Raw genomic sequence first — 72,089 nt, forward strand, 5'->3', positions numbered from 1 at the left:
AATTTCTGGATGTGTTTCCTGAAGATTTACCTGGTCTACCACCTGATAGGGATGTATAGTTTAATATAGAGTTACAACCTGGAACAGCTCTGATTTCTCGGAGAGCTCATAGAATGCCACCTAAGGAATTGGCCAAGTTGAAGACTCAGTTACAAGAATTAATTGAGAAAGGGTTTATCCAACCTAGTTCCTCACCTTGGGGATGTCCGGCAATTTTTGTGAAAAAGAAAGATGAGACCCTAAGGTTATGTGTTGACTATCGTCCATTGAATGAAGTGACCATCAAGAATAAGTATCCATTACCTCGGATAGATTTGCTTTTTGATCAATTGGCCGGAGCCAAAGTTTTCTCCAAAATAGATTTGAGATCAGGATATCACCAAATCAAGATAAAGCATGAAGATATTCCCAAAATGGCATTTACCACAAGATATGGATTATATGAGTACTTGGTAATGTCTTTTGGTTTGACAAATGCTCTAGCTCATTTCATGTATCTAATGAACTCAGTATTCATGCCTGAGCTAGACAAGTTTGTAGTGGTGTTTATTGATGACATTTTAGTATATTCCAAGAATAAGAAAGAACATGCGGAACATCTTAGAATTGTTCTGACTCATTTGAGAGAACATCAACTATATGCCAAGTTTAGCAAGTGTGATTTTTGGCTTAAGGAACTGCAATTTCTTGGACATGTCTTGTCAGCCGAAGGAGTTGCAGTTGATCCTAGCAAAGTGAAGGATGTGCTTGATTGGAAACCGCCAGCCACAGTTCATCAAGTTCGGAGTTTTCTAGGATTGGCGGGGTATTATTGTCGGTTTATTCCAAATTTCTCAAAAATATCAAAGTCCATAACTGAATTGTTGAACAACCAAGTTAAGTTTGTCTAGTCATCAGATTGTGAGGAGGCTTTCCAGACTTTGAAGAGACTGTTAACCACTGCACCAGTATTAGCCCAACCTGATATCGAAAAGCCGTTTGACGTCTATTGTGATGCTTCAGGTATTGGTATTGGATGTGTGTTGATGCAAGAAGCCCGAGTCATTGCCTATGCATCCCGACAACTAAAGCAACATGAAGAACACTATCCGACTCATGATCTGGAGTTAGCAGTTGTGGTTCATGCTCTAAAGATTTGGCGGCATTACCTACTTGGTAATACATGTCATATGTATATAGACCACAAGAGCTTAAAGTATATCTTTACTCAGTCAGAGTTGAACATGCGACAAAGAAGATGGTTAGAACCAATTAAGGATTACGATTTGGAAGTACATTATCACCCTGGTAAAGCAAATGTAGTTGCAGATGCCCTTAGTCACAAAAGTTATTGCAACTATCTGACAGTGAGAACAATGGGTCTGAATTTATGTTAAGAAATGGAGAAGTTGAATGTAGAAGTAATTCAACAAGGAAGTTTGACCAACATAATTGTTGAAGCCACTATTCAAGATCAAGTTATTGCTGCTTAGAAGGAAAACAAGGGTATAGCCCATATCAAGGAAAGAGTCAAGAATGGAAAAGCGGAATGCTTTAGCATTGATGATGAAGATGTGTTGTGGTTCAAGGATCGCCTGGTGGTACCAAAAGTTTCTGAGTTGCGACAGTCAATTCTAGAAGAGGCACATGCTACTAGGTTATCTATCCATCCGGGAAGCAACAAGATGTACCATGATTTGAAGCAAAGATTCTGGTGGACTAAAATGAAAATAGAGATTGCTAGATATATAGCAAAGTGTGATACTTGTCAAAAGGTGAAAGCTATACATTTGAGGTCTGCTGGTGAATTACAACCATTGCCTATTCCCTCTTGAAGTGGGAGGACATAAGTATGGATTTTATTATTGGTCTACCCAAGACATCAAAGGGATTTGACTCAGTATGGGTTATTGTAGATTGACTCACTAAGTCAGCACATTTTCTTCCAGTCAAGACAATATATCCCATGATCCAATATGCCAACATGTACTTAGCAAGAATCATGAGTTTGCATGGGGTACCAAAAACCATAGTGTCAGATAGGGGTACACAGTTTGTCTCCAATTTTTGGAAACAATTGCATTCTTCATTGGGTACCAAACTACTGTATAGTACAGCCTATCATCCGCAGACTGATGGATAAACTGAAAGAGTCAATCAGGTGCTTGAAGATATGTTAAGGTGTTGTGTCCTTAACTATTCCACTAAGTGGGACGAATGCTTACCTTTGGCCGAGTTCTCATACAACAATAGTTATCAGGAAAGCATTAGAATGGCTCCATTTGAAGCACTCTATGGTCATAGATGCAAAACATCATTGAGTTGGTCTGAGCCTGGAGAGAGAAGATTTTTTGGAGTTGACCTTGTGAAAGAAACAGAAGACAAGGTTAGGCAAATACAGAGTAATTTGAAGATAGCTCAATCTCGACAAAAGAGTTATGCGGATAGAAGATGGAGACCATTGGTATTTAACAAAGGAGATTTTGTATATCTGAAAGTATCACCAATGAAGGGAGTTACCCATTTTGGTGTTAAAGGAAAGTTGGCACCCCGATACATTGGACCGTATCAAATTTTGGAGAGGTATGGAAAAGTAGCATATCGCTTGAAATTACCTGAACATCTCGCAGCTGTGCATGATGTGTTCCATGTTTCTCAATTGAAGAAGTGTCTCCGAGTGCCTGAACAGAATGTTGAAGTTGAAGGAGTGGAACTAGAACCGGATTTAACTTATTCCGAATATCCTATCTGAGTGTTAGATCAGAAAGATCGTGTTACTCGAAGATGGACAATCAAGTTCTATAAAATACAATGGAATCAACATTCAAAAGAGGAAGCTACTTGGGAATCAGAAGATTACTTGTTAGAAAAGTTTCCAGAGTTTCTAGCGTCAATATAAAATAGAGTAATGTTAGTTGAGTTCAGTTGTACAAGTTGTGTTTTATAAAGGGACCTCAGCTATTTTATGGACAGATTTGGTATGTGTTCTCACGACACATTTCCTTTTCCATTACTTACCCTATGGCTTTGAATCTCAGGGCAAGATTTCTTTTAGGGGGAAGGATTGTAACACCTCGGGTGTTTAAATATCAAAATCTGACATGTCATCATATGCATTGCAAAGCATTTGGCATTTGGTGAAAACTTTGATATGCATTTACTAAAACAAGTTTATATTTGTGTAATGAGTGTTGAATTGTATTGTTTGACTCAAGTTCAAAGTTTGTTTGGGTTTTGATTTTTTCGAGAAAACCCTGCTTTTCAACATTTAAATCCTACCCTAAAAATCCATTTCAAAATCTAAGCATATTTTGGGGTTGGTCCCAAAAGCAAAAGTGTAGAGCTGGGCAAGTTAAGCAAAGTTTATTTTTGGAGTTTTTCAAGTTGTTTAGAAAAATTTTGAGTAATTCAAAAAGGCGTAATTCGTTAAATTTCCCTATTCAAATTCAAAAGTTCATTTCAAAATCTAGACCGAATTAGGAGATGGTTATAGAAGCAAAGTTGTAGAACTTTTGATTTTGAACAACTTTTGTTTTTGGAGATTTTTGAGTTGTTATGAAAATTTGAGAGTAATTTGTGAATTTTGGCGAATGGCAAACTTGTAATTTCGATGAACAGTGTTCACCGCTTGCGCTACACCGCCGGCGAGCTTCGGCTTGCTTCCAGTCATGCGCGTGGCTGTCTGGGCGTCGCACTGGCGAGGGAAATGGTTTCGCCGTAGCTTCCTTGAGCTTCCTGGCCATCCTTTATAACCAGAGCCGTCGCCGTTTGCCCCCGCTCCTTTCCTCTGTTTTCCAGTCACCACCGCCGCAGCTCCGTCGAGCTTTTGCCATCGAACCAGCACCCACGCCATCACAGCAAAGCATGTCCTAGCTCTGCTAGTTCCTTGCACGTCCAGCAAACCTGTCCTTGTGGCTTGTCTTCACTGGAAACTCACGGTGCGTGCTCTTCTTCCTCGCGGCCGGCAGCGTCCCCGTCGCGAGCGCTTCGCCATGGCCAGAGCTCCACGGTACGCCTTTGCCCCTGCTGAGTCTTGCTTCATCTTCGCCGTGATGTTGTGGTACTCCATGACCCATTGGTTTCTCATTTTGACCACCATAGCTCCCGGAACATCGTCACCGACGATGATCAGCTCCGCCGTGCTTGCTCTGAACGTCGACCCACCTCTCCGTTGCTCCTCCGGCCTTGTGCTCTACTCATCGTGTTTGGGGTGAGCTGCTGATGCTTCCTGAGCCATTTGTTTTAGCTTCACAGGTCTCACACCACCGGCATAGCACTACCGTGCCACCGCGTCCACCATGGTCGGCGTAGTGCTCGGTTCGGTCCGTAATTGGTCGCGTTAGTGCCATAGATCGATGCGCTGTGACGTAGTGATCATGTTAGTACCCTTGCTGTCGCCGGTGATCTCACCGTTAGCGAGGAATCGCTGGTCAGAGCCGTCACTGCCACGGTCAACGTCGGAGGTTAGGGATGACTGGTGGGGTCGGGTTGTTAGTGACTCAGCGTTCAAATGGTTTTTTTTCTATTTTCATATTTGAATGAATAGTGTCTATTTTTGTTATTTTTGTGTAGATTTATTTAGAGCTCCAAAAATTATGAAAATATTTGTGTGACTTCTCTGTGATGTAAAGTATTTAAGAAAAATATGAAATAATGTTTTTCAGTACTTTTTGAATGTGATAAAAATTGTTCAATTTATTAATAAGTGGATTTCCATGATTTTTCTAGGCTTATTTAATTGTCCAAAAATTATGAAATTTGTTTTGTCACTTACTTATCATGTAATGAACATTTACAAAAATTTTGAGCTCAATTAGAATAAGTTGATTTATTTCATAATTTTGAATTAAATAATTAATTCATAAAAGCAAATAGTAACCTTTAATGATTTAGGTTTTGTTTGAAACTTTGGATTGAGTGATGACCTTGGGTCATTAGTTGATAATGATCCTTGGCAATTGATGTATGTGTTACGAAAAAGATTTAGTTGTTTGACTTGCAACTGTACCACGAAGGAAAGTTGTATTCAAATTATTAATTTTGCATCCATCTTCGAGCATCATGTTTCGTATTCCGCATTATGTTGAACATGGCATTATTATTATGTGTAGTGAACGAGGGTGAACATGTGGTAGTTAATCAAGTTGTTGAGGAGGTTATTCCATCTGTTGAGGTCGGATCAAATACTTGTGAAACGTCGCAGGAGCCAGACTTTTCCATCAACGAAGGCAAGCCTCGGATGCATACAACCCTACCTTGTGTTTTACAAATTAATTTCGCTTTTGCTTTCCGTTACTGCATTAAGTGGTTAGGAGTTAAGTAAGAGCCTAATTGGTGCATTACCACCCTTGTTATTCCATATTTACCATATTACAAGTTTTAAACTTGTATATGCCTAGTTTTGCTTAGCTATGCGTAGAACGATGAAAGTCAGGTGACTACCTGCCACCTACATGTTTTAAATGGAACATTGGTTAATTATGTTAGCATGTGATATGGGAATGTGGAGTAATAAATCTAGACCAGGCGGACTCGGTGTGTGTGAGCCACAAGACATGGAGGTCTTGTGAGCGGGTCCTTTCCGCCTATGTCGATTAAGGCACGTCCGTTGTTGAATTGCATGAGGTGAGAATTTGTAGTACTAACCACATACTTCGGTAAGCCTGAACTTGGCAATTCTATTATGAGAATGGCTACTCGCGCACTAGGAGTGGAGAGATGGCGGGAATAGCGTGTACCCACGTGGCCATGGGCTAGAATGGTGGAGTACTGTATTCTCGGGTGGCGCGGACCCGTTCTTGTTTTAGAGGATCTGAGTGTAGGTTGGTATATGTAGGTTGGGGACCTGCATATGTTGTGTGGTCTGGAATTCCCAGCTGGGTTTAATCGGTTCGAATCGTCGTTGCTCCTCGGTTATGGAGACTCAACTCACTGTTCATCATCGTAGTATTAATAACTAGAACTTGAATAAGGCTTGTGAAGGTGTTGGATATGAAGTTTCATGATCTCAGTGCGGATCGTGTCAACTTTGTATATAATTCTTAAGAAGTTTTCTTTATAAAGAATGTTGTTAAAAGAGCTTTTATGCAAAAGAACTTTGATCATTGCTAAAGCTATACCTTGAATCCTTGAGCCTGCATTCCTAAGTTATCAGTTAATATTTCGGTTAAGTCTTGTTGAGTACTTTTGTACTCAGGGTTCATTGACCCTTGTTGCAGGTGAGCCTCATGAGCAGATCTGTTTTGGGTCGTGCTGCATGACTATCGTTCGTTCTGATGATGAGAAGTAAATGTTTGATCCTTAGGCAGGATGTTTATTTTGTGTGTTATGTATATGTTAATTATGCCACTCCACTACTACTATGGTTTGTAATAATTATTGAACTTAGTTTGTAAGGTTTGAAACAACTGGTTTGTAAACTATGTTATCGTAAGACTTCCGCTGTTTTTACTCTAGTACTGATATTTGAATAAATGTTGTAATACTGCATTGACTCTATAACGTGATCCTGCTCGGAAATCATGGATGATTCGGGGTTCCCCGAGGACACCCGACAGTCTTTTTAAGTTAATGGAAACATATGCATAGATGTCAAAGGTCGTCGGACAGTGATAGGTGCATGTGGGCCCTATAACTTAGGAGGTTCTGCCACAACTACTCACGTCCTCTCCCCGATCCCATGCTTCCTGCTTTAGTTGTTTCTTCTTCTTCATCTGCTCCCTTGCATTCTTGCCCCGCTCGGCCATGAGTCGATTTGCTGCTGCCATGGCCTTGTCCTTTGGCAGCGGAACTAGACTATCTTTGAAGACTAGCCCCCCCGGCTAGTCCCAATGTCACAAAAGCAAGTATCAAAAAATGGAGATTCGGGAAAAAGAAAGAGCACAGGAGAAGAAGGCTTACAAATTCGAAGAACCTAGGTTCCAGCCGCATTGGGGGATGTCCGGGCACCGGATACACAATGTCTAGGACGCTGCCTTAGGAATCCTTCATCGGCTCCGTTGCCTCCTTAATGCGTTGCGCCACTTTCAAGAAAGGGAGCGCCTCATCAACAAGCACCGTCCCCTCGAACGACATCCCTGGCATCATCTGATGCAGGGGAAGCATGCGCGCCATCAGCGGTGCCACCCTCCTCGCATGATAGGCGCCGATAATCCCCGCCCCCTTTATGCCCCATTCCTTCAGGGCTTGGAGGGTGGAAAGAAGGTCAGAGAGGTGTTTCTTGTCTTTGAACTGGATGCCCCAAGCCCACGACTCTGGAGCCTTTTCAATAAGGCACCCGGTGTACCTCAGTAGGGTGGCACTCACATCATCCCTGACATAAAACCACTGCGAGTGCCATCCCTTGTTGGAGGTCACCAGACGCATGAACGGGTAACCCCTCGACCGGGTATGGCGTAGATGAACGCTGACACATCCCATCGGCATGCTCACATCCTTCCCCCCAACCTTCCTCTTTGACAAAATAATGGTAAAGAAATACCGCCACATATCGAAATGGGGATCGATCCCCAGGAAACCCTCGCACAGGGCAACAAACACCGCCATATGTTGAACCCCATTGGGAGTTAGATGCTGTAGCTCCACCTCATAATAATCTAGTAGCCCCCGAAGGAATCTATGCGTAGGTACAACAAATCCCCGCTCATGGAAGATGGCGAAAGAAATGACATACCCTTTGGGCGGCGCTGACTCACCCTCGTCACCAGGTAGCAGCCACTCCTAGACGGCGGACAGTGGGCGGAGAAGGCCATGGTGGACGAAGCCCTCCAAACGCCATGAGGTGATGCTAGATCTCGACGGTGGCTACAGGGAAGGCGCAAGCTTGACAACAGCTGCAACATGGATGTAAGCCGGTCAACGGTGGCGGTGCGAGCACAGGAGGCTAGGGCGATTGGCGACAGATGTTTTAGAACGCAAAGGCAAGGGAGCGAAATACGGAACCTTGGGGGCAAACCCTGTGGTTTTATAGGGGCGACGGACGCAAGAAGGGCAATCGTCCGCCTCGATCTTTGGGCCTACCACACGCACCGCCACGTCACAGCGTGGGACACGCGCCCGCAGTCCCTATCCTCTCCCACCAAAAATCACGGTGGACGGTATGCCTTCCCTAGGCCAATCCGGACTCTCTACCCACCTAGGGAACATAGGCCACGAAGACTTTTTTCTCTTCGGCCCACCTAGAGCCCAGAAGCTTGGCGGCTGGCCCAACTGAGGATGGGTCCACGAACGATCCAAAATCAAGGGCGTAAGTATTACTAGGATCCCGGTCCATGGACAAGCCCCAATTAGGTCAGCCCTGAATGAGATCCCCACGAACGGGATACCATGACCCCCTCAAAAAAATATCCAGTTGACGAAAAACTAAGTCCTTTAGCCTTATCCGTGAAGGATCCGATACAACCCCTCGGGCAACCCTACTCAAAACACTTGGGGGGCTCGGGGGCTACACCCATCGGGTGCGCTCACGTGCACCCTCTGGCAAAGTAACTCCGACAAAATCAAAAACACCCTCTAGGCAGTTCTACTCGAATCACCTAGAGGCTCGGGGGCTACTGTCGGGGACCTAATACTGGGGTACCCTAGAAGGTGGAACCAATAACCACCGAACGTTAAAAACTTCTGGACGGATAAGGGCGCTATTACGTCCCTTGTTTGAATGACAGGAGTTTGGTTCCGCCTCGCTCGATGCCTTTGGGATGGCTCTGCCTTGCCCGAGGGCTAAGGGCTAGTCTCCACCTCGCCCGACGCCTTTTGGGCCAATCTTGCCTCGCCCGAGGGCTGAGGGATAGACTCCGCCCCGCTCGACCCCTGAGGGGCGGGCTTGGCCTCGCCCAAGAGATAAGGACTGGTCTCTGCTTCACCCGACGACCGAGAACGAGCCTCATCTTGCTCAATGTCTAAAGACTGGTCTCATCTTAACTGACAACTTCTCCTCGTTCCCTCATGATGATGGGTACAGGGTAAGACAAGACGTTCAGGTCAACCATGGCTTCAAGGACCATACCCTGTGCCCTGGCAGGAAAGGCACTGCCAGGGAACGACGGGATAGGTGCTTTAGACCCTTCCGGGCACCGTAGAGCCTAAAAGGTATTATAGGTGCGTGCTCCTCATCCTGTAGAGTTGTAGGTGCCGCCTTTAGCTCTGGGACATGGAACCCGGCGAAGATATACGACAACCACTACATTCTAGAAAAGGATTTGCGATCTCCACAAATGACGGGCATGCCGTCACCATGTTATGGACCCAAGGGAGCGGCGCCCACTTCCCGACCCCTCAGGTCCATCAAATCAAAGGACCTTGCCCATAGCGCTGCTCTAGACCCTGACCCCGCGTCCCTCCGACAGAGACTCATAGGAACCAGAAGGCATGCGGAGCAAGGTGGACGAGGTTCATAAGTCAAAACCACTATACTGCAGCCCATACCCTGCGTAGGGCAGTATTCTGTAATCATCCTAACATTATACAGGGGCATCAACAGTATTGTAGGCGCTTATCATTCTTCACACCCATCAGAATAAGAAGAGGCTAGGTAGACGTGAACCACAATACTAGGTAGAGTACGCATCCTAAGCCCTCACCCTTGTAAAGCCAGCCCCTTCATCTATAAAAGGGGATGCGCTTACTCCAACAGAGGGACTGATCTTTGACGGCATAGTACACAACACTCACATAGTTAAGCTGCGATCAAGCTCTTGGCCTCCTTTCAACCCTTCCATTAGAGACTTGGGACCAGTCCCTCTCTCGATCGTTTGTACCCCCTACTACGAACCGTTTTTGGTGCTAATAACATGAGCAGCAACAAACTGGACGTAGGGACATTTGGCCCGAACTAGTATAAATCTTGTGTCCTTTAGCGCACCATCCGAGCCTAATGCGCATTACTATAAATTTACTTGTCGGTGCTTGTATGAAACACCGACAATTAGTCTATGCAATCTCTATCCCAACACCATATTACACATCTCGATCTTTATCCATTTCTGTGAGATGTTTCTAGGGGTTCTATCGCACTTCAACCTCTTCAGACACCTATTCTGGTTGAAGAAGAAAGGCAGCGGTGGTTCCAAGGTGGTCGGTAGTGTATATCTACAGCTCCAGGATGGAATGGCCAGCAAGTACATTAATGTACTGCTGAACACTTCTCTGAAAGGGTAGAATTCCAAGTGGTTCTACATGAAACAAAGTCACCCTGCAATCCGCTATGATGTCCACCATATCCCAGAGAACCAGAGGAGCTAGTTAGAGAAACCAAATAGTGCTGACATGGAACAAGTGAGGGAGCTCCTCGACCTAATTAAAGGCGTGGAAATTAGAGGCGAACTGGTGGCAACAAGCTTCATAGTGTGCTGTGTCTAGCCATACAAGGAGAGGGCCCACCCGGGCTTTGACTACAGAGGTGATGACGATGGGACCTGGGAAAGGACAGAGCGGCTGACGAAGAAGAATGTTCTAGAGCGGGCCGCAGAGCTGTTCACTCCCAACATTTCATTCATCTGGCCAAAGCAAATGAGGGCCTTCAATTGCACATATCTGCCTCCTCAGGTAACCATCTCAATTTTTTATTCCCGATACTTTTTAATCCTGAAGCATTACTGAGCAGTGAACTGATTCACTTATGCAAAGATCCATTCGCAGAAAAGAGTGGTGTATTTCTCTAGCATGCCAAGGGGTGATTGGCTGAGGGGGGTAGATGCTCAGCCATTGGCTCAGCCTGAGAAAGATGCTACCAATGCCTCCTCAGTGTTTGGAGGCACCGACATTGGGCAGACAGAGAGTTTGCCCCTAGTGTTAGAGAAAGTCCGGGGGGAAGAGGGCAGTGGCAGACGAGTCAGCCCAGAACAAGAGAAAGATGGCGGCTGTCACTCCCCTCAAACTGGGTGCCATCTTGCTTGAAGGTGACCAGACCACTCAAACGTGAAGGACCGCGGTGATCGAGTGGTCTGATAACAACAAAACTCCAGTTGCTCCTTCTTCGAGTACACAGGCACCTCCATGCAGCACACGCATGGAGGAGCAATCAGGGGGGAAGTGAAGAAATCCTCGAGTAGTGAGCAAGTGGATTCCCCGAGCATTAGGCAAAGGAAATCCCCGCGCAGCAGATGATGGAAGTCCCCGCTGGGCGGGCGATGGGAGTCCCCGAGCAATAGGCAGAGGTAAACCTGGAGCGACGGGCGGGGGAAGTCCTAGAGTAGCAAGTGGAGCAGAGGCTGACTATAGAGGAGGCGAGACCTCTACCCCAGTGCACGGGAGTCAACCCCATAGCCCCATCTAGGGGCTCGGGCGGGCATCGTCGATTCAAAGAATTGTACCGGCACACCAAACGGTAAGTATCCTTGTGTTGGAGTTACTTTGATGTCTTATCTTAGCTTTTTTGGTGCTTTGACAAAATGATCTGATGCAATGCAAGGCATACGGAGGGTCTGGACCTGTTCGCCCAGACTAACGAGTAGCCTCGGGCTGATCCCAGGGTGGAGGCAGCGTCGACGGTCCCCGTATCAGAATCCCCAAGGGCTCAGCAGCCGGCAAAAGAGTCAACCACCGCTGGGGGTGGACTTGGAGATGGCGAGAGGTCAGCACCGAGGGGGCAGGTCATTAACAACACCTGAAGCAATGGCTGGTACTGCCGGACCCACGAGAGCTGAAGCTGGAGTTGTCGGTGATGCACCAGAATTCGGGTCAACGAATCCAATGGCGTCTAAGGAGCTAACGGCACCACCTAAGGTGTCGTAGGGCATGGTCGGTCCCATTGTTCGGCCATAGAGCCCTGCGGCGGTGCCTCTAGCTGCAGCGGAGGAGGACGAAGTGGAAGAGATCGTTCATGCCGATCCTCAAACCCAATCTGTCCAAATCCTCCACAAGCACGGTGACAAAGTGGTAATTGTCGAAGAGGAGGACACCCCCAAGGAGATGAGAAGATTGAAATCCACCCTCGCTAGAGTAATAAAACAAATCGAGCTTAGTACAGAATCCTGAGTACTCGTCTTTGACATTGGAGATCGAATTCCATCATTGTCACCGTGCATTTTCAGGGGATAACTCAAACTGCTGAACACCGGCACCAGTTGATAAAGGGGATGGAGCCCCTCACTGAGGAGAACCAAGCAGTTGGAGTAGCTATAGAAAATCTCTGAACAGAAGAAAGGTACGTGTGATCGGCGAAAGCACTTTGCATAGTTGGATATGCATATTTTTTGGTGACGACTATTGTGCTTGTAGAGCAAGATGTGGAGCTCGGCTAGCTGTGCTAGGCCCTCAAACACTTTGAGAGGAGAAGGCGAAGGAGATAGGGTGAGCGAACAAACTGGCTGAAGACCTGAACGGTGAGTACTCCCTGGTCAGGGTTACTGCTGAAGTAATTTCCTTGCTTGATGGAACTTTGTAATGCTTCTAGACTACCGACGAAGGGTCAAGGCATAGTTCAATGTGCTAGAGTAGGACACCTAGACCCAAAGGGACAAGTTTGACACCATAGTTGCTGGCATAAAACCAGTGCTTGACTGCGTCGACCCAGAGGTGGTTCCTTGGCTTGATGGCAGGCCGCCGCACCCGGACATCATCATCGAAAGGTGCAAGACGATGTGGGAGAGATTCAAGAGCTTCAACCACAACATTGTTGTTTCCGCCGCTACCCATGCCCTTGCTGTGGTTCAGTCCCACTATCCAGCCACTAACCTTTAGGCGATAGGGGCTAGATTCACTGAAGGGCTGGGCAAGGCGGAGACTCAGTAGCTGGAGGATGAGGTGGAGGATGCGGCGAAAGAGCTGGCCAGCGACATCGACCTGTTTGGTGAGCAGATGGCGATGGTGAAGCTCAGTGATCTGCTCAGAGGGTAACATCTGGTTGGGGTAGTTAGAACGCGTGAAAGCACAAAAACACTTATGTATATGATAAATGTTATAAGGTGCATGTGTATGAAGTTAGCTTATATTTTGTCAAAAAAATCTTCGTAGTTTTAACCATAATGCAATTATACGTAGTACAAGTAGCGTCCAAGCAATTGGTTCCCTACTAATCCCCATGGCCTCGGCTAGCCCATAGTCCATAACGTCAAGCATGGAGCCTGTGCATGTGCAGGAGGAACAGGCATGACTAAGGAACCACAGCCGACCACCCATAATGCAGAGCGCGGAGCCCGTGGCATGTGTAGGGATGGATCGAAGACTGGGTCTTCTCCATAGAGAATAGAGCGGAATGTGTGCTTCTCGATGGTTATCGAAATAACTTGGAGATATAGATAGTATAAGGGGCGTCTGAGCAATTAGTTCTGTGCTGAGCTTTCGGCCTTGGCTAGCCCATAGTCCATAACATTGAGCGCAGAGCCCGTGGATGTGTAGGAGGAATAGGCATGACCAAGGAACCACAGCCGACCACCCATAACGCAGAGCGTGGAACCCGTGGCACGTGTAGGGAGGGATCAGAGACTGGGTCTTCTCCAAAGAGAAAAGAAAAGAAAGTATATTGCTCGCTGATCGGCGAAAAAACATGGAGATTTGGAGCAAAGTGTTCGGTGATTTGGAGAAAACGTGTGGCGAAACACGTTGGCGATTTGGAGAAGACGTGTTCGGCGATTTGGAGAAAACTTATTCGGCAATTTTTGGTGAAAATGTGCCGGTGATTTGGAGAAATCGTTCGGCGACTTGGAGAAAACCATTCGGCAATAATGTTGGAGATTTGGAGAAACATGGTCGCCATAGTTATGGTGATTTCGTATTGGAGTTCGCTATGGAATAGCATGGAGCTCGGCGACCATAAGTGGAGATTAAACCATAATGGAGAAAAAGTGAAGACAATTTATGGAGACCAAAACTTTGTTCATCATAAAGTGGAGAGTACATATCTGGGGCGTTTCAAGGATAGAAACATATGAGGTGCTCGATGTGCCACAAATTGGGAACATCGATTCCTTCTAAGTCACATAGGCAATAAGACCCTGGTCAGGTGACCTCTTTGATGACGTAAGGCCCTACCCAAGGGGAGGAGAGCTTGTGCATCCCTTTGGTTTTTTGTTTTCTATGGAGAATGAGGTTGCCGACAGCAAATGAACGACCTTTGATGTTGCGGTTGTAGTACCTCCGCAAGCCTTCCAGATATTTGGCTGTGCGGATGCAGGTGATTAGGTGTTCTTCCTCGACCCTATCGACGTCCTCTGTCCAAACAGCTACGGCCTGCCCTTCATCATAGTTTTCCAACCTAGGTGCTCAGAAGCAATGCCCGCTGGTAGTATGGCTTCTGAGCCATAGACCAAGAAGTATGAAGACACACCGGTGCTGCAACTAGCTTGAGTACGTAGTCCCTAGACTACAGCTGGTAACTCCTTGATCCATCTGCCTAGGTGCTTTTCTTCTTTCTGACATAGTCTCTTTTTGAGGGCATCAAGGATCATGTCGTTCGCCTGTTCGACCTGACCGTTGGATCTAGGATGAGCAACGAAGACGTATTTGATGGATATGCAACGGTCTTCGTAGAAGTCCCAAAAGTGATGGCCAACAAATGTAGTTCCGAGGTCGATGATGATGGTGTTTGGTAGACCGAATCTGTGGATGATATCTTCGAAGAGCTCAACTGCTTTCTTTGCAGTAGTCGATACGAGCGGTTTATAATCAATCCACTTGGAGAACTTATCAATGGTGATGTATACATACCGAAAGCCACCTAGCGCTGGCTTAAAAGGGCCAATCATGTCTAGTCCCTAGCATGCAAAGGGCCAGGAAGCTGGAATGATCAGGAGCTCTTGTGCCAGCATGTGTATTTGCTTGGCGAAAAATTGGCATCCTTCACAACGTCAGACAAGGTTTTCTACATCGGAGATGGGCATGGGCCAGTAAAAACCAGCTTAGAAAGCTTTGCCAATTAGCGTTCTCGAAGCTGCATGGTTGCCATAGGAACCAGAGTGAATTTCAGGAAGTAACTTCACTCCGTCTTCTTGGGTGATGCATTTTTGCAGAATCCCTTCCTTGACACTTTTCCTCATCAAGTTGCCATCCATTGGCATGTAATGTTTGCTTCGATGGATTAGGTGTTCGGTTTTAGTCTTATCGATGAGTATGTCAGCGCTGGTGAGGTACTTGATGAATTGTTCCCTCCAATCGGTGGCCGACGAAGGTACCGCCAGTATTAGCTGCACGGCGGGGGGAACTTCCTGAACTTCCTTATCTTCTTTAATGGATGGTGCCAGGAGATCTTGAACGAAGACCCCTAGCAGGATCATGGCATGAGAAGAGCCCAACTTGGATAAATGGTCGGCGAGCTGATTTTGGTCATGTACCATGTGGTGGTACTCAATGTCGTAGAATTTTCCTTCAAGCTTCCTGATTTTGGTGTAATATGCATCCATCTTCTCACTAGAGCAAGACCAATCTTTGTTAAGCTAGTTGATGACTAGCACGGAGTCCCCATATACCATGAGGCATTTGACGCTGAGCTCAACGGCTATACAGAGTCCATGGAGACATGCTTCATATTCGACAGCGTTGTTGGAGGCCGGAAAGTGTATCCAGAGAACGTATTGGAGCTTATCCTTGGTTGGCGTAATGAACAGAATGCCCGCACCAGCACCGTTGATGTTAAGGGCGCCGTCGAAGTACATCACCCAGTGCTTGGGGTAGGTGGCAGCGATGGGCTATTGGATCTTGGTCCACTCAGCGACAAATTCAGTAAGCGCCTGAGACTTGATCATAGGCCTACTTCTAAATTCAATGGAGTAAGTGCCAAGCTCAATAGCCCACTTGATGATATGGCCATTGGCCTCTTTGTTATGGAGGATTTCCCTTAGAGGGAACTCGGTGACCACGGCGATCCTGCAATACTTGAAGTAGTGGCGGAGCTTACGTGATGTAATCAGGATGGCGTATAGCAGCTTTTGGACCAGAGGATAACGAGTTTTTGGCTCATTAAAGACCTCACTGATGAAGTATACCGGACGTTGCACCTTATAGGCATGCCCGGCCTCCTCGCGTTCTACCACGATGGTTGTGCTGATGATGCGAGAAGTAGTGGTGATATAGATCAGGAGAGTTTCGTCTGGCCGTGGTGCCGTCATGATCGAAGGCTTTGTTAGAAACAACTTGAGCTACTCGAAAGCCATATCTGCCTCCTCTGATAAGGAAAAACGCTCAGAGGCCTTGAGGAATTTGAAGAACGGTAGTCGTTTTTCACCGAGGCACAATATGAAGCGGCTTAAAGCAGCCATGTAGCCTGTAAGCTTCTATATATCCTTGACGCATGTTGGCCGTTTCATGTTGGTGATGGCGGAGACGTTGTTAGGGTTGGGTTCGATGCCACGAGCGCTGATGATGTAGCCCAGCAGTATTCCGGATGGAACTCCAAAGATGCACTTTGAAGGGTTCAACTTCCATCGATACTTTTTTAGGTTGGCGAACGTTTCTTCAAGCTCGGCAATAAGATTGTTGGCGGTCCTAGACTTGACGACCACATCGTCGATGTAAGCTTCGACGTTGTGGCCGATCTATTGATCGAGGCACATCTAGATGGCCCTTTGATAGGTCTCCCCGGCGTTCTTGAGTCCGAAGGACACGGTGGTATAGCAGTATGCACCGAAGGGTGTGATGAACGACATCTTGATCTGGTCTTCTTCCTTGAGGGATATCTAGTGATAGCTAGAGTAATAGTCAAGGAAGGAGAGCAGTTCGTAGTCGACGGTGGAGTCTACAACCTCATCTATCCGAGGCAAACCGAAGGGGTCTTTATGGCAGTGTTTGTTAAGATCAGTGTAATCAACACACATTCTCCATTCTCTATTCATTTTTTGAACGAGAACAGGGTTTGCCAACCACTCAGGATGATACACTTCTTTTATAAATCCAGCAGCTAAGAACCATTTTATTTCTACCCTAATAGCCTCCTTGTCTGGCGCGAATCGTCAAAGTTTCTGCTTGATCGGTTTGGCGGTCAGTGAGACATTCAAGGAGTGCTCGATCTTCTCCCATGGTACCCCCGGCATGTCTGTAGGTTTCCAAGCAAACACGTCGGCATTGGCACATAGGAAGGAGACAAGTGCACTTTCCTATTTTGTGTCAAGGTGAGCCCCAATCTTCACATTCTTGGAGGGTTCGTCGAGGCCGAGGTTGACCTCCTTTATTTCCTTGGACTTGGTAGAGGCATGGGGAGGCTCCAGCTCTAGGATCTCCATGTCATCAGTGGGCAACATCTTGGCTTTGGTGACCACGCTGGCCATCTGGATGGAGAGGTCGGTGGCTTCGGCGAGAGCGAGACTCTCTGTCTCGCAGGCGTAGGCGATGGAGAGGTTGGCTCGTAGGGCCAAAACTCCTGCAAGCGAAGGCATCTTCAGCACCAGATACGCGTAGTGCGGTATAGCCATGAACTTGGCCAAAGCTGGCCGACCAAGTATGGCATGATAGGAGGTGTTGAAGTTGGCGACGTAGAAGTTGATGTGTTCGACGCGGTAGTTGCTTGCCGTGCTGAACTGTACTGGTAGGGTGATCTCTCCAAGCGGTTTGGAGGCCCTGCTAGGTACCACACCCCAAAAGAAGGAGTCAGAGGGTGTGAGATCTGATAACCCGAGGAGGGCTCCGGCAAAGAGGAGATTCAGAGCGCTCCCACCGTCAACGAGCACCTTTCTAAATAGCACCTTCTAGATGGTTGCATCGAGGATGAGGGGGAAATGCCCTATGTAGGGGATGTTTGCCCACTGGTTGGTCCTACTGAAGGTGATGGGTACGTCGGACCATGGGTGATAACTGGGGTTGGCGGTGGCGTCTTCTGTAGCGACAGAGAGCACCTGCTGTGCAGCGAGCTTCCATTCTCTTCTGCTTTCGATGGAGGTGAGGCCCCCAAAGATGGTGGTGACCACCTTGTCGTGGTCCTAGAAGGCATTGTTGTTGCCCCTAGGCAGTCGGCGACCTCCGGCTCCGTCGTTGGTGTCATCTTCTAGCTTTTTATCCAAAAACTCCTTAGCCAAGCCAAGGCAGTTCTTCATCTTATGCTTGGCGTTCATGTGAAGAAGGCATGGGCCATCGAGGATCTTTTGGTACTGCTTGTCATAGTTGCACTTGACACGAGGTTGATTGATGGTGGCGATGATGTGGTCTGGCCAGCGATGGCGAATATGGCTAGACTTGGGTCCTTCTGCTCGATCACAGCCGCTGTCATGATGATAACCGTGGTCGTTGAAGCGGTGGTCGTTGTGGCATTGATCGTCGGGGCGGTCGTCATAGCAGCGAAGTGGGCGATGAGTGCCTGCATCCTCGTTGAAGTGCACCTCGGCTTCCTCAGCATTGACGTATTGGTTGGTAGTAGTGATCATCTCGCCAATGCATGTGGGTGACTTGCGGTTGAACTTGGAGCGAAGCTCACGATGGTGGAGTCCTTGGGTGAAGGCAGTGATGACCTCAGCTTCCGTGATGTTGGGAATAGAATTCCTCATCTCGGAAAAGCGTTGGATGTAGCTACGGAGGAGCTCGGATAGCTTTTGGTTGATGCGGTTGAGATCATGCTTCATGCTCGACCGAGTACACATAGTCATATAATTGTCGGTGAAGACTTTTTTAGCTCTTCCTAGGATCCGGTGGAGTCTGGGGCAAGGCTAGTAAACCAGCTCATGGCGGGTGGCATGAGCATGACGGGGAGATAGTTTGCCACGACACTGGTGTCTCCTCTAGTAGCACGGACAGTGGTGGCATAAGTCTATAGCCACTGTGTTGGATTCATCCTTCCCTCGTAGGTCTCGACCTCAGTGATTTTGAAACCATGGGGCCACTGAAGTGTTTGGAGCGCCCTTGTAAATGCTGGGGGGCCTTTGGAGTTGTGGTCAGCATCAGCCGTAGTGTTGTCAGCGTTGATCGACTCGAGAGTTGAGTCTAGGTTTTCGTACTCTTGCTCGTACTCCTGGCGGCGGCATACTTCGTCTTCATGGCGACTGAAGCGATGTTGCTTGATACGTCGTCGTGCATCCCGGAGGTTGCTGAGGTGCACTTGAGCATCATGTTTGACCTCCTGGTTCTGTTGGTGATGGTGTTCGGTGCGGTGGCCCTCGGCTCCCCCTAGAGAGGCAGTGACTGGTCGGTGAAACGGCTTTGACTAGGGTGGCGATTGGATCTCGACACAGCTGATCGACGAATCATGCTCATAGAGCATGAAGGTCTTTGATCCTCGTAGATTTCATTAACTTGACAGTGTGCCGCTTTAAGCATGGCGGCGACCTTAGCGAGTTTGGGCCTCTGTGGGAGGCAATCGAGCTCGTTGGTGGCCACTGCTAGATTGGCGCTTGGAGTCTAGAAGATGTTGTGGCTGTCAACGCGGAGAAATTCTTCATCGAGGTCACGGTGGAGCGGGAATGGCTGCCTTCCTTGTGAGTCGAGTCGATTATTACGAGCAGCCTCGACCCTTGCAATGGCTGCCTCATTTTCTTAGCGCTACGCGTGGTTCACGTTCTGGTTCTCACGAGCGACATGTTCCTCCTCGGTTTCACTGTTCCGAGGAGGGCTGTCGATGCTGACATTGAAGATCATGCCACCCTAGAAGGGTGGGAGAAGGAGTTGCTCGATGAAGGTTTTGGCAAGGGTCTTCGTAGAGCCCTGAGACTCGGAGCCCGAGTTTTCCTCTAGGATGGTATGGAGGGACACCCTAGGGCACCGGCCTATGTGTAGCTTATTGACAGCTGGCGGAGGCTGGACGGTGAGCTGGTCAGTGAGTGGATGGGCGTCTTCCACCTGGTTGGCAAATTTTTCCCCTCAGGGCATCTTGGTAAGTAGCAGCGATGTTGATGAGCCCAAAGGGCATAGCCGCAACTCCTAGAGTTTTCCGAGTAGCCTTCGATAGATTTGGATCGGAGGGTGGTCGGCACTGAACCAAAGTGTCCAGGGCCGATTTAGCGATGGAGAGGCAATCGGTAGGCTTTAGACCGACCCGATCGATGGACTCAACCAGATCATCATTGTTGATCTACCTCCTCTAGTAGTGAGGAAGCGGGCAGCGAGTTGCTGATGAAGGCGACCTCAGAGGTGGTTCTAAGATCAAATTTGCAGTCGTAGGTGCGGGGATGATTGGTGTAGAAACGATCTGTGCGGCTCAAGGAGCTCTCTGACTCTATCAGCGTTGATGATCAAGGAGATCGATCCGACCGTGAAGATCTAGCCGGGCTATGGGAGGGATGAAGAGTCTATAGAAAAACCCATCTTGTTCGACAAGGAAATAGCACGTAGTCCCCTACCTGGCGTGCCAAATGTCGATAGAATATCGTCGGCAGTCCTCCGAGGGATTTCCCACAAAGGTAGATTGATCGGCAGAGGAGTGTGAGATCAAGAACAAGAAGGCAATAGAGACACATGAGTTAGACAGGTTTAGGCCATCAGTATGATGTAATATCCTACTCCTATGGTCTGTTGGTTTGTATTAGCTATCGTATGATATTGCGTGTCTTTGGAGGGGGTCCCTGCCCGCCTTATATAGTCTGGGGAGCAAGGTTATAAGTTGATTAGATCTGAGAGATAACCAGAAAGTAATAACTGATTACAAGAATCTTAGGATCATACATATCCTAATAGATCTCATAGTATCTTTAGGATATCGTCTAGATGTCTTGTGGAAGGCGCCGACCAAAGTCGTGCCCCACAAGGCTTTGTCTTGTGGGCTAGGCCGCCCCTGAGGGTGTAGCCCATGTGGTCTGCCGTGGGTATCCGATGTCGTACCCCCCACAGAACCCCACTACTCGGTGTGGTCAGGTGGCACGGCTTTGGCTTCTTTGAGGACACCAGCCGGTTCTTCTAAGCCAATGACAGGTGCAATGTTCATTACTAGTTCAAATACATGGGTACAATGTTTGTTATATGGGTACAATACATCAATAGTTCAAATGAAGCACAAGACATCACAATGAAAGTTTTAGTACAATACAACATTGTTTATTACTAAAGCATGAAAATCCTGAGTCAGAAACATACTGAGTAAGCAACTCGTCGTCTGAGTACTAATCCTCTACCATAACCTCGTTGTTGTGGCTAGGCTCACCTACATTGCCTGATCTGCCTATCGCCTGTAGTGAGCGGCCTCCACTTCATCTATTGCCTGAGACAAGAACGCGTTGAAAGGTCCTTGTTTGGTTTTGGTAATTGAGTGACAACTTAGGTGGACTAAATGTGTTTATGTGAGATACACAGGTGATTAGTCCACTGGTACATGTGTGTGAGCAACATATGCCATGGAGGTGAAAATGGCTTGGAGATGTTGCAAAGCTCACACATGTGATGATGAAGGAGCTTAAATACACATGAGACATGACATTGAGTCATGTGATCAAGGTGGAGAAGATCAAGACAAAACTTGGCTTGATGGACCGGTTGCAAGCGTGAAGGGCAAGTCGAAGGCTTTGGAGTGATGGACCGCGTGGCGGTGAAGCTTGAGCAAGACTTGGTGCTGATGGATGATGGCAACGGTGAAGAGCAAGTAGAGTCAAGATCGATGAACCAATATGATCATGTGATGATATGAAGTGGATCATATCATTGTTGGTCGTGTTGGTGCATGTGTTGCATCGACATTGAAGGAGATGGAATGGAATGCGCAAGGCAAAGGTATAACCTAGGGCATTTCATTTCACCAGTCATAGGTGTGTAGAGAAGTTTATGACCGGGTTTAGGATAGATGGCCGTACTATCAAGAGGGGCAAACTTGTTTACATATCGGTCATCTAGTGCCACTCGAGTGATCTAACTTTGCATTGTCGCTAGGATCGAGTGGCGTGGCAAGTTGAGTGGCTAACATCCTTTGGGAAATGATTGTGAAAATGCTAACACACATACACATGATGGTGTACACTTGGTGGTGTTGGCACATTTACATCCGGCGCTTTCGGGAAAATGAAATGCCTATTTTCTATTGCGCCGGATGCAAATTCTTGGTGGTTAGCACATTGGAGCAAGGGTGATGAAGTTAGAAGTGAAAACGAGTTGGTCGCAAAGACGCTGGCATCGGTCAACTGACCGGACGCTGGGTCTAAAAGCACTAGACGCTGGCAGGCTGTGTCCGGTCAGGCTGACGTATAATGATGTAGAAGCTGTAGTGTGACCGGACGCTGGCTGCGTCCGATCAAGCGTGACCGGACATGTCCAATCGAGGTCGGTACTGTACTGGAAATGATCGGACGCTGCGGGTTCAGCGTTCGGTCAGTTGAAAGCTGCTACATCCGGTCAAGTCAAGTGACCGTTGGAACCGAGACACGTGGCCGTCTACGGGCGACCGGATGCTGAGGTCCAGCGTCCGGTCAACACGACCGGAGCGTCCGATCGGCCCGACCATTGCCCAGTGAAGGGGTAACAGCTAGTTTAGCCCTTGGGGCTATAAATAGAAGTGGCCTTTGGCCATGGCTGGTGCTGAGCACCTCAAGGGACTTAGTGTCCATGCTTGTGAGTGCTTGGGAGCCCTCCATCACACATATACTTGATAGTGATCATTCGATTGTGTGAGTGAGCGATTCTAGTGCGATTGCATCATGAGGTTGCATCGAGTGGCACTAGGTGATCGAGTTGCAAGCCGGTGGTGCTTGTTACTCTTGGAGGTTGCCACCTCCTAGATGGCTTGGTGGTGGTCTCCGTCGAAGCGCACAAGAAGCTTGTGCAGCGCTCCGGAGAAGTGCTTGTGAGGGGCATTGTGCTCGCCCCGCAGGAGCCGCGAAGAGCAACTCTAGTAAAGCGTGGCATTGAGCTACCCTCACTCAAGGGGTAGATTCTTGCGGCGCCTGACGTGCGGGCTTAGCGGGTGATGCTAATTAGCCGCTGAACCACCAAGTGAGCGGTCGACACAACGGGGACTAGCGTGCTGGCAAACACGTGAACCTCGGGAGAAAAATCATCGTGTCAACCTTGTTCTTCCCATTGGTTTGCATCCCCATTACACAAGCTTGCAATTACTTTTATACATATTAAGCTTGTGTAGTTGCTCTTGTAATTAGATAGCTTGTGTAGCTTGCTAATTACCTTCTTGCTTGTGTAGCATAGAAGTAGCTCCCTTGCGTGGCTAATTTGGTTTTAGTAAACTTGTTAGTCACATTGCTTAGTTTGTGTAGCTAAGTATTTGCGCTCTCTAATTAGGCATTGGTTGCCTTGTTATTGAGCATAGCTAGTGAGCTTAGTTGGCTTTGTGCTTTTGCTTACTAGCATGTGTAGGAGCTCCCTTGTTGCTTAAAGTACTAGTGGCATAGGTTTGTGTAACCTTGCTCCTAGAATTGTTTAGGAGAGCTCTAACTAGCCCGGCACCTTTGTTGCATAATTGTTATCTTTGCAAGGTGCTAGTGAACATATATAGTGGGGTATAGTCTTGGCTAGACCGATAGTTTTAATTCCGTATTTGTATCGGTTAGCCGACATGATTAAGTTTTAGAAAAGACTATTCACCCCCCCCCCCCTCTAGTCACCATCTCGACCCTTCATGCATTCTCCTCCACCTCGTTCATATGGTTAGGTTCACCTATATTGTCCTGATCTACCTATCACCTGTAGTAAGTGGCCTCTGTTTCATCTACATCCTCTACGGCTTGAGAGAAGAACATGTTCTCATCCTCCTCCGCCTGCAAGCCCGCCTCTGCTAGAGCAATGAGCTCGCTCAGTCTACTAGTGTTGTCCTCAACCTTCTCCGCCTACAAGTCCACCTCTGCTAGAGCGATGAGATCACTCAACCTGGCAGTGTCGTCCTCATCCTCATCCCCCTCATTGTCCAATACAATCGGCGATAGAACGTTGCGACCAGCTCATGTTCTGTGCTCATGTAACTTCTTTTCCACATACCTTGCACGGGCCACCTCTATGGCATGCTCCCCGTTGCATCCAATCCCTTCATGTATAAAATGCAACAAGTTAGCAATGCGATTATATTACATATAAAAGCAGGCAACAAAAATAACAAGGCTTCCGATGACTCACTTGCACATAATGTAGCAACATGGTTGTTCAAGACCTACATCTGTACTCTTTCCTCCTCCATTGCAGCCTTCCTTGCCCTCTCCTCCTCTAACACCCTCTGTCTCTTCAACCCCCATTTGTCAAGCCTGACACCGATCGGGTTATGAATACCGCTCTGTCTAACAAACTCACGCATGTCCTTCTTTTGCTGTTTAACGAATAGGTCGACGTAGTCAGGTCCATATCCCCTCTTCCGTGCAATTACTTTCCTCCCCTTCAACTCATCCAAGAACCTAGCTTGACCATCATAAGATTCCCACTTGCATTTCCTAGTGCTCTGTTGAAACAAAAAATTAGATCATAAGTCTTAGCAAAAGAAAAAAATATGATTTCATGTTTTCCACAACAATAACCAACCTCATCATAATCAACCATATGGCCGCAATAATGGCCTATTCCAAGCTCCGAAGGGACTAGGCTGTAGTTGGATTTAACACTATATTTGCACATGACAGGTGGTGCTTTGAAAATTACCCTTTCTTTCTTCTTTTCCTTTTCCTTTTCCTTTGGCAGCTCCGGCCATTGATTCTTAGGACCATAGAGCCACTCCTTGAAATGACACTTCACAAATGCAAACACCTAAAAGAGGTGAAATTAGTACATGAACACCTATAGCTCAACATTTCAACAGATACATTGTCCACTTACTTCATGCTTGTTTGAACACACAAACTCCAACATATTCTCAGGGTTTATCACAGCTCAATCTCCGCAATAGCATAGAGGAGGTTTCTTGAGTCGTCTAACTACGGCTAAGTGCTTCTCCTTAGCCATCATTGGCAGAGGGTTAGGGGGGTGGAACCCACCGCTCGAAGTGCTCAAGTGGATGTCTCCCTCTCCAACAATCGTCGAAAAGGAGGTACCTTGGGTCAAACTTGTTTGCACCATCGATCCACTGAAAGAAAACACACCTCTCATGGGCCTACACAACAAGATTCCAACAAAATATTAGTAACCTAGTAACACAAATGAAGAAAAAACATACAGAAAGAATTACTTACATTAAAACGACTGCATGTGTAGAAGCAATGAGCCGCTATGTTCGGATGTCTCGATTGAAACATATCGATCGGACGACCACAGTCATAGTTAGGGACAGGGAGGTAAGGAGGGACGGTGGCATCTTTGCTAGACGCATCGGGGTACAATTCTCTAGGACTACCCCATTTTTGCCACAACTGCTTCCAATACATGTCTTGCATCTAATAAAATGGTTGTAATTTAACATCAATCAAAACATCGCAAATTAATGTAAAGGAGAATCATTTGCATTACAACTAAAATAATACCTCACACTAAACATGGTAACATGCTTCTAACTAACTAATTAACCTTAACAATGACAAAATCGAACTAATATTTTCCTCCAAACCCTAGCCCAAATATACTTATCCTCCAAACCCTAGCTACCATTCATAATCTTTGAATCCACCGTTCAAACGACAAATAAGAGCATCATTATCGTGATCGAGGCCAAAGAGAAGCTTGGGGAAGGGAGGGAGGGAGACGAGCAGGGAGGGCCGGGCGACGGCAGGCTTTTGTGAGGCGGGAGAGGTGCGACGCGGGCGCCCTCACCTCTGTTCGTCATAAGGCAGAGAGAGGAAGGGAGGCTCGTGGCGCGATATTAAGTCGGCCCTGCCGCGCCGTGAGCGACGGCGCGACACTGCCGCGCCAAGATGGGCGGCGCGGCAACGCCTGCCACGTCAGCTGGTCAGGGCCTTTGCCCCTGCCATGTCATCGCCTTTGCCGCACCGCCATGAATGACGCGGCAGCGTTGTTTGGCCGCGCCGTGGCAATAGGTGCGGCCAAAAGTGTTGGATTTAAAAATAAAAAATAGTGTTAAATTTAAAAATAGTTTAAAAAAGTGTTAAAAATAAAAAAATCGCAGCTGTTGTGCTAAGCCACACCACGCCACCTCATGCAAAGGGGCTGAGCCATGCTGCGTTGTGCCACCGTGTGCTCGGTCGGCGAGAGGAGAGGAAATGGGGAGAAAAGTGATTTCTTAACCACTGACATGTGGGGTCCCGCCACCTAGGGATGATTTTTTTTCTCAATCTACTAGAACACATATCCTTTATACTCTACAACTTACTTTTTTCCAATCTCCTATACAAGATTTTAAGAGAAAAGGGAAAGGGGATGGGGATGTTGATCCTAACAACTATCAACATGGGTATTTTATTTGATAATCTTTGTTAACGTTAACCTTTGTTGCCAAAAAAAAAAAGGGTAGGCTTACTTACCGCTGAGGTACGTACCTGAACAATTTATTCCTTACAACACAAATTGAGGAATCGGCTCTTTGAAGACCATACGAATGAATTTGGTCCCTTCTTATTTGTAGTATTTTCACTTTGTTTCATCCAATTAATAATCACTTTCACAGTTGAAGTAAATAAAGTTTGTTTGGATTAGCTAGAACTAGTTACTAGTTGGAATAAATAATATTATAAAATAACTAAGGTTGATTGACTAATTGGCTAACAACTATAGTTGAACACTTAAGAAGAAAATTAACTCATTTATTAGCCTCTTGTTTGGATAGGCTAAGGCTAATTTTGGCTAATTTTAGCTAGCTAGTTGAGCACTTAACAAGAAAATTAATTCGTTTATTAGCCTCTTGTTTGGACAGGCTAAGGCTAATTTTGGCTAATTTTATCTAGCTAACAATTAACCTTTGTATACGAAACACACCTATAAACTAGGTAAAAACTAACAAATAAACATTCCTTGAAAGAAAAGTTGATAAACTTATAAAAAAAATACTTTTTCTTGGTTATTTTTATTATTGAAGTTCTAGTACTAGTTTTGATCTCGCTCATTTTCATGGATAAAATGATTTTTAATGAAACATACGAGTAACGAGCTTTATCAACTTGACAAGTTGAAATTACTCGATCGGTAGCAAAAAAAATGCTGAGATGGGTGTCAAGCATATAATCGCAACTATAAAATTTATACAAAGTCCAACTAGTTTAACTTTGATTAATATAATGAACTATTAATAAATATGTCTCTAACTAAATTTATTGTAAAATTATATTTTATAAATATTTTTTTGTATTGTAAATATTAGTCTTTTATATAATTTTAATTAAATTTTAAATTGTTTGACTCCACGAAAAACGATAATTGTATCATGGTGTTTACATTTATTGGTACAACACTTACGTAAAATGGTGATACCGAAACGTCTTAACTTTTCGTTTACGTAGAACCATTTTTCCGCCTTCGTAGTTCACGTCACAGGGCTCTTGAGTGACCATCCCGTCCACCCGCCGCGCCGCAAGCCCGCACGGCCGCACCTCCCCTTCCCGCCGCACCGCCAATGGCTTCGCGCCTCCGCCTCGTCGGCCCGACCCCAAGCACAGACGCGAACTCCGCCCAGAACCAAGGCGTCTCCGGCAAGGCAGCGGGGGAGGGGGAGCGAGTGGGAGAGGCGAAGACGCCGGAGCCGCCGCGGCAGGATGTGACGGACCTTGGCGGCGGCAGCGAGGTGATCTACATCCCCCGGTTCGTGGCCCGGGAGAAGGCGTGGGAGTGGTTCGACTACCTTGACAAGTCCATCCCCTGGACGTCCCCCGAAATCCGCGTCTTCGGCCGCTCTGCCAAACAGGTCCGTACCGCCTCCAATAGCCATTTCTTGCGCCGCTTTCGGAGGTTGTTTAAGCATTGGGCCGACCGGTAGGCCTGCCATTTGGGCGAAATCAAATACTAATCTTGCAAGATATCTGCTCTTGCTCCGTCGTGGTGAACCATTGGAACGGGGATACAATATATTGGGACGGTGAGCTTGGTCCCTGACCAAATTTTTGCCTTAAGGCATTATTGACTTATTATTGGTTCTGCCTCTGGGTAGCCAATGTGGTTTGGTGAAACAATCAAGTTCCAGCAGATTAGCAATTTATTAGCTATAAAAATCTGATCATACAAGGGGCTCGAGGCCGTACCATTTGGTTTTATATGTCAGTACATGCACCTTGCTGGTTTGGGGTTTTGTAACTTTTGCTCCAAATGAAGCTTAAGCTTAAGTTATGTGAAGCATTTGCCATTCATGTAAATTGATTGAAACCAAGCATTGTTCACCAAACTGAAGTTTACATCAGTCGTGAGCAGGGACTCAACTTATAAACTCTAGTGTCGAGCAGTACTAGAATAGTGTGAGCTATGGTTGAGAGGCCAAGGGTGCAACTCATATGTAGGGTCACTGCAACAGAAGTCTCCATCAATACAGCTTACTGGTAGGACCCCTTGCCAACTTATAAGACGTTTTGTTTTTTCTAGATACATTACTTTTGCTATGTATCTAGATATACAACTATGTCTAGATACATAGCAAAAGTAATGTATCTAGAAAAGCTAAAACGTCTTATAATTTGGGATGGAGCTAGTATCTGTTACAGAAAGTAATAGACAAACGGTGGGTCTTCAGCAGAACTTCATTAGCAGAAGAGATGGACATTAGTAGAGTGGCAAAAGAGATGTGTGATTCTTCGGTTGCTGAAGAGAGAATGTATTTCCCATTAGTTGGGGAAGCAAACTTTGGTAGGAAGCCACTAATCCAGGTATCTCTTCCTCTTGCTTTTTCTGCAGCCTAGAGATGTGTGCTATGTTGCAGATGAAGGGTTAACAGTTTTGAAATATAGTGGTCATCAGCCTCGTGCACATTCTTGGGATGAATTCCCCGTGCTCAAGGACATCTTGAAAGTGGTAAGGAGTGTTCCATAGATACTCTTCATATTGTTATTGTAACCGGATCCTCTAGTTTGTGTTTGACAACTACTCTACTACAGTAGGCGCGCCATTGCAACGTATCAGAATTCATTATTTCTTGTGATTTACTGATTCATTAATGTTCATTAGGTTCTTGAAGCCCTTCCAGGGAGCTATTTTAACAGCTTGCTCCTGAACAGATACAAGACAGGTTCAAACTACGTCTCATGGCATGCTGATGATGAGCCCCTCTATGGACCGACTCCAGAGATAGCATCTGTTACCTTTGGGTGTGAGCGTGACTTCTTACTTAGGAAGAAGCCTACTAAATCGCAAGGTACGGTCATATTTTCTTATCGTAGCACATCATTAAGCCGGTATTGATTCGCTATAAACATATACCAGCCACTTCTGGATCTGGTGAAGCTGGTCGAAAGCGGCTCAAGGTCACTGCATCTCAAAAGCAGCATTCTTTTCTTCTGAAGCATGGCTCGCTGCTTGTGATGAGAGGCTACACCCAACGGGACTGGCAGCACTCAGTTCCGAAGAGAGCCAAAGTGAGCTCACCAAGGATCAATCTGACTTTCAGGCATGTACTGCCAAAGTGAGCTCACCAAGGATCAATCTGACTATCAGGCATGCATTGTCCTAAACAGCTTTAGCTGGAAAGTTTTGTGGTTCTTGCTCACTTGAAGGTTTTGCGGCAATGTATGTATGATATGATGAACATCACACATCAACCTAGTTCACATGCGGGCTTGTGTTTAGCACTACTGACTGAACAGTTGTGCCCAACATGTTACGCAAGTTTTCTTGTTGCTGCACAGCTATGACCGCAGACTGGAAACACTGCAAACCTCGGTTTGGGAACAAAAGGAAGTTGCATCTATACGTGCATGTCAGATCTAAAAATGAGATGTTATGCTATCTTCTTGAATTCAGAATAGCACTGCCTCAACGAAAGCTTAAGCATACATTATTATTATCATTACTAAACCGATTTTCGGACCAAACAATGCAAGTCTCCGGAACATTCTTTTTAGCGTGTTGATTTTATGCTCTAAAGCCAAGCGACACATCACTTGCATTGCCGGCAAGCTGCAACTCCTGCAACACACCTTTACCATCATGTTTCGTGGATTGTTCTGCTAAACAATCTCCAGCGTCAGATCTAGATCCAAAGTACTAGGGCAATCAAACGGGGGCCAAAAATTGGATGCCCACAGCTAGTTTTACAAGTGTCACTGGTTTATTGCCTACAACATTTCTACAAGAGTTTAACGACAAAGCACTATGTCCTGCAAAAGAGCTAATAGATATGTTACATAACCACTGACCCTCTCTAAGATATACAAGACAACCCGGGGATGCCATGCCATAGCTTAATGGGCAACAGGTGCCCGCTTCTAATAACATTACAAACAAATCCTATTCCACTGTTCTATACTAACATGTTGCTATCGAAACAAACATTTCCTACATTACAACTGTCAATTGCAAGGGGTCAATCAATGAGATATCCACATTCCCGAACGACTGCCTGCCTGTGAAATCTGCATCCTACTATGAATGGTCAGCTGAGAAAGCAAGACTATGTTGCTTTTGCTGTACGTTTTTTCCACACGATCTGCACATTCAACACGAAACAAATTAGTGAGAATATTAAATCAAAAGACGAGAAGATTGGGTTCAGTATCAAAACATAGGTTAGGTTCGGAACACAGAATGCACTCACAAGAGTTTCATTGTCTGATTCCACCTTGTTGCTCAAAGTATGGTCATCAAGCTTTTCCACATCTTTCATTTCCACATCTTTGGACTCCTTTCCTGCCTTCCCTTTCGTTTCGACATCTTTTGAGTCCTTCCCTGCCTTCTCTTTCACTTCCACGTATTTGGACTCTTTCCCTGCCTTCTCTTTCATTTTTACATCTTTTGAGTCCTTCACTGGCTTCTCTTTCACTTCTGTATCTTTCGATTCTTTCCCTGCCTTCTCTTTCATTTTTCCATCTTTGGACACCTTCCCTACCTTCTCTTTCATTTCCACGTCTTTGGAATCCTTCCCTGCCTTCTCTTTCGTTTCCACGTCTTTGGAGTCCTTCCCTGCCTTCTCTTTCGTTTCCATGTCTTTGGAGCCCTTCTCTGATTTCTCTTTTGTTTCCACGCCTTTGGAGTCCTTCCTTGCCTTCTCTTTCATTTCCATGCCTTTGGTGTCCTTCCCTGACTTCTCTTTTATTTTCACATCTTTAGAATCTTTCCTGGCCTTCTCTTTCTCAGCTGAGCTAACTACTACTTCCTCCATGTGGCTATCTGTGGTATAAAAGAACACATTAGGCTCAGCTATGACGAAGTCATGCATATCATGGAAACAACAGGCTCATACAATCACTGATAACTCATTAAGCAATCGTACCAGAGTTTACATCTTTGTCAACATCTGAATGAACAAGTGAACTGGATGAATCTGAATCATTACCACCAGCTCCACTACCCTCTTCGACAGAATTGTTTCTTCCTGCAGTCTTTCTTCGTTTGTTCTTTGGTTGCCCTTTCTTCTTTGGAGGTAAGGACCTATAAAGATGGAGTAAACAGATGAATTGCACCATGGTTACGAAACTGAATCATTACCACATTTCAAATCCATACTGGCTCACCTCTTTTTTGACTTCAGTTGGCTAGGCGGAGACTTGCTGCTGCTAGTTCTCTCCAGTGCTCTGCAAGGTGACTAGGTGTCAATACTTTATAAATGACACCACATGTTACTATACATATACAGAGGACTTCAATACTAAATTTATGTTTAGTTATTTATGTTAATCCAATCCAATGCTGTGTATGGGCTTGTTTCTTAGCTTCCAACAGTGGCACAGCTTACCTTCCTTGGTTTGTCCCAAGATGATCCTTCTTTTGCTTCTGCAATATTGAGTAAACAAAAATGAGTCAACAGTCTCTTTTACATTGAAAAAGACAAGGAAAGCATTAATAATACTCCACCTTCACTGATGAGTCATTACTTTCAATCAGTATCCACTTCTCTTTAGCCAAGCTAAGCACTTCAACATCTCCGTCATCGTATAGCACCTATGAAGGGAAGTAAAATCGTATAAGTACATCCACTGTGTCTACAAATTTCTAACAGTTTGGACTGAAATTATCATCTCTACAACTTCCACATGTTGAAATGGCATTGAGTTGATACTATGTGTAACTGAAAGTTGCTACTGTGAGCACCAAGCACTCACAGTCCAGTGGTATAAACATACTAAAGTTATACCAGTGGTTCAGTATTTTTCACCTTTTGGAAAGGTGACCTAAAGCATAAATACACACTGCTAAAGCACAGCTGCTATAGTGGTATTGGCGATTTGCAAGTGGCTTAAATAGCAGCAGCTAATTGTCATTTTGTACTTGCAAAATCCTGTGCAAAATCATCATGTGAGGGCCGGTAATGGTACCTGAGTAAACACTTCTTTACACAAAGAAATGACATATATTGTGTTTTTTCCTCAAACAATACAGCATACCCATGCGTGTCATTTCATTAAGCAAAGAGAAGTGGAAGAGGCTACAGATACGGTGTTTTGTATACCATTTTCAGATTTAAAATTTAAAATGATCAAATACACACTGTGTTACTTAATGGAAATATTTTCTTAAATATACTTAATCGAAGTATTTATTTGTAAGCTTCAAAATATCAAATATTTATCTAAAAAGTTCAATTTTAAAATTTCTGTGGAAATAACATTTTAGCTGAGATAGATTGAAACGTACAAAAGTGTTACATAGGCAATAAACAACAAAGACACTACATAGCAAACACTAAAGGAACCAGATGTTTGCAACAGCTTCAGATGCCACAAGTCATTACAATAATCATGATTTAAAACACAAGTATAAACTAATATTCTGTGACACTAAAGTTTTTAAGCAACAACAGTAGTACCTACCTTACTCATTTAATAACAATACAAGGCAGACCAGAAAAAGTCAAGTTTTTAAGCAACAACAGCAGTACCTACCCTACACATTTAATAACAATCCAAGGCAGACCAGAAAAAGTCATTACATTTACAAATACTCAGTTGCATTCACCAACATAGAAAGTGTCCAAACACAAGTAAACTGTTCTTTACGGTCGTACTTACAGCAGTAAAGATGGATGAAACAAATTACAGAGAATAAACTATTAATGCGTCATTTAGGGGAGCTTACCGTATGTTTTTTCTTGGATGAATCGTATGATTGCACGGCACCTTCATAAAATCTAATAACAAAAAAAAAACTTAAAATCAACCCCACCTTCAGTAATAAACTAATTGCAATAACATAGTACAGATAACAATAACATTTACAAGACAAGATACCTCTTATCCAAAGGCCACCAAACTTTTATTCGGTGTCCTATCAAGTCTTTACCGCTTGAGTCCTGTGTTGCGCACTGCAGGCATAAACACATTCTTAGCAGCCACAAGACAATAGAAGGAAAATTGTTTGCACAAATCTGAATATAGCCAAGAATATATATGCTTCCTTCCAATGATTGGCATGATTTGCACAAAAGTTGTGGCTAACACAATGGGCTTATAGAATAGAATAGAATTATAATCAATTAATCATTACCTTTACTAAACCAGAAATTGGTTTTGACTTTTGCCTTTTGAGTGACCCATTTAGACTTCTCGGTTCAACAGTTCTCTTAGTACTGTCTGAATCAGCAGACTTCTGAAAAGGTTGAATAAGAATTGAAAAAAATCATAAACTAAACCTCAAAAGTTTTGTTGATACATAGATACCATAGAGACGTAAGAAATCACCTTTGGGATACTGTTCAAAGTATCGATATGGGATTTCTTCGCACCCCTATTTCCTTTTGATACAGGGGTTTTAGTGCTAGGAGATACTAACAGTTCCGTATCAGTTGAATCATCTCTGTTTTTCTCCTTCAATTTAGTTTCCAAGGAGATAGTGGTTCTCTCTGTGTTAGGAGTATGTAGTAGACGCTCATCACTGTTTTTACTACCTTTTGCTGAATGTGGTCTACTCTTAGAAATTGATCTTTTGCGTTTAGGTGAAGAAAAATCAAGCGGTTTCTTGTTACTATCTTTTGTATCTGTCTGGTGCTTCTTAGGCTTGCCCTTTGGCGATTTCTCCAAATCTTCTTGGTTGTTCAAGTTAATTTCTCTTACTAAACCCAGGACATCATCATCGTTCCCTGCATTTACTGAACTACTAGATGGTGCCTTCTGCTTTTTCCCCGCCTTCTTTTCTCCTCGCGATTTAAGAAGTTTGACAATTTTCCCAAGAGGAACTTCATTTCCAAATTCATCAGTCACGTCAATAAGCATCTTATGTTTGGGAGATTCAACCTGGAAATACATTAAAAAAACAAAATAGTGCAGTTGAGACAACAGATAAAGAAAGCTGAGGTACAATATCAACAACCTATTATGCATTAAATACCTTATCCATGTTTGCAGTCATTACAGCCTCAAAATGAGCCAGTATTTTCTCACATCCCAGCCAAATCTGCTCATAATTCTCCTGCACAATATTACATAACTATCAATACCAGAAGCCTTATGAACTATCAAGCAGTTATTTCATGATTTGTTGGAGCACACACCACAGAATTTTCATTTTGGTTATCCTGAAGCGGCGCGTAAAGTTGAGCAGGCAATGGAACTGTTTGAGCTTCTGATAAACTCGTTTTGTCTTGGCATAACCTCTTTGCAATAAGAGTACCAAGATCACATATAGCACACAGAGTCTGCAAACAGCATATAAGAACATTAAGTCGCACTTAGTAGCAACGATCATGTACAGCAACCCAAATGAAGAGAATGCACAGTCAAAACAAATTTTTACCTTGGTCTTATTTCCATCAACCACATCCTGTGAAGATTTGATACTTTTGAATATAGATATTATTGTAGTGAAGCTGTCCTTTTTCATGCCTGGAACACTATGTTGCAAACCTTCTTCCCCCAGGAGGATTGAAAGAATCAGATATAGTCGCCTGGAAAAAGTTTTTTCATAAATATATGCATGTAGAACCACAGGCTATTTCAGCTAGAAGGGTCAAGGTAAACACATTTTGATTCCTTAGCCCAATGATTCCACACTTTACAAAATAAACTAGAATGGACCTTACATTACATTAACAGCTAATGGTGCATCATTGGGAATAACCCACATGAAATGCAACCTTTTAGCAACTGTGGGATTTGGTTGGCCCATGCCAAGCAAATCCTTCACAATATTGGAACCCATTTTAGGGCCAACAATTTACCCTATTGTCAAAATGCAACCCATCAACATTATAAAGGCAAGCAATGTTCAAGCATGATATCAAGTAAAATTGAATAGAATAATTATGCCGATAACAAACTAGAACATGAAGTTATTATCAGATACCAGTAAATTGCACCGAATCCGTGATGTCCTAACATATTTCAATGCAAGGGTGCAGATTATGAAATATTATTTTTGAACAAGACAAGTAAATTCATGATAACAAGAGAGCAGCACAGAAAGAGCTATATTAGATACCAGTAAAGTGGACCAAATGCTTTGACATTTTCATGTTCTTCGATGTCTGGGGATGAAGGATCATGAGCGAGGGCATGAACCAAAAAGGAAATTATGTATTCTGGGTAAGCTGTCAGCAAATTCATATCTGCTTGGACTGAAAGTTGGCGCATCTTAACTTGTTGGCATATCTGAACCACTTCAGTCAGATTGTGCTTGAACTGAAATGCATGGAAACAAGAGAAAGTAAAAATGAGACTCAATTGATTATCTTTCAAATAGAATCAGTTTGTAGGCTTGTTAACAATATGAACCTCTTCATACTGCGGGGCATGATAATCATTAACACCAAACATGAAGGCACAAGCATATTTTGCATCCAAGGCCCTTTCCTTGATATATTGAAGTACTTTACAAAGAAATAATTTCCTCACCTGAGGAAAATCATCCTGGAAAAGAATAGAAATATGAATGTACAAAGATGGTGACATAATACAAAAGAAAAAAAATACAAAAGATAACAAAGAGGAAGCATGCCAAGCAGCATCGTCCCAAGGAAATACCTGTGAAATCCTCAAAGTCAAATAAAATACATCAACAGGCACTTTATGGTCCCATTGTTTTGATAAGCGGAGAACAGCTTTTGCTGCTGCAAGCCTCAAATGGGCCTTATCAACAGCACTGCAGTGATATAAAATATTTAATATTATATAGTAATAGTGTAGAATGTCTACATCACAATTGAAGGGTATGTATCTACTGGTACCTTGAGACCATATTTGGAGATATATCACCATAGGTAAGAATATTCTTCAGAATATCAATTAACTTCTCTATTCCTGGCTGTGCATGAGCATCTTTGCAAGGTAGATAGCTCTTCACCAAAGTTTTAATGCCATAAATCTGCAAAATAATATAACACAAGAGACATAACCAACAGTCAAGGGCCATTGATGGTTGGATTGTAAGTAGAATACCATAATTTCACTGACCTTCAGCAAACAATTCTGTGTACTATCACCCCATTCAGATTTATTAGAAGAATTTTGAACCATATCCTGTGGGCACATGGAAATGTGATGGCAATGGTATAAAATAGAATTGGGAATTTAAAGAGAGCAAGTCTTACATCATTGCACTCAAGAATTTTTTTAGTTATGAAACTTATTATCTCTTCTTTCCGTGTTTCAAAAATTGGCATCGCTATCTGGGCTATACAGCCCAAAGATTGCAAGATAGATGGTATATTCACTTTCTTCTCTTCCAACAAATCCACAAGCCTCTACAAGGTTGCAAATGAAACAAATAATTAAATAATGTACTTGAGCTGTCAATAGTATATGCTATAGCATGGGAAAATAGTAACAGAAGGAATTAAGTTTGCAATTGATACCTTGTAAAGAACAGATAGTGACATAAGACCATCATCTTTTGTAATGGCAGCAAGTGCATGAACAGAGTATTTAGCCTGCCTCCGTGTACCCTCTAAGCATAAACGCTCTAATAGAAGATCAAGGGAACTGAAATAGAAGCCACATCAATTTAGTTACGTAACCTTGGTAGTTAGTATCAAGACAGATCATAGGATCCCAAAAACAAGATGCTCTTAAGAAGCTGCACCTTGTTGAGGCTAGCTGTTCACGAATATTGCCACCAGCCTTCGATAACACATGTGCAATACCCTCTTTAAGCACTTCATTATCCTCTTTCAGGAGTTCAACAATGTCTTCTTCAAGTCCAGACAAAAGAGACGGAAAGAAACTAGATATTGCCTGCACAAAGAACGGATTAAGAGGTTAGAAGCATTAAAACAATATTTGAACGAAGGGACATCACAGTACATTGGAGATACAAGTACTTCCACTAAGAAAACATCATTGTACTTGCAAAGGTCTTTTTATATAAACACGAGTAATATAGTCAGTGATGTTAGGGGATGCTATGAGAATTGTGTTATGTTCCTGGGAATTGGGTGAAGTGAGAGAAGTAACTGTCGGCACCGGGTGCAAGAGCCTAGGAGCAGCAAGAACTTCTCATTCCAATCATTCTTTTGACTTTATTGAAGCTCCTATCAATGTATAGAGATGTTACTTGAAATCCTCAGATATTGGATCTAATCTAATGTAACCCTAAGTGGCTCATAGATTGGATACAATATAGCCTAACCCCAATGATCCATGTTTAGAAAAAAAAATGAACCCCTGGGGGCCCACCGAGGCATTGCATTAAGAACAGGATCTCAACATAGGTCGAGAAAAGGGACCGAAGGCCAGGCCACCAGGTAACACACTAAAAGTGGCAGAACCCAGCAAGGCCTTTTTTTTTTTAGACCCAGGGTTTGAACCCTGGTTTGTGGCATCACAACTGCACACCCTACCACCACGACCACACTACCAGTGGCAATCCCTGACAAGCTCAAACTTCCTTTAGCTCATCCTAATTAACTTAACAGGCAAGCTAACCAACTTGGTACAGGCCTGAGACCCATGCACCATAACATCTTGCAACAGTATTTAACCTACATCAGCAACTCCATTACCAAATCATTCATCCATGTATATTGTTAGAGGTTGTACACAGATGTGTCATGAGACATTTCAATTAAAGCCAGTCCTCAGTAAACCAAATAGAAGGAAAGAAAGCCACATCTTAAACCCAAGATAAAAGACCATTCACCTGGGCTGGGAATGGCACATACATCATTAAGATTGCACGGTAGCACCATAACAAGAGTTTTGGCTCATGAGTTCATATGTGCAGATGTTACAAATTATGTTACTGCAATTATATGCAGCCCTCCTGCGTATTCGAAAATATAAATGATTAAACGCCCTAGGCCTTTGTCATCAGCCACCACCAAATAAAAAAGAAAACCCTTTGTTACCGATAACCATGCCGCACCACAGGCTATCTTACCCTGGAAAGCTACAAGTGTAGTTAATTCTAATTTCTAAATTTTTGTGACTTATCTCACTGTACCCTATCTTTTATATAACTATTCTGTCATAACTCATTTGCCTACCTTTTAGCTACATTTAGACCTGGAAGTGGATTAAGATCCACGTCCATCAAAACCAATCCAAAAGAGATCCACGTTGAGGAAAGCACCAGTCAAATCCAAACCAAATATATTTTTGAAACATCCAACCCAATCCAGTCCAACACCAGTCCAATCCATTCATCCAAATAATCTCAACATAAGGAGACGCCGCACCCTCTTCTGTATACCATCGGGATACGTCGGGGCCCGGGGGTACGGTGGAGCTGAGAGGCACCATGGGCACATCAGGACAAGGGTACGTCACGCTGTCCATTGCTGCAGAGGGCACGCCGGAGCCAAGGACGAGGACCACCTCGTCGTCGTCGTGGTCTTCTGCGGGGGGGGGGGGGGGCCTGCGCGACGTTTTGTGCAGCCGTGCGCGTGGCGGGGTTGAGGATCTCAGAGTCAGAGCCCTCCATCTCCACGCAGTCATCGTACACATCCATCGCCGGAGTAATCTCGAGACGTGCCCCCGGGGGCCGGCGCGTGCACACCAAGGGCGAGGAGGCTGAACAGGAGGGCAGAGGAAACGACGCCACCACCCCCGCCGCTGCGGCGTCTGCGCCCAAAGCCATCGCGGGCAAGGAGGCTAAACAGAAGAGCGGAGGAGACGACCCACATCGCAAGGAGGGGGTGGGATGAATTCAGGCCAGCGTAGGCGGTCGCGACGAGCCGGCGGGTGAAGGCACGCCGCCAGGGAGAGGCAGCGGGAGGGGAGGGGAGCGGGGGGAGATGCCCAATGGATTTTTGGATATGCGGGTCTATGTATCCAATCCAATCCAATGGGTTTGGATCCTGCGACAGCGGATATCCACATCCAGACGTCGTCCATCCAGTTCAATCTAGAACAGGTTAAGTCCGTTTAGACTATGGATGATCCAAATCCACTTCCAGGTCTAGCTACATTGGGTGTGTTTGGTTGGGTGGCTAACCCCCAACCAGGCTCCACAGAGCCACCTTTGAGCTATTTGGTTGCCTGTTTTGAGTCCGAAGCCAGGCTTCAGAGAGCCACCGACCCACCTCCTGGCTCCAGGAAAACGCAGGGAGCGGGCGTTTTTTGGGAGCCAGGCTTGGCCAGGGCCTCGTCTCCCATCCGGTCACCTCCCAGTTGAGTCGAGAAGGCAGGCGAGCACCTAGCCACCACCCGTCGGAGGTCCCCTGCTCGTCCTCTCCACCAGTGGTCCCCTGCTCGTCCTCCATCACGGCGGTTCCGGGGATGGCCTGCATCACGCGGCGGTTCCTCTTGTGTGGCTGGGGAAGCGCGGCTCGCTGCGCAGCAGTGGTCTCACGCGGCGGCGACGCTCAGGAAGCTAGGGCACTCGACGGAATGAGTTGGCATCGCGGCTTCCCCGGTCGTTGTCGAACCGTTGCCGACGGCGCCGCTTGCGCTGGGGATTTGCTGATTTGGGACCAGGTGCGGAGGTGTGGAGTGGAGGTGCGAAGGTGTGAAGTGGAGATGCGGAGGTGCGGAATGGGGATGCGGAACAGGTGCTCGCCGTTCTCGCGCATCAATGGCGTGTGCCATGGCGTCGGACGAGGTGCTCGCCGGTGCTCGCCGCTGTGCTCCCCACGTGCTCGCCCCTGCTCGCCACTGTGCTCCCTAGGTGCTCGCTGCTGCTCGTCCGTAGCACCGGTGGAGAATCGATGACCGCGGTGGCGAGCGGGCCCGACGAGGCCTCGATGGCCGCAGCCGAGTTGTTCTGCTTCCATGGCGAGATTGAGTTGGGAATGGGACCGGTGTTGTCGCCGGAGCAGCTGGCGTGCGACCGGCCTCTTCTACCTCGGGCACATCCTTCCGGATCTCACCGGCTGTGCACGCCGACGAGCAAGAGCAGGCAGAGGAGGGAGGAAGAGCAGGCGCAGAGCAGGAGTTTGATGAAATGTTTCAATAGGGGTGAACTTACCTGTTCATGGATGTGGTGATTCTACCTAGACAAAGCATCCAACCAAACACATCCTAGGAAAGCCAGGCTAAGCCAACCATTGCAACCAAACAAGTGTGTCTTGTACTATCCAAGCCAGGCTCTAGTTGCCCAGGCTTAGTTGGCTAGCCAGGCTAGCTCTTAAACATGAACCAAACACACCCATTGTCTCTAAAGCATCAGACTAAACAAACGAATTGACCTCAAGATTTCAAACATTCAAGAAACTCCAGAAGTTATTCAACTTTCTTGATACCAAAAATATGAACAAACGAATAATTCATTACAAAACAGTGTGGCCAATATGATGCACAGAAAGAAAACACATCTTACCGTTAGAAGATTCATGCATGATGAGATGAGTTTTGTATTCCCAGAAGTCTTCTTTTCAGAAGCTTCTGAAAGGATCTCTTTTGCATACTCCTTGTTTACAAGCAAATAGGAACATCTCATTGTTAATGTGCCAACAAAATTATAAAGCACATGTTTTTCACCATGTATCTTAAGCAACTCTGCCTGCAGATTACATATCAATTCAAATTGTCTTAGTATGACATATTCAGAGAACAAGTCAAACAGGTAAAATTATTGAAAATGTCTTTGACCACTGGCAGAATATACAGAGGTAACTACTACTCCCCCTGTTCCAATTTATAGGTCGTTTTGGTTTTTCTAGATACACAACTTTTATTATATATCTAGACATATTGTATATCTAGGTGCATAGCAAAAGCTATGTACCTAGAAAAAGACAAAACTACCTATAATTTGGGACAGGGAGTATTTTCTACGTTTAGCTTGCAAACATCTCGCTCCTATGTAGCAATTGATGAAACAAATGCAATGAAAAGCAGCAAAAGCTTGAATCAGGAACAGGCAAGAGGCATCTTTTTTCTCAGTTTTTTTCCTTTCTATTTTACAACTCGATTTAGAAACATCAAAATAAGATGCATGAAATAGAAGGTACCCGAAGAGACCAAGCTTTCTCGAATGTAGTTGAACAATTAAGCAGGCTAGTGAATATATTCCAGATATCGGCATCTTTTAGCTGATGAAGCGTGTTCAAGTTCTCCTCACACTTTGCGGAGTCACTGAATAAGCGAGAGATGCTCCGGAAACATCCAGAGATTCTTTTTTGCAGATCAGGGGCATCTTCCTGCATTAAAAAAGGAATTAACAAGGTAGCCAAATCAATCACACAGTGACTTTGCAATACATTCAAGATTCAAACTAACCTGGCTTAGTTGCCGAAGCGATATGTATTTCAGCATTTCTTGTTGCAATCTGATATTAAAAGGGGAACATATACATATCAAAACCATTTTCAGAAACAGCTCAACATCAATGTACACAATCTATAGACAGAAGATCAGACCTTTGCTTTTGCAGGAGAATTTGTTCAAGAGCTTTCATCTCAACTTTATCAAAGTATGTCGCAGCTGTAACCCAATGTTTCACTCTTCCCTTCATTGGAAACTCTGGTGGGAACAATGAACCACACAAAATAGAGTCGATTGACTCTGGCCTGCACCAAATAAAGCAACCAAATGGGCGATCTCATAGGCTCACACTCCATTCCACAAATAACACAATAACAGTAGGGCTCCCCCTTACCGCATTTCAAAAAGAAGGCGATAAAAAATCATTTCACCTCAACAAAAAAAGCTATAACATTAAACAAATTTACACGTAATAATGTACAAATCAGATGTCCACAATGGAATAAATATGAATATATGCACAACAGAAATGTTCAAAACGCTACATACCAGCAGTAAACTTACAAAAAAGTTACATGAAGTGCGTGTCTAACTGGTAAGAAAGGGCAACCAGGGTCTCTGAACAATATCGCAGGGGATTTAATTCGTTGATCTTTGGTGGAATGGTGGATATGGAATCATAGAAACAGATGTATCTTTGAGGGTGCAGAGCTCAATTTAAAAAATAAAATAAAATAAATCATGCAGCATAGTCACCCTAGGCATGGCAAGCATGGAAGCCACACACATGTAAATGATAAATAGATAATTTTAAAACCACGATTTGAATAATGGAACAAGTACAGCAAGGCATACAAATGGAATAAATTAGCTTGTTTGAATACCTAGCGCACTGCAATAAGTTATAGCAAAGTGCGGCAAGACAATTTTTGAGGTGACAAAATCAGGCACCACAATCAGACTGAGTTTAGCTAGAAAATGTGTCTATCACAGATGGACTAGGTGATCAGAAACTGTGGCATGCCACAATTTGATGGGGCCAAATGACAAGAGAAAATATGGCCAAACAATAGTCATGTCTTACCTAAAATCTTTGTCATAAAGACATCTTAATATTTTTCCAGGTATCCACTCAAAATCATCAGAATTTGTTGAGCTATCAGAACCCCTCTGGCAGTATAGCTTGTAAATATCTGCCAACCTCTCCATGGTATAGCACTTCACAGCCAACTGCAATTTTTTTTAAACAAGAATACACATACTTTGAAGTAATCATACAGATGAAAATAAACAAGGAAAACAGAAGCGTATGGAGAATAGCAAAGAAGAACCGACCGATTTATCACGGACACGCTCTGCTACTACTTTAATTGTATCAACTGGAATAGCATCAGGAGAATGGGTAGCTACATCACAAAGTGCAGCCACCACTCCCTTCCGCACATTTTCTTCATAATCCAACAATCTGTCACAAAGTGCCTCTGCCAGGAAGACAGCCATCAGTACAGGCACAATTTATTGATCAGTCAAATCAAATCAACAACAACGGGGGGAAAGCTCCTTACTGATGATTTCAGGAGCTTCAGCTCGGGAAGGATTTGATATTAGACATCTCTTCAAATACTCGACCACAGAAATACGGATTTCAACAACTCTATCAGTCAGTCTCTTGAGAAACTCTGAGAAAAGAGTCTTGAAACATTCCACGATAGGGGCTCCAGGTAAGGAAAAAATCTCCCCAAGTAATTCAACTGACTTAGACCGGTTATCTACTTCATCTGCCTATAAAATATTAAATATGAACTTTCATCAACAAATACCATCTAAAAGAAATAAGTCGCTTAAAATCAGAATATTAGCACTTTATTTTGAACTGTTCTTTGAGAAAAATGTGAGAGAGTTTCTGTTCCCAACTTTCATTTAACATTTTGAGAAAAATGTGAGACAATTTCATACCAGTAGCTCCCCAGTAATATATGGCACGATCACCTTAAGAACCTTCGGAGCACACTGATATAAATCAAATACGATTCCCTGGTGATCAATTTGATCATTAGAAGAACTGCCATTCCCAGCCCATGATGACGTTAGAAACTTCTTTATGTAAGGTTCAAGCTTTGTAGCAGAATGCTCGATGACACTGCAAGCAAGTTTACACGCAGACATTGCAGCTCCCTAGTTATAAGAAGTTGCAGAAATAGTTTTTTATTAGAAAGAAAATATATGAATAGATTGAAACAGCAGAGGAAGAAAGTACCAATGATCTTCTTGGAATCTGTAAAATGTATCAGATCATCTTAAAAGAAAAGGTACTCACAGTTTTTTTCTGCCCCAATGCTGACAACAGTACACGTAGAAGACTCTCCTGTATATCTTCACTCTCATCTATAATTAGGATCATTATTGTCTGCATTGACTTTACAATGTTTTCTTCATGACCGTCACTGCATTACACAAGACAACAACAACAACAAAGCCTGTCAATCCCAAGCAAGTTGGGGTAGGCTACTGCATTACACAAGAAACTGAAAAAGAAAACACAAGGAGAAATAAAATATAAACTAATAAGTAGTGCAGACATTTCTACCAGAGTACAGGACTAACAGTAATGTTGCACGAAAAAAGTTATCTGGCATTATGTTCACAATAGTAGGTTCGTGTCCTCTTCAAGACGACTTGAATTTGAGTGCTTATTTCTTCCTATTTACAATGTCACCTAGTTCCTCCTAGGTTGGTCAAGATTTGTCTTTTTTTTTGTGAAGTCACTAGAACAGCTTTAGCCAAAAGTATTCAAAAGCATCAGTTAAGGAAATCAAGGCTGTTAACCCACATACAGGTACTCTTACAGATATCAAAGCTGCTAAAGCGCTAACCCACATATCAATACTATGACTTGGTAGTGTGTCATTCGCAAATAGCTATTCCAGACAAAAAACACCCACAGATGTACAACAATTTTCCATAAATAAAATGATCCCTTCATAGGGTTTAAAATTTTCAGGACTGCTGTACAAATCAAAGCAGATCACCATGCATTAAAAGTTTCATATTAAATTATCTACTTCCCCCTAAATATCATTCAGTTAAATCCCTATAACTTCAAACTGCAAACAAGTTCCCCATACAATTCAAGTTGTGAAGTGGCACTCCATACACATCTTAAACTTTGTAAACCAAGCCCTTCGTACCATTTACTTTCCTCCAACTGTCTTTGAAACAATTATTTTCCTTATGATTTTATCTATCAAACAGTTCCTTCATAGTGTTTCACACTATAAAATGGTAGTAAGGGTTTAATGCCTATGTTGCTAAGCAGTATATGGTTTGTGCAGATTTTGAGATCTTCAAATTCAGGCCTCAACAACACACACTTATAAGTTTAGAAATAAATACGACGAAAAGACCAAAAGGAAATTATATGCATAGTGAAGTAGCATAAATCATGTTCAAAGAAGGACAAGTAAATTCCATTGGACTATCTTTCTTGTAGAATTTCTTTACAAAACAAATAGTGAGAAATTAAACTCAAAAGCAATATTCGAGTATTCATGCTCTGCCACAAGAGGCACTGACGTAGTTGACACGGTACAACAACAACAACAACAACAAAGCCTGTCAGTCCCAAGCAAGTTGGGGTAGACTAGAGTTGAAACCCACCAAGAGCCCCTAGTCACGGTTCAGGCACATCAATAGCTGCTTTCCAAGCACTCCTATTCAAACGTAGTTGACACGGTAGAGTTGTTAAATTACCTGACAACTCCTAAAAATGTTTGAAACATGTTTGTGATAAGATCATCACATTCAAGATCTAACATCACAACACATGCTCGGTATCTAGCAACTGTTTCAAGAATAGCAACTCTCCTGCCAAAGGATTGACTATTAACATCACTTAGTCCGCCAAATGTACCCACGATCAGATAGAATATATCCTGCACAAGGAAAACAATCTCAAATGACAAATAAACATGGTAAAACTCAATAAAGTTATATAAACCAGTGACAAAGTGATTTAAAGGATATGATAGTTACCCTTAAAATGTCATCGTTGTAGGGCGCATCAGGTGCAGTTATTCTTGTAATTTCACAGAAACATGCTGCCAAGAGAACTTTGACATTATCATCCTCATGCTTAAGCAATTCTTCTCTGGTAACAGCCTTCAGACTTGGTTGAATAGCTTCCATCACTGAGGACCCCGGCGACTGCTCTATTCCATGTAAGCACTCCACAGCTTTCTGCAGCACTGTTAGCATCAATAAAGCATCTAGGGCATACTTACCATGAAGGAAAAGGATTTCAATCAAACAGGTATGTATGACCAACCTATTAATACTAAAATAAGACATGACAGTGCCTGTGTTGAGAAATCCTGTCAATGGTAAGCAGTTAATTCCTGGTGGCACAGTGCTACACTAACACTGGTGACTGCTCTATTACAAATGAGCATTCCACAGTTAAATCCTGGTGCCATAGTGCTATCGACGAGGATAGCTATTATGTATGTTTGCAATTGCAACTACAAACTCCTCTTCAATAGAAATCAACATAACAAGTAGCTACAAATTATGCTATTTAACACCCAAAGTTTGAACCCATGGAGCTGTCCACATCCTAAATTCTAACATAGAGCAGACAACACCAGAACATATAAGGTCCAATAGTGTGGCCCCATAGTACAAGATTCACTGGACAGTTTCCTTCCCTGCCACATATGGACAGGCATTTGGTGTTTACTCAGACCAATACAAATGTGTCTTCCAACACGTGCACATATGTCAAACGTAACAAAACTGTCTCCTGTGATAAATAGCATCAATATTGCCAAAATTAAACCTGTCATATAAACAACAGCATTCAAGGTGCTGCTAGAGCTAGACACTTCTTAATGGAATGATACAAACAACACATGTAAATGGTATTCTTATAACAGCATTTCCATGCAACATGCACTAGTTTAAAAAAAAAGGTATTCACATGAACCACCAAAATAATTCAAAGAATAAATCTCCGACTTCCCTTAGCTACTATAAATCCTCTAGTGTAACTGAAACAACCACCAACCACCAGAAAAGTGAGGCCTCTTGTACCGCTAAAACCCCATAAACCCTAGCCAACAGCAATCCACTCTTTAACACTGAAAAAACTAAAAAACCCTATGGGTGCCAAATTGCAACCGCAATTTCAGCAAACGGAACTTAAGAGAAACACTTGAGCTGGACCTCGGCACTTCCTCTGACCCAAGCCAAACAATTCCAGCCAGAATAAGCAAAATCCACCAGGAGCCTGACTATTCAAGAGCTACAACAGCACAATCTTGCCACAACAAACTTCTTTGCTTCCTAATTACCCAACCCACCGCACAAAAGCTCACTCCTTCAGAACCCTCCCCGCCGCTCAATTGAAGCCCAACCGTCCAGACCTAGCATCCCGAGCACCCAATTCGCACCAGAAACCCTACCGCAAGCGCCTTACCTTCCAGCAACTTAAACCCTAAACCTGCCGAATTGTCCCGCCTGAGCCACAGATCCACGCAAAGCCCGCGCCTACACCGCCGAGTCCATGACTAATGTTCGCGGCCAACCAAAACGGAGAAGCTTGGGGATATCTCACCTCGAGGAGCTTGGCGAGTTCGTCCGCAGGCGCCGGCGCCGCCGCCTGCAGCTTCTCCCCCAGCTCCTTCAGCTGCTCCGCGGCCGCCATACCAGGCCGCCGCGCCGGATCGACCGCCCAATTCGCGCACCGAGCTCGCAGCCTCCGCCTCCAAGCGCTCTCGCTGGGTTCTAATCTGAGAGGAAGGGCTTCCCTCGGCTTTTGGCTGCTCTCGCGCTGTTTCGAAATTGGCGTGATGGGGTAGCGGGGAAGAGAGGAGAGAGAGAGACGCGGAGAGCTCGTGAGCCTTTGCCAAAGCTGGGTTGGGATCGGGTTGTTCACTTGTTCTGGTTGGGGTCTCGGAGTCCAGCCCAGCCAGTGTGCCGTCCGGCGGTCCGGGTATGCTGCCACACTACTGCGATATTGAAATCGCGGCGCCCATCTGTCGCGCGGGGACTGCGCTGCGGATCCGGCTGAGATGTGGCGCCGACACCGCGTGGGATCCCCATGTCAGTGACTTATTCTGGGAACGGAGACGGTGGGAGTTGTTTCCGGGCCGTTTTACTGTTTTGGACACTCTTCCGCTCGAGGCGTGCGCCGATGGGTTTTCAGTTTGGGAAAATTGGTTCTACGGTATTAAAAGATGAAGAATCGAAAAATATCATAAAAGTAAAATACTATTGAAAGATGAAATAGTTACTTAAGAATAGCATTTTGTCATATTATGGCCCATTTGCTACTCTGAAACTTGGCTGAAACTGGCTGAAAAACACTGTTCGGGCTGAATTGTTGTGAGAGAAAAATACTATTCTGACTGGAAAAACAAGCCGAACAAGCCGAATATGGGGTAAGCCGAACAGGACCTATGTCATGTTTGGAGGTAATGGCGTCCATTTCCACCCGCGGGAAGCCTGGGACGCTCCTTCTTCCTCCTCTAGCCATCTACTGCTTACCGGCTGAACTGCTTGCAGACAACCAACATATGAGAGACCGCATGGCACTTGCTTACTGTGGGAGGTATGACCCCCGGTATCCTCAAAACAAGACATGGGTCGCACCATCAGAGGTGGCTCGGCCCACAAGATCAAGGCGTGCACGACGCTGCTCGGCGTGCACCGCAAGATATTGTATAGTACCAAATAGAATATTTTACTTGTAACCCTGTCCCTCCATACTATATAAAAAAGGCAGGGCTCTCCTAGTGGATACGATCCATCTAGATCTATCTACTACATCTCAATACAATATATCAAAGACACAGGACGTAGGGTATTGTGTCGATTAGACGGACCGAACCTGTCTAAATCGCTGTCTCTGCGCCTTGTGTAACCATCCGGTTCCTGATCACGCGCACCCCTACCGACAAATCTACCATCGCGGGATACCCCTCGGTGGACTGTCGATAATATTTTATCGACAGTTGGCGCCAGGTAGGGGTGTGCGCTTGATCCATGGTAAGCCAGATGGGCCTCAAATCAACAACGCGTTCTCATCAACAATCTCATGGAGATCCATATCGGTCCACGATGACGATTCATCGCTGGCTACGCCAGCCCCCGCGAGAGCAGATCCGATCTCGGAACCACCTCCGAGGCCGTCTTCACCAACAACTCACCGCCTGCCAGGTGCTCGTCGTCAACGCCAACCAGATAGCGCCATACGTCGTCGATCAGACGCTCCGTCTAAAGCTAAGTCACGCTTTAATATTCTTTTAAATATTCTCCAATCTCCGTATATCGCCATAATGTTTTTCCGAACTGTTTTCTCCATATTTGCTCTCCAAACGATTTTTCGAACCCTTGAACAGTCACGTTGATGCTCGGACGCCTCCAGAGACGGTCCTGTCTCCGGCTCCTCCCTACACGTGCTACGGGCTCCGCGCTCTGCGTTATGGGTGGTCGGCAGCGGCTCCTTAGTCACGCATGTTCCTCCTACACGTGCACGGGCTCCGCGCTCGATGTTTTGGACTATGGGCTAGCTAGGGCTAGAGACTCAGCTACACACTAACTGTTCGAGCGATTTATATTAAACATAAATATATTTTCACGCTAACTGATCGTCAAACTACATACGCCGTTTCCTCACCATTGCTGATTTTTCTCCGAAGTTTATTTATTTGTACGTCATGTACTACCCTTCTACATGTTTGTATTATAGGATCATCGTCTAGATGATTGAATCACCTGGTGCTCGGGCTTCCTCACCGATCAACTGATCGGACCGCTCGGTTCATGGACTCCGTCGCCGACCAGTTGATCAGACTGTTCGTCGGTCGCTTCTACTCAATGCTCGCTTTGCCACCGACCAGTTGACCAGACTGTTCGCCACTCATGCTTCATCACCAGCTATGCCAGTTACTCCTCGACGCATGGATACTTCGTGCTCGAGGACTAAGTGGGCACACTTTACCACACGGACGTCGTCAGCTACATCGGTGCTCGAACCTCGCCGCCTACGTCAAGGACTCCTCAGTGCTCCGACCTCGCTGCCTACGCCGTGGACTCCTTGGTGCTCGGACATCGCCGCCTATGCTAGGGACTCCTCGCTCCTCGGTGCTTAATCACCGCCAGCGATGCCGAGGACTCCTCGCTCCTCGATGCTCGGTCATCGCTAGTGATGCCAAGGGCTCCTCGCTCCTCGGCGCTCGGTCATCGCCAACGACGCCGGGGACTCCTCGCTCCTCGGTGCTCGGCCATCGCCAGCGACGTCAGGGACTCCTTGCTCCTCGGTGCTCGGATATCACTAGCGATGTTAGGGACTCCTCGCTCCTCGGTGCTCGTTCATCACCAGCGACGTCGGGGACTCCTCGCTCCTCGGTGCTCGGTCATCGCTAGCGACGCTAGGGACTCCTCGCTCCTCGGTGCTCGGTCATCGCCAGCGACATCAGGGACTCCTCGCTCCTCGGTGCTCGGTCATCGCCAGCGACACCAGGGACTCCTCGCTCCTTGGTGCTCGGTCATCGCCAGTGACGCCAGGGACTCCTCACTTCTTGGTGCTCGGTCATCACCAGCGACGCCGGGGACTCCTCTCTCCTCGGTGCTCGATCATCGCCAGCGACACCGGGGACTCCTCGCTCCTCGGTGCTCGGTCATCACTAGCGACGCCAGGGACTCCTCGCTCCTCGGTGCTCGGTCATCGCCAGCGACACCGGGGACTCCTCGCTCCTCGGTGCTCGGTCATCACCAGCGACGCCGGGGACTCCTCGCTCCTCGGTGCTCGATCATCGCCGACGACGCTGGGGACTCCTCGCTCCTCGATGCTCGGTCATCGCCAGCGATGCCGGGGACTCCTCGCTCTTCGGTGCTCGGTCACCACCAGCGACGCCGGGGACTCCTCGCTCCTTGGTGGTCGGTCATTGCCAGCGACACTGGAGACTCCTCGCTCCTCGGTGCTCGATCATCGCCAGCGACGTCGAGGACTCCTCGATGCTCGGTCATCGCCAGCGACACCAGGGACTCCTCGCTCCTTAGTGCTCTGTCATCGCCAGCGACATCGAGGACTCCCTTGGTGCTCGGATCTTTCTATGTCTCATCGGTGTGCTATCAAGCTACTCCATGCTGTTCGGATTAGGGTGCTAATCTTGGGCAGCACGTCTGGGGTCTTGATACGTGCATGTCAGACGACGTCGGTAAGCTTTCAGACTTCTTTAACCCTGCTACAAGATTCATTCTTCATCTTCTAGCAGGCCCGGGGACTAAGTGGGCACACTTCACCTTACGGTGAATGTGCTTGTTCTCATCTTGAGGCTACGCCTAGGGACTGGCTGCCTGCTCAGCTGGTCTTCTACTTTTTGACCCTGGCACCATGTGACTATGTCACCTACTGTTAGGCTCAGGGACTAGCTGTGGGGGGTATGGCCCCTGGTATCCTCGAGACAAGACATGGGCCATACCATCAAAGGTGGCTCGGCCCACAAGATTAAGGCATGCATGGCGCTGCTCGGCGTGCACCGTAAGACATTGTATAGTACTAAATATGATACTTTACTTATAACCCTATCCCTCCAGACTATATAAAGAGAGGAAGGGGTCCCCTAGCGGACATGATCCATCTAGATCTATCTACTACATCTCAATACAATACACTAAAGACACATGATATAGGGTATTACGTCGATTAGATGGCCCGAACCTATCTAAATCGTTGTCTCTGCGCCTTGTATCACCATCCAGTTCCTGATCACGCGTACCCCCACCGACAAATCTACCATCGCAGTATATCCCTCGGTGGACTGCCGATGATATTCTATTGACACTTACCATCACCATTAGCTAGCTATCTATGAGCAGAGTAGAACAACGATGATGCTACTAGTGGTGGTGTGCGCGACCGTGCTATCGCGGTCCAAGAGCAGTGCCACCGTGCAGCCATGCAGCACCGGTGACCTCGCCATGCTGCACGGGTTCTACGTCGGACAATGGGTGATGCGTTTGGACCGAGGTGATGTGCGGCGAGGTCAAGGCTATGGTCGCCATCGTCAGGCTGGCGTTGCCCAACCAGATGCTATGGGGGCAGGTGGTCATGTCGCTCCCCAGCCTCGCCGCGCTCCGGGTGCTCAACCTCTCTAACAACGTGATCCGTGGCGCGTTGCCTGTGGGTTGCTCCGGTTTCGGACGACCGGACCTTCGAGGTGCTCGACGTTGGCGCCAACATGCTTGCTGGCATGTTCCCTCTTGGGTTCGAGAAACATCGGTTGCTCATCGAGCTCTCCCTCAATCCAGTCCCTATCAGACGCCGCCACCACGAGCATGAGTAGCAGCTCACACGACGACAGTGACTTCGACGAGCCATTTTCCCTACGAATCACTAGCCTTGGCATGAACTCTGATGAGCTGAGGCAAACCAAGACGTGGCTGGCGTGGTTCGTGAGCGGGTGCCCCAACCTAAGATTCAAGTTCGAAGGCATCGTGGATGTTCTAGACTCCAGACAGTGGCTGCCATGAATGCATCAAGGTCGACAGCGACGCGACCATGGTTGTCAACCTAGTGTTCCCGCAGCACAGAGATCGATAATGAGCACAAGAGAAAAAGCGTCCAGAGCTTTGGCTTCAACACGCGTGGGTGCTCCGTGCTGACCGCACTCGGCTCCGCTGTGGGGAGCTTTGGGTAGTAGGGTGGCAGCGGGCACTGGCAGGCCTTGGTGCCCATGGCAGCAAGCTCTGGCGTCTGGCTGCTATGGGCGGAATCGCGAGCTGGTGCGGTGCAGCTCTGGTGGAGGTGGCTTCAGTGAGCCACGAGCACGGCTCCGGTGGCGTACGACGTCGGTGCTGGAGTGCTCATCAACAACGTCCGAGGCAAGGACAGGCACCAGACTTGAGCTTCGAGCTCCCTGGTACGAGGCCCTATGCTGCCTCCGGTGACTTCCTACACTATCCTCATCCTCATCAGCTACTATTTCCTTGTTATCCACAGCTGCCTCCATGGTGGGGGGCGGGTCTGACCTGTTCCACCACGTGTGCCGCGAGGACCACCACTGGAGTGCGTCTCTATGGTCTTCTTCACTGACCATGAGGCCAAGCTCCTGGGCAGGCTCGACCTAGATGCCATCGCCATGCTCCACCACAACGTCAGCTACCCGCTCTACCGGACCAACGCAACCGATGGCGTCCACCTCGCACGCGACGACCACGACATGTCCTGCCATGACCTGTAGCTCGATGATGCACGGCGCATTGACGCCACACTGAGGGTGGGGTACGGGAGCTCCTACAAGTTCCCAACTAAGACCGGTGCCATGTAGTGGCCCATCACGCGCTCCTTCTCCATGGACTACTTTGTGGGCGGCCTTGGCCGGAAGCCGCAGAGGCGCAGACCAAGGAGCCTGCTACTAGCAACTTGGGGGAGACCGACCAGAGCCTCACCGGTGGCGGCAGTAGTAGCAGCAACATCGCTGACCATGGTGCTAGCGAGACGAGCACCCAGTTTTAGAATGCAGCAGCAACGTCGCTGACCACGGTCCCACCTAGAGCAGAGACAATGGCCGCACTCACCTCAGGAAGGAGAAGGGGAGGAGCTTGATGGAGGCAACGATGTTTGTTCCAAACATGATAGAATGCTATATCCAGGTGATGTTGTGTTCTTTCAGTGGTATTTTACGGAGCGACAAAGTTTTGATGGTATTTTTCGGATATGGTGATCTTTTAATGGTATGAGACCAATTTTCCCTTTCAGTTTTAATCGCACAAACGGGCGTTTGGTAGGGATTCTTGTGTTGTGGCTTCCTCTGCCAAGTGGTTTAAAAGCAAAAACAGCCTTGCGAAGAGCTCCTAAATTCACGCTCTCATGGGTCCTAGGGCAGTGGCACCGCCACCCCTGTTCGGTGTTTGTTGGAATTCGACCATTGGGCCACCGCCCCCCATGTCCGGTGTCCACACAGAAATAGCTCCAAAAAGTCTATTGACTCTATTTGCTTTTGTGGCTATAAATAGAGGTGGTGGTCGGCCTTGGCCACACTCTTGAAACCCTATTGTTGGAGTTATGATACCCCAGGTATCTTAAGGCATCGACTAGTTAGCCACTCAGGTGGCCCGCAACGGCCAAACGAATACAAGTCCAACAAACGTGGCCTATCTAAGCCATGCAGGCCTAGGCCAAGCACCAAGTCAAGGGGTCGGCCATGACCTCTCCCTTCTCCTTTCACTGCGCGCAGCATAGCACTACATGACCTCTCCTCCATCCTGACCCCAGAAGGAACGAGGAGAGGTCGAGCTCCATCAAGTACACCTGCTCTGACAATGACATGCATGACCCACTCACTCCACTAGGACTAAGGGGATAGCTATCCCCTCATACTAGACAAACGCCATCCATGCGCTACACTACGTAGACAAGACAGCACCATCAGGCGGTGATGACCGGTATGATGACCCACTGTCCAAATACAGCCCAACGAGATGGGCGTACAACCCTTCCCACTACGGGATGGGGCTCATGACTATGACATTGAATTTTAAGGCTGATCAAGCCAATAAGGGCCACAACCCCAAGGCTCGGGATCATGGTCAATGGCTCCACGACCAATAGGACAGCCAATGATAAGGGAGTGGCTACCTACTCCCGTACTGACACCACCAGAAGGATGGAAGATGATGACGCAGGCCATGGTGAGCCTACATCGCACAGGACAACGGGCAAACCAACATGGTGCCAACAATGTCATCACAACTAGCACTATAGCATCATGCCACACCATGCTATGACATGGGCATAAGACCATGATCACAACCATGCCCGGACGTGTGCTGACGCCAAGACAAGACGGCCTTCCTTGCAAGACAAGATAGCTAGTTTCCCCTCCCTCAGGCTCACGACTACTTAGTCAGGAGAACCTATCTCTCTATATGTACCCTAGCCCCAAACTCTATATAAGGGTAGCTAGGGCACCCTTCCAAGGGGATAGACTCTCGAGACTTCATTCGGGCAGTTCCTCTCCACTCTCATACCTCTCTCTCTCTTCTTGCATGCCCCATTATAAGAACTTCAGAGCATTCAATCAAGGAACACACACTCGAACTATCTCAAAGACTGGATATAGGGCTCTGGTCTGAACAAGTATAATTCCTTGTGTCTTTAGATGCTACCATCATCTTCCTAGAGCAGTGCGATATACGTATAAATTCACTCATCAGTTGACAAAACACCGACACCCATACACTTGAGTAAACCCTTTGGGAGCTAAAGAGATAAACATAATCCACTCACTTGCACACTTGATTAATTTCATCATTTGAGTGAGATTGGTGAGCCTCTAGTGCATTGCATCGAGTTGTAGCATCTTGTGGCACTAGTTTGGGCAAGTTAGGCTGGTTGAGCACTTGTTACTCTTGGTGTTTGTCGACACCTAGATGGTTTGATGATAGAAGGATTGCTGAGCGGAGTTGGTGATTGTCTCTGGCTCCGATCGGTTGATTGTTAGAGGTGTTGTGCCTTCCCCGATGGAGAGCCAAAAGATAACTCTAGTAAATTGCTCGTGTCATTGAGTTACCATCACTTGCGGCGCCCTTTTGTTGGGCTAGGCATGTGATCACAATTAGCTCGCCGAACCATCAAGTGAACGGTCGACACAACGGGGACTAGCGTGCCGGCAAGAATGTGAACTTCAGGAGAAAAATCATTATGTCTTTTGTCTCCTTGGATCACTAGGTATTCATTGATTGATTGTCTCTTGCCGAGATTGGTAACTATCTCTATCACTTGTATTTACATTTTGATATACTTGTGTAGTGGTAGAAATAGTTACACTTGCTAGTGTAAGTGCATCTAGCCCTTTAGTGGGTTTTGGTGAATTGAATGACAATACAATTAAATATCTAACAAGTTTGTTAAGTGTTGAACATAAAATTAAGTATATTGCATACACATGAATATTGCATAACAAGATGTATTAAAGGTTCAACAAGAAGGCAAGCTTGATGGTATTCCACATAGTGTTGAAATGAAGGTCAAATTTGAGTATTGTTGTGTTGGAAGATTATGGAAACAATCTAGTTCAAGAAGAAGACAACAATGCAAATAGAATTGATGAAATGGCTTCTATGTTATGCGATATCATAGTATCATGTGAAAGTAAGCATATTTGACAAATGGTAAATGAGACATGAGTTGATGATTTTGGATTGGTCTCAATAATGGCTTGCTTTGCATGAACAAGAAGAGTTTGATAGCGGATTAGCTTTGATCAAGGATTGAAGAATGAGTCAAGAATGTGTAAGTGAAGAAATACCAAGCAAAGGTTAAATGACAAAGGACACAACTCATATTGGATATAAGTTCGTCTCTATGTTGGTTTGCTTGTATGGATAAAAATTTAAAAAATTCCTTTGCATTGATTTGATCAAGCTAGAAGTATAAAGATAGATATTAAAGTGAGTGTTAGGAGTTTTAAGCCAAAATGAAGAGGACATAAGAAATCATGAATTGGCTTGACCATATTGATGTTGATTCATATATCTCAATCTATGTGAATCCAATTGAAGCTTGATTGATCTCAACATTCATATCTAGAAGATATTCAAGCAAGGATCAAAATATTGAAGAAATTGTTTTTCAATGGATGTTTAATATGATGTGACTTGAGTATGGCTAGATAGGGTGAAGATAGCAAGGAAAGCACTTCAAGGAACTAAGCGAAGGTGAAGGGCAAGTAATGGCTTGAGGACCAAGGTACCATGGCTAAGGTGAAGAAGAGAGTACTTGCATTTGAGTCGATGAACTAATCGAGCTATGAGGAGTCATATTGTGTTAAGGATCAAATCATTAGTAGAAGTGACTTAAAGGCATGAGGTGAACTCATATATATGGAAATGGTTCAAGTCACATGCTTAAGGTGTGTTTGCTCAAAGAGAGGAGACAAGATGATTGTAACCCCTTATGAAGTGATATTGAGAAAGAGGATAATACATGTGGTGGTGGAAACCCCAAATTACAAAAGGTAGCGGCATCCGACTCAATGGAGTTTAATTTCTTTCATGTTTTGAGATTGAGTATAGAAAAAGTCGTACTATAAAGGGAGTTGGTATTTATTAACTTGTCACTTGTTTTAGTAGCCACCTATTAATTACCTACATCTCCTAACATTACTTTATTAGGTTGTCATCCCTAGTGATGGTGCTAGAGATGCTTGTTGGTACTGCCTAGCATCAATACTAGAATGATACTAAGTAGCTCTTTATCATTTTATGTGACTAGAAAGAATAAAAAGATATATGAATGAAAAGGAATCTACAAGCACACAGATAATTATACCATTGTAGCACTTCACCCGAGAGTATTTCAGGTATTGTTATTTATATTTTACCACAAGGAAGGTTTAGCATGGACAAGTATTGATAACTTATACCATTGATGAAGAAGTAAACCATAACCAATATTCTACTCATAATAGGGTAAGTTATAGGATAAGATATATATATATGATAAGTATTGATCATCAATAATGATAAATCACTCAAAGTACTCCTTTCTATGGCATTAGCATGGTCAGGTAGAATATTAGAGAATAATTCCTAAGTCATTCTTAATTGTAAGTTAAAGCATACATTGATTAGTGCAATTACACCTAGCAATCATGGCTAAGATCATCTTTGTATCTACACATAAGGGATATTACTAAGGAAGATTAAGAACAGAGCTTGTCTTCCTTCGTAACTAGATCCTACATGTATACCTATATTCGAGGAGTGGACTACAAAGGACTCAACGGAAGTGTCACATCCGCGATCTACCACATGGCCCGGAATATAGGGTGTATCCGCAGGTAAACAACATATAAGCACTACGCTTACATAATATCGACCACTCACCCCGTTGTACTTTGGAGCGAGCGCTATATGAACTTATGCATAAACATAATAATAAACTAGCTATACTAAATATATAATCAAAGTAGACGAAGAACATTATAACAAAGAACATAAATAAGATGAATACTAATATTGTCATAACAATTGTAGCAAGCATATAAAAATAATGGAGATATAAAAGAGAGGGGGTACAAGGATTATACCAAACCACACTATTGACATGATCAGGAATCCAAGTGAACCCTGCTTGCCTCCCTCTAGATCTAACCTAACTAGCTATGCCCTAGAATTGATGGAGCTCTGAAGATGATTAGGGTTTCTGTCTTCTCAAATGACTTGATGCCTTAGGGGGTGGTAGGGGTTGATATATATAGGCCAGAGCGTCCAATGTGAGCTCTTGGATCAAACCGACTTAAGGAACGGCATAGATGCAACCTAGGAGGTGTTGTAGAACCGACATTGCAACGCGGAGACCGACAGGTGGGACCAGGGGCTGGGTGGCCTGCAGGTGGAGCCTCTACCTCTCTACCTCGACGTGGTGTCCTCTCGTGTCCTATAGAACCTTCTAGTGTCCGTTTCGTGGTGGATAAGCATAATTAAATCTGATATATAGGTCCACCTTGAAGGTTTTCCGGTTAAACCCCGCAGAAAATACATATTCATCAAAACTCGTGAAATTTATTAGTTTAAACCCCTAGACCTTTGTTGGTGATCATATTTATGCCCTTATGCATATTATATTGACAGTTTATAATGGTTGTTAACTATAGTCAACAAGCTCCCCCAAGCTTAACCTTTGCTAGTCCCTTAGCAAAATTAAACTTAGCAAAAATTGGATCAGGAGTTACTTCAATGCTTTCACTCCTCAAAAGTACACATGTGTTTAAACAAGAATTCTCCTCTAGATTAGAATAAACTGATCAGACTTTTAAACTCACCTATATTACCTTCAATCATGGGGATTTTTAGCCTTCACTTAGGTCTTGAGCAATAGAAAGATAGAACGATCAAGTCAAGCACTATGTCTCAAGTTTTTTGCTCAACCATTATTCCAGAGTTTTTATAAGTTTTCAAAAGAAAACTTAGAGCTTCCATTGTATGGCACTCTCAGGTCTCTCAATATATATAGTATTTATGGATCGTCACTAATGGAGACGAGGGTCTTGATCTTCCGTCAGGTTCAAGATAAACAACGATTTGTTCGGAGAGCGACACACCGATCCGGTTTTAGATCACAAAGACCTAAACCCTGTAACCTTAGCACCACGTCTCCTCTGGTTATCAACCATGTCATAATCCAGTTGACCTCACCAAGAAGGCTAATCCCTGTTGTGAGTCGAAGAACACAAGCAAGAACAAGATAAAACGCAACTCAATTGAAGTGACAATTGCAGATAAATGATTAAGCACTCGAAGTTGGGGTCTTGCAAACCGATAACGGTGATTGTTCAATGATAGATTGATCTAAAACAAAATCCAAAACCTAATGTAGGTGGTGGCTACTGATTATATAGCCTAAGGGATGTCTAAGGATCCCTCTTCACGTCCTAAAGGTGTCCCAACACGTTACAAGGCCCAACGGCCCAAAAGACGACGACGCAGCACCGTGACAGATTCTAGATGTCAACTTGTTTCAACTATTCCTATTGATTCTGATGTAATTTTGTTGTGGGACCACTTCTATTGGTTTCCTTATGAAATTATCTTTCCATCCATATGTGGATCATCAAAAACAGAGTTCGTATGCGACCTGGACGTCCGTTTTACTATACACTGGTCCTGGAGCCTGAGATGGACTCGAACTCAAGTTGGACTAGGCCTCCGGCTTGGCTTGGACGTCCTTGGTGGCCTCCTAAGGTGGTGGCCAAGGAGGAGGACGTCCAAGGGCTTTCTTGGTGGGTTCTCCAAGTCCTTGGGGGTGTGCTCCCACTTGGACCAGGGTCCCAAGGATGAATAACAAGCCCATAACGACAGTGTAGTTCTCAACAAAAACAACGACAGAATATCTTGATGGTTTGGAGGCCTTGCTGATGTGATATTGAGATGAGACCAGATCTATTTGAAATCTTATCAAACAAGCTTTCCATCAAGTGCTCATTGACCTCAATCACACTCCAGATGGCTGAGTTATGGCCTTCCCAATGAAGCACTGTCGAGCTGCCGATGAACCAAAAATTCAACTTTGATGAAGTTGCACGTTGAGACATATTTGTACCTACATTCAAATAACGACATGTACATGTGGAACCAAGTGAATTGTATCAAAAATCACTATGCAAATGTAGGAATGAGCTCACCTTATAAACAATGGTCATATCCGATGGTGTCATGTCCTCATCATCCTCCCCTTCTTGACAACAAACCATCCTTGGTTTGGGATTAGCTAAAGAAAACATTGTTGGTAGTAGCCAACATTGCTCTCCTTCTTGAAATTTAACATGTTTCTTTATAACAAAACTAGGGGAACTCGACATGACAAGATTATAGCAATTGCAATCCTTTGGTTGATCATACTTTTGCACAATATAAGGAGATTTCAGATTTGAACAAATATAGACACGATACACCATATACTCTCCTTTACAATTATATTTTCCAATAAAATGATATGTACAAGTAGACAACCATGACAATTCAACACATTTAAGTTTCTCTTTTAAACTACTAAGAGCATATAAAGTATCAAACTCAATATAACCCAAAGTATTTGAAGAATACAATAATTTCTTTTCATCTTTTTTGGTAGCAATGGGAAGCAAATTTTTATGTTCAGCATAAGTAATTGGTTCCAAAGCCAAAGCATCATACTCATTCACTAGTTGTGGTATACGTATAATAAAAGCATTTTCACATAGCTCTTCTTTATCACTAGCATTATTAGAATAATTATTTTTTGACAAAGGCAATTCAGATTTAACATCCAATTCTTTCCTTTCATTAGCAGCTCTATCTCTATTAGTTTGTACATTTTTAGCATGGTTTAAAGTTTTACCGGACTCCAAAGTATGTGTGGGAGGTGGTGGTGTTGAAGATGTTGTTGTAGTGGCGAAAGTAACCACTCGCCTTTTTATCGCAGTCTCAACCTTTGCAAATGGTTGCTCCACCCTTGCTAAAATCTAGTTGAGGTTGTCGCCAATGTTAGTATGGTTCTTTTGCTGACATTCCTGCAATTCTTTTTCTGCAAGCATAGCAAGCTAGAACAAATGTTTGAGAGTATAAAATTCTATATGGAAAACAATATCTTGTATTTCATGCTTCAAACCACCAAGAAAACGAACAATGGTATCTTTCATGTCCTCTACTATCCCACAACGTATTGCACACTTTTGAAACTCTATATAATATTCTTGGCTAGACATATTGCCCTGCTCTAAGCACTGCAATTTGTTATGCCATTCATGTTTATAAGAAGGAGGAATAAAACGATCACGCATAACTATCTTAAGTTCTTCCCATGTACCAGGTAAAACATCCTCTGCAACTAGCCCATACCACCAAATAATGGCAAAGTCCTTAAACTCACTAGTAGCTTGTTGAACTCTATATTACTCAGGTACAAGGTGGGCACTAAACTTTTGCTCTACTGTCATCTCCCAATCAAGGTATCCCTCACATCATAATGCCCCAAAAAAGAAGGTATGGTAAATTTAATCTTTGCATAAGGATCATCAGGAGCACGATTACGATTACCTTGATGGCGGTTGAAGTGTCGAGCGCCACCCATACTTGTGGTGTTTGTGTGAAGACAAAGATGTAATCTGTTTCTCCTTGTTGCTGCTCGATCAACATTACCATCGGTATCATACATCTCGTCATCATCGTTCACATCTTCATCGGGTGCTGGACGGTTTTCCAATGCAACTATCCTATCGGTTAACGTGGACACTCTTTTGTCCAATCTCTTAAGAGTGCTACTGAGCTTGAGGTCATTGAGCGTGTTGGTTACAGCCTTGGCAATTGCCTTGCTCATATCCTTATGAGCATGTTCTATAACAGATTGTAGTTGCTCTTAGCTGACGCACTCCTTGAAGTCTTTGGGCGTCTTATCTTCATCATCACCTGCCATCGTAGACACAAAACATAGCAACAAACAGTGAAGGTTATCCCTAATAATCCTACTACGCAGGTGGAGTGGTGCTGCCTCTCAAGATCACAGCAAAAGGAACCACCTTATCAAGCTCTTACAAGGTTCTTACCAACGCAAAGTAGTGGACAGTACAACCGGTGGCTGGTACATGATACCCATGAGGGTGTGACACCAAGATTGTAAGGGTCTTTTTCTGTACTGATCTGAAGTATATGTGGAGCTTGGGAGGCACACAAAAGAACAAATATGTATATGTGACACACAAGTTAGTGACAGACAACAATATTGAATAAATGTCTAGAGCACTTATCCTAGTTGCTGGCCCATACGTGTTCCTATCACCAGTTGTGATAAACAAGAAATGAAACAAGGATAAAAGGAAACAAGTATCAAAGGTAGCAACAGATGTGAACAAGGCAAAAGGTATCACAAACAATAGAGCTATTGAGTGTTCCTTATGTGCTCCTTTTCGATATCTTCTATTCTCTTTTACTATTTTTTTCTTTTATTTTTTGTCCAATCTTTTTTCTTGCTTTTGCTCTTCTGATATTTTTTTCTCAGTAAGGAGCACACAAGAATAAACCACAAAAAATTTGAGCTCAATTGAATAAAAAATGTGGCCTATAGAAAATTAGGACTGTGCTAAAAAGCATACCAAAACTTATGGGCCCAGAAACTCAATTTTTTTAGTCAAATTTCACAAACCTAATTTTTGCGAACCCAGCAATGTTGGGATGAAATAGATCTAAAATTTTCTGGCGTTCTCCATAGATATAAATTTTTTTCCGTTTCGAGTTCGGATGCAAAAGTTATGACTGTTTTAAGAAAGCTGCTCGAATCAGGGATTTAGTGGACACAAGATGCAAACCGATGGTGATATGAAATAGCGGCGGGTGGAGATATCAACACAAACTAGAAAAGAACACAATCTAAACCAGCAACAAGACTTTGACCTAGGACACAAACTCAATAAAGCGGACTCTGAAACTGAATCATGCAAAGGCTATGGCGTGGATGGTTATAAGATAGGAAACAAATATGGCATTGAACTATGGAATAAAAGAAAAAACACTCGAACTAAGGGTAAGATGCAAACTTGATGGTATACCTGAAGCTCTGATTACCACTTAATGAGGATGAGGGTCCTGATCTTCCGTCAGGTTCAAGATAAATAACGATTTGTTTGGAGAGCGACACACCGATCCGGTTTTAGATCACAAAGACCCAAACCCTGCAACCTTAGCAACACGTCTCCTCTGGTTATCAACCATGTCACAATCTAGTTGACCTCGCCAAGAAGGCTAATCCCTGCTGTGAGTCGAAGAACACAAGCAAGAACAAGATAAAACGCAACTCAATTGAAGTGACAATTGCAGATGAATGATTAAGCACTCAAAGTTGGGGTCTTGCAAACCAATAACGGTAACTGTTCAATGACAGATTGATCTAAAACAAAACCCAAAACCTAATGTAGGTGGTGGGTACTATTTATATAGCCTAAGGGATGTCCAAGGATCCCTCTTCATGTCCTAAAGGTGTCCCAACACGTTACAAGGCCCAACGGCCCAAAAGACGATGACGCAGCGCCATGACATATTCTAGATATCAACTTGTTTCAACTATTTCTATTGATTCTGATGTAATTTTGATGTGGGACCACTTCCATTGGTTTTCTTATGAAATTATCTTTCCATCCATATGTGGATCATAAAAATGGAGTTCGTATGCGACCTGGACGTCCATTTTACTACACGCTGGTCCTGGAGCCCAAGATGGACTCGAACTCAAGTTGGATTAGGCCTCCGGCTTGGCTTGGACGTCCTTGCTGGCCTCCTAAGGTGGTGGCCAAGGAGGAGGACGTCCAAGGGCTTTCTTGGTGGGTTCTCTAAGTCCTTGGGGTGTGCTCCCACTTGGGCCAGGGTCCTAAGGATGAATAACAAGCCCATAACGATAGTGTAGCTCCCAGCAGAAACAACGACAGAATATCTTGATGGTTTGGAGGCTTTGCTGATGTGATATTGAGATGAGACTAGATCTATTTGAAATCTTATCAAACAAGCTTTCCATCAAGTGCTCATTGACCTCGATCGCACTCTAGATGGCTGAGTTATGGCCATCCCAATGAAGCACTATCGAGCTGCCGGTGAACCAAAAATTTAACTTTGATGAACTTGCACGTTGAGACATATTTGTACCTACATTCAAATAACGACATGTACATGTGGAACCAAGTAAATTGTACCAAAAATCACTATGCAAATATAGGAACAAGCTTACCTTATAAATAATGGTCGTATCCGATGGTGTCATGTCCTCATCAGTCACCAAGGCAATAATGATGCTATGCCTTTTTCTTTCTACAACTAAAGCTTATATGGAGCTCATAGGAGTGGAAAAAGCATAAAAGAGCATACTTGCAATACATATATTGTAAAGTCAAACCTCAGATCCAAAGAGAGTTGAGTCATACAATCAAATTAAGATGTACATGTGTGAATATATGGTATATATGGTGGCTAACCTATTTTTTTTGCTCCTTGAAAACTTATCTCTTTTTCTAGAAATTGGAAACATAACCTTGCAAGAAAACATGGGATATCTTATTCATCTCTTTCATTCTTCTTCTTTTTTAGGTGGGCATCTGAGTACCCATTGTTTTAGATATCTCGGACACTTGTCCATTTTTCAATACTATTTCTTTCTTTTTTTGAATAACTTTTGCATAGCCACATGCTTCTTATTCTATAACAAAACTTTTGAGAGATAGCAATAAGAACTTTGGAGCATTTATTTAGAGAATATCCTATAGGGTATATTTTTGTGTTCACTCCAAGTGTAGGAGTAAAATATTTTTGAGTGGATCTAAATGGAATGTCATATTTTTGCGCCTACCTCAGTGTAGGGGTAGTGCATATGTGGGTGGTGTGTACGCGATCTTGATTTTAAGAGCATGACAAACCTCTCATAAGGGTCAACAAAGCTTGACTAAACTCAATGCAAAAGCAAGCAACATATATAAGTACAAGTTTTTCTAGTCTAAATATCATTTATGGCACTGGTAGGAATTCATGCTTTGTCATACAAGAAACTCATTATGAAGCATTTTTATATTTTTTAAAAGATAAATCTCTAGAACTCTAGTATCACTTGGACCAAGATAAATAGCAGCTCAGACTTTCTTATATCATATCCGTCAACTACCTAGACTTAGATCAAGCATATGCTACCCACGAGTTCAAGTTCAGAGTAAATTCTTATATCAAAATAGTCTTATTCAAAACTCAGGAGAATTCAAGGATAAAAACCTACTTGGAAGGAATTACGACAGAGCAACTATTCATCATTTTCATTGTAAGAAATTATCTTCAGATTTCATTTATTTAGCTCTTAAAAACATAAAACTAAACACACCTTTTATTTTTTTTTTCAAGTTTTAAGATCACACCTTATAATATATATATATATATATATATATATATATAACTGGCTAAGATAAATTTTTATTTTGTTATGCATCTTTTTATTTCTTTAGCTAATATATAAAGCAAACTTACTAATAGTAAAACTAAAAGAAGAAAATACTTAGCTACATATACGGGGATGCTCCTCCCCCAAGCTGGATGTTGCCGTGGTCGATTGTTGGATGTTGATTGATCTTTCTTAGAGCGGGTTTGTTGGCGTATGTCCTTCTCATCCACGAGTGGAGTGAGATGAAAACAACCGAGTGAACTTGCTCTTGATCATGTGAACCATCCTGTAAAATACTCTAACAAGAATAAACTCATGGCTCGATTAAGACAAGGGGTTAGTAGCCAGCCATTCAGAGTTTTGTTCTTGTGGGTTTAGACAGATTTTCTAATGGTAGAATTTTAACAGGATGTCTATCTAATATTTTTTGGATTTTCTATTTTTTATATGCAAGAAAGAAAATATGTAGGCATAGTATATATATATTAATTTTATGCCACCACACTGAATATTCCTTGGGTTTGTTACACCATGAAACTTATTCACATAGGGCTTAAGGATGCAATAATATTTTTATTTTTTTTCTTATGCGATGATGATCTGCAGTAATAAAACTTTTTATTTTTCTTTATATGCAGAAAATGAAATATAACTAGATGTATGCATATATTTTTAACTAATGCAATGCTAATATAGAAAAGTACATATGGTAAAGTAAGAACAATTCATGCAATACTAAAAATAAATATGAATAACTACCGATATTACCTCATGGCGAGGGGTCGAATTTTTAAGTCCTCCAAACAGAACTTTACTCCAGTCTTATTCATTCTTTGGGTGCATCATCCGATCTTGGTGATGGAGACCCTGATGGTTGCACCTCTTGTGATTCTGATGATGTCATCTTCTCCTTCCACAGTTGCTTGGCCGGTGGGCTTGACTTAGGCGGTGTAGGTTCCTTTTTCACAAATTCTTCAGGTTGTTCATCTTCATCCCATTCATTCCACAAGGGTTGGTTCCCTTGATGTCGAGATGATCAATGTCTCCTCCTAGAGCGGTTCTTCTTCGACTGCTCATAAGTAGTATAACTATTGAAATAATAACGTACCTTTTCTCTAGGGAATTGGAAGTGGACTTGTCTAGATCCGACGTAGATGATCACGTTGGTGGTGTTGAGGAATGGTCTTCCTAGGATGATGGGTATATCGTCTTCTTCTTCTCCCATGTCCAAAACCATGAAGTTGGTAGGGGCAAAGTGGTCGTGTATTCTTACCATAACGTCCTTTGTTATTCCTTTCGAAAATTGGATTGATTGGTCCGCCATCTGCAACTACATATATATAGGGTACAAGGATTTGTTACCAAATAAATATTTATATGTTACCTTGGACATTATATTGACACCCGATCCAATGTCGCAGAAGGTCTTATGGAAGATTCTTTGTCTAATGGTACACTCGATCCTTGGTACACTAGAATCATCCGTCTTGGCAAGGAATGGTGAAGCAAGGAGGTGGTCATACTCTGATCTGATTGTGTTGATCATGTTGACTGATTCTTCTTATGGCTGCCTGACCTTGCTCTTCCTTCTTCTTCTATTGTTCTTCTTCTTAGTCACTATTGTCTCTTCGAACAGGTACGATGTCTGCGGATGTGCCATGAGATTGCAGGGTATGATTTTTAAAAGAAAACTTCTCTTTCTTGTCCTTGATTGTGAAGCATATCTTTGCACTGTCCGCATAGATGATGGCCTTTGCGGTGCTTAGGAAAGGTCAGCCTAAGATGATGGGTGCCCTTTCATCTCCACCTGTTTTCAAAACCACAAAGTCTATGAGAATATATGATTATCCCACTCGTATGATGGCATCTTCAAGGACTCCCTTGGGGTAGCAGAGTGACTGATCTACAAGCTATAAACGCATATTTGTGTATAACAAAGGATCTCCTAGGATTTTCTTATAAATTACCCTAGGCATGATGTTGACAGTTGCTCCGAAGTCACAAATAGCTTCTTGGAAGATGTGGGGTCCAATGGCGATGGGGATGATAGGTCTCCCCTGATGTAGACTAGGCCTGATCTTCTGAAAGGTATAATAGCGTTGATTGGTGGAGACTCAACATTCACGATCTAGGCTTTGAACCAAGACTAATTTGGACCCCCACAACCATTATACCACTGCTCCGTTGGTTATCAACCACGCGAATGCGATTGACCTCACCGAGAAGGCTTTCCTACAAGCGAATCAAGAACACAAGCAAGAATGGGATGAACGCAATCTGAAATTGCAAATAAATATGAGGCTTATGAAAATAAGAAGGAGTTCAAGTCTTTATTCGAAAGGACTAATCACCACAGGCGAACAAGATCAAGAACTGGGGCCCTAGTTCACAGCAAGTAGCCTTGTCGGCATAGTTGCAGCAAAACAATGTTTGTTTCATGAGAAAATCAAGAACTAAACAAAACCCAAACCCTAAGGAGAGTGAAGGCTGCTAATTATAGAGTCTTGGGTGTCACCCCCTAGACGCACCCCCTAATGGGCCCAAACACGATACACGGTCCAACGGACCAAAAGACGGTGTCGTAGCACCCTGACAGATTCTGGACACTAACTTGTTTCGCAGATTCCTATTGATTTCGAAGGTCTTTTGACATGAAACCACTTGGATTGGCTTCCTTATCAAATTAGCTTTCCAACCATATATGGGTTGTCGAAAATGGAGTCCGGATGCATCCTGGGTGACTAGTTTAAGGTAGACTGGCCCTGGAGCCTGAGTCGGACTCGAACTTGAGTTGGACTGGGCTTCCACCATGAAAATTGATGAGTACAGGCCCGATCTTCCGAGAGGTAGCCGGTAAGTTCGATTTATGGAGATCTCGACGTTGGCGATCCGGCTTCAAATCAGACACGATTCGAACCCTACAACCGTTACACCACTGCTCCGTTGGTTATCAACCAAGCACAACTTGATTGACCTCGCCAAGAAGGCTTTTCCTGCAAGCGAATCGAAGTGCACAAGCAAGAAGATAAAACACGCAATCTGAAATTGCAAATATGAATGACGCGAATATCAATAAAGGATTCAAGAACTTAGTTCCAAAGGACTAATCGATACAGTGGAGGAGATCAAGAACGGAGGCCCTAGATCACTGTAAAAGGATTTGTCACCACAGTTACAATGAACGATTCAGTTTCCCGATGAAAAACTAAACTCTAAACAAAACCCAATTATGTAGCAGCAGCGGTGGCTGTGTTTATAGTCTAAGACTCGACCTAGGGTTGGGGACGGCCAGGGGTTGGGCACCCACAACTTGGGCTTAAGGCCCGACATGATACATGGCCAAGTTGGCCCAAATAGGTGACGCAGCACCTTGCCGTGGTCACACAGAATGATCCACGAGCCTTCTGGAGCTAGGACCAGATCCAAAACGATGGCGTCATCGTCCCCTTTCCAACGCATCCAAGAACGGCCCGTTTTGATGTCGTATGAAAGAGTTATGACCAAAACAGTGATGATGTGTCTGCTGAATCCGAGGGCGACGTAGCAGCTGAGTTGGGAACGAATTGCAACTTGGGGAAAACCATGGCGTCTATGTGTCCAGCATGGCGATGTCCTCATCATCCTCCCCTTCTCGAATTGGAGTCGTCCTCGACTCCATCTTGGTGATGTCCTCATCATCCCCTCCTTGTAGAATTGGAGTCGTCCTCGACTCCATCCCATCATCAGCGAACTCCTGCAAAAGGTTAGTGACAACAGGCAATGCACCAGACATAAAAGGTTGACAAAACATAGTATAACATGGTGCATCAGGATTATCACATAACTCAGCAGTAGCAGGAGTTGTAGCAAGAAAAGCACCTCCTTTTAACTTAATCTCATTATTTTTATCAATGTCTGTTGGAGGTTTATTTTTGATCTCATTAGCATGTTTAATAATATCCGTAGGAGATAAAGGCAACAATGTAATTTTCTTGTCCTTATGTATGATAGTGTATGTATTAGTTCTACCATGGTGTAAAGCATCATTATCAAATTCCCATGGGTGACCTAACAAAATGGAACAAGCTTGCATAGGGACAACATCAAAATCAGCAGTATCATGATAAGAGCCTGTGAAAAAGCTAATGCGTGCTGATTTAGTTACCTTAGTCTTACCACTATTATTGAACCATTGAAGTTTATATGGATACGAATGTTGTCGTGTGGTCAAGCCAAGCTTGTCAACCAAATCTGAACTCACCAAGTTGTTGCAACTCCCGCTATCAATGATAGTGAGAACACGACAACCCTGCACAATGAGATACATATGGAACAAATTGTGGCGTTGGATCTTCATCTCTTCTTCATGGCCCACACGTGTACTCAACACACGCTGCACAAGAAGGCTAGGGTAGTTCGTGACAGCAGCCATGGAGTCAATGGTGATGGCCTCCTTGTCTTGATCGCCCTCGGTGGGATCTACATCAATGTTAGCAGCAAAGGCTAAATCATCTTCAACATCACTAGCACTTACATATCCATCCTCGGTAGCAATGAAAGCGCGACGACTGGGGCATTCCTTCATGACATGTCCCATGCCTTTGCATCGGTGGCAAATGATTTTAGAGCTGGATGAGGAGGAGCTAGTAGAAGCACCCGGAGTGCCACCTTTCTTCAGCTATGGAAACTGCACATTAGACAATTTACTTACCCTGGAAAAAAATGGAGGTGTAGATGGCTGTGGTGCAACAGGAAGCTTGGGCGTCTCCGACTCGGAATGCTGCTGAAAATTCCTCCCATTGTTAGACCTGAAAGGTTGGTGTTGTTTGCATCCCTGTACTTCTCGTTCGGCCTTAATAGCAAGATGATACAATTGGGAAAAATTGCGCCATTCTTTGTAATCAAGTATGTTCTGTATATTATGGTTTAAACCACCAAAAAATCTAGCACTAGCATCATCATCATCTTCATTTATACCACAACGTGCTAAACCAATAAGCAATTCTTGATAGTATGCTTCTACTTCTTTATCACCTTGTTTTAAAGTTTGTAGTTTCAAACGTAAATCACGTTGGTAATAAGGAGGAACAAAACAAGATTTCATACGTTGCTTTAAAACATTCCAAGTTTGAGGCACAGCAGCAGCATTATTGGCATTGCAAAGATCACTCCACCAGAACAAAGCAAAATTAGTAAACTCACTAGTAGCAAGTCTAACTCTATGCTCAGCAGGAACATTATGAGAATCAAATTTTTATTGAACAGCAAGCTCCCAATCTAAATATGCCTCTGGATCAACATTACCAGCAAAAGGTGGTAGACTAAATTTAATTTTAGCAAAAGGATCATTATTACCATGATTATTACCTGCCATACCGCGACGATTGAAGTTGAGGCGACGACGGGCACCACCGTCAGCATACGCATCTTCATCACCAAAAGCATCCGCATCTTCATCACCAGCACGATAAGGTGGAGGGCGTTGCTCAAGCTGTTCAATGCGGGTGACCAGATTGTTCACGTTGCGCGTTAGCTCGGTCATAAGATTGTGTTGTTCAGTCATGAACGTTGCAAGCTCACCCTTGGACACGCACTCATTGAAGTCCGTCAGAGTTCCTGCCATAGTTAGAAGATAGAAAAAGACAACACCAAAGTATTATCCCTATCAACTAAAAGGAAATAAGTGGTGGTGATGGTGGTGAAAGTAGAATGCAAAATCACAAGCGGCTTACCACCGTCTTGCCTGTATTCTTACCAATGCCAAACAGGAGCAAAACCAAAGTGGCGAAGCAATCTGTTGTTGAGCATGGGTAACAGTTGCAAGATGAACCTGTGCTGACAGAAGAATATGTGGAGCTATGGGTAGGTACACAATATGACAGCAAGGATTAGCAATTAACGAGTGCAGAGTAGCGATTGTTCAATCTGGATCCAAAGTACAAATCACAGGTGCTGGCTAAGACGTGTCGAGACGTAGCGCAACAAGGTGAAAACAAAGGACAATCGAAAGAACTCACAGAACAAGCAAATAGCCCGGATTTCTCCTTTTTCCTGATTTTTTTCCGGATTTTTCCAAAAGGCACCAGTAGGAAACAAACTTTTTTTTTACTATTTTTTTATACTTTTCTCTGAACAAGGATCACAAAAGATGCAACCACAAAAATTGGCACCTACATGGTCTACAGAAATTCAGCACGTGCTCTGAAAAGCATGCAAAAACTTTGACAATTTTTTTTTCTATATTTTCCCGAATTTTTTTGGCAATTCTGATGAAACCAAATAGGGCAAAGCCTAGTTTGGGTCGGGTCCAAATGGTGTCAAGAAGCTACACAAAAAATTTCAGATTTTTCTGATAAACGAGCGAAAAGTTATGCTTGTTTTACCAAAGGTATCTCAAGGTATGTTTTCCGGGAGGCACAACACGGCGGCGGCAGTTAGGGCAAAGCGTCCCTAAACTCTAACACCGATCATAGCAGTAGGTATTCGCCTGATGATGTAAGGAGGGCTGCAATGCAGGCAAAATAAGAGCGGCTGGCAACCTATCTAGGGTTTGCGCGGCGGTGAGAAGTTACACAAGGCGGCTAGCGGGGCAAGTCGAGTAATGTGGTGGCTTCGACTTGTTGTTTGGGAACGGTGGATGGGATAGCGGCAGAAAACAAAATCATAGCAACGGGTGATTGAACTACGACCACGAACACAATCCTAAACCAGCAACAAGACTCGACCACGGACACAAACTCAACAACACGAATCTGAAACGAAATTGCAAAGGCACAATGGGCGATAGGACAGCGGAAATTGAAATATTTTTGGGCTTTTTGTGGACTCTAGGTAATGAACAAATATGAATCTAAGGCAAATGAGATTATACCTCGTGGTAAACCTGAAATATCTGATACCAATTGATGAGTACAGGCCCGATCTTCCAAGAGGTAGCCGGTAAGTTCGATTTGTGGAGATCTCGACGTTGGCGATCCGGCTTCAAATCAGACACGATTCAAACCCTGCAACCGTTACACCACTGCTCCGTTGGTTATCAACCAAGCACAGCTTGATTGACCTCGCCAAGAAGGCTTTTCCTGCAAGTGAATCGAAGTGCACAAGCAAGAAGGTAAAACACGCAATCTGAAATTGCAAATATGAATGACGCGAATATCAATAAAGGATTCAAGAACTCGGTTCCAAAGGACTAATCGACATAGTGGAGGAGATCAAGAATGGAGGCCCTGGATCACTGTAAAAGGATTTGTCACCACAGTTACAATGAACGATTCAGTTTCTCGATGGAAACAAAACCCAATTGTGTAGCAGCGGCGGCGGCTGTGTTTATA

The 72,089-nt window shown here is 44.4% G+C and overlaps 2 protein-coding genes across 3 annotated transcripts; one reads left to right on the plus strand and one right to left on the minus strand.

The window, feature by feature from the left end:
- Positions 1 to 27,142: 27,142 nt before the first annotated feature.
- LOC136522539 (DNA oxidative demethylase ALKBH2-like) lies at positions 27,143 to 29,405 on the plus strand. The gene is made up of 4 exons (XM_066516349.1): positions 27,143 to 27,526; positions 28,504 to 28,620; positions 28,774 to 28,960; positions 29,029 to 29,405. Exons 1-4 carry the CDS (start codon positions 27,239 to 27,241, stop codon positions 29,229 to 29,231), a joined length of 795 nt encoding a protein of 264 aa, XP_066372446.1. The 5' UTR covers positions 27,143 to 27,238; the 3' UTR covers positions 29,232 to 29,405.
- Positions 29,406 to 29,795: 390 nt separating this feature from the next.
- On the minus strand, positions 29,796 to 47,273 carry LOC136522111 (sister chromatid cohesion protein PDS5 homolog A-like). 2 transcript variants are annotated; one of them, XM_066515899.1, is made up of 33 exons: positions 46,945 to 47,273; positions 45,366 to 45,569; positions 45,084 to 45,265; positions 43,651 to 43,777; positions 43,290 to 43,508; positions 42,899 to 43,115; positions 42,669 to 42,814; positions 42,418 to 42,563; positions 41,489 to 41,638; positions 41,349 to 41,397; positions 41,081 to 41,269; positions 40,447 to 40,629; positions 36,772 to 36,923; positions 36,545 to 36,671; positions 36,281 to 36,433; positions 36,144 to 36,209; positions 35,918 to 36,054; positions 35,715 to 35,832; positions 35,466 to 35,600; positions 35,173 to 35,372; positions 34,489 to 34,639; positions 34,247 to 34,390; positions 34,084 to 34,164; positions 33,438 to 33,989; positions 33,244 to 33,345; positions 32,988 to 33,061; positions 32,836 to 32,887; positions 31,615 to 31,701; positions 31,496 to 31,533; positions 31,275 to 31,334; positions 31,034 to 31,191; positions 30,359 to 30,930; positions 29,796 to 30,250 (listed from the first exon to the last, which is right to left on the minus strand). In XM_066515899.1, exons 1-33 carry the CDS (start codon positions 47,032 to 47,034, stop codon positions 30,215 to 30,217), a joined length of 5,097 nt encoding a protein of 1,698 aa, XP_066371996.1. In that variant the 5' UTR covers positions 47,035 to 47,273; the 3' UTR covers positions 29,796 to 30,214. The 2 variants fall into 2 exon arrangements, with proteins under 2 accessions (XP_066371996.1, XP_066371997.1); XM_066515900.1 differs by lacking the exon at positions 40,447 to 40,629.
- Between the last annotated feature and the right edge of the window lie 24,816 nt (positions 47,274 to 72,089).

Source organism: Miscanthus floridulus, chromosome 18 (genome assembly GCF_019320115.1).
Source record: "Miscanthus floridulus cultivar M001 chromosome 18, ASM1932011v1, whole genome shotgun sequence".
Taxonomy (NCBI): domain Eukaryota; kingdom Viridiplantae; phylum Streptophyta; class Magnoliopsida; order Poales; family Poaceae; genus Miscanthus; species Miscanthus floridulus.

Coding starts and splice junctions, on each gene's coding strand:
- LOC136522111 (XM_066515899.1), bottom strand. CDS start 47,034: ATGGCGGCCGCGGAGCAGCTGAAGGAGCTGGGGGAGAAGCTGCAGGCG. Junction 42,815..42,898: donor TGAAGCTCCTGAAATCATCA/GTAAGGAGCTTT, acceptor TCTTCCTGGCAG/AGGCACTTTGTGACAGATTG. Junction 30,251..30,358: donor AATCAGACAATGAAACTCTT/GTGAGTGCATTC, acceptor TTGAATGTGCAG/ATCGTGTGGAAAAAACGTAC.
- LOC136522539 (XM_066516349.1), top strand. CDS start 27,239: ATGGCTTCGCGCCTCCGCCTCGTCGGCCCGACCCCAAGCACAGACGCG. Junction 27,527..28,503: donor TCGGCCGCTCTGCCAAACAG/GTCCGTACCGCC, acceptor CTTTTTCTGCAG/CCTAGAGATGTGTGCTATGT. Junction 28,961..29,028: donor GAAGCCTACTAAATCGCAAG/GTACGGTCATAT, acceptor AACATATACCAG/CCACTTCTGGATCTGGTGAA.